Source organism: Sesamum indicum, linkage group LG2 (genome assembly GCF_026168435.1).
Source record: "Sesamum indicum cultivar Baizhima isolate 11 linkage group LG2, ASM2616843v1, whole genome shotgun sequence".
Taxonomy (NCBI): Eukaryota; Viridiplantae; Streptophyta; class Magnoliopsida; order Lamiales; family Pedaliaceae; genus Sesamum; species Sesamum indicum.
In genome coordinates, this window is record NC_142658.1 from 1,952,214 (window position 1) to 2,008,369 (window position 56,156).

General features: G+C 35.3%; 3 protein-coding genes and 1 non-coding gene across 4 annotated transcripts; 2 read left to right on the forward strand and 2 right to left on the reverse strand.

Annotated features, from left to right (window-relative positions):
* Positions 1-6,842: 6,842 nt before the first annotated feature.
* On the reverse strand, positions 6,843-6,914 carry TRNAD-GUC (transfer RNA aspartic acid (anticodon GUC)). The gene has a single exon. It is a non-coding gene; the product is annotated as a tRNA-Asp (tRNA).
* Positions 6,915-14,042: 7,128 nt separating this feature from the next.
* On the forward strand, positions 14,043-23,760 carry LOC148788925 (uncharacterized). Its single transcript, XM_088877674.1, has 13 exons — positions 14,043-14,529; positions 16,416-16,489; positions 17,275-17,358; positions 17,846-17,926; positions 18,198-18,278; positions 18,513-18,605; positions 20,054-20,233; positions 20,363-20,430; positions 20,551-20,602; positions 22,606-22,659; positions 22,789-22,881; positions 23,110-23,176; positions 23,322-23,760. The coding sequence occupies exons 1-13, from the start codon at positions 14,385-14,387 to the stop codon at positions 23,411-23,413; spliced, it is 1,164 nt and encodes a 387-aa protein (XP_088733800.1). The 5' UTR covers positions 14,043-14,384; the 3' UTR covers positions 23,414-23,760.
* A 3,928-nt stretch (positions 23,761-27,688) lies between these two features.
* LOC105177006 (ethylene-responsive transcription factor RAP2-13) lies at positions 27,689-29,740 on the reverse strand. Its single transcript, XM_088875352.1, has one exon. It carries the CDS (start codon positions 29,022-29,024, stop codon positions 27,993-27,995), a length of 1,032 nt encoding a protein of 343 aa, XP_088731478.1. The 5' UTR covers positions 29,025-29,740; the 3' UTR covers positions 27,689-27,992.
* Positions 29,741-47,783: 18,043 nt separating this feature from the next.
* LOC148788926 (uncharacterized) lies at positions 47,784-50,787 on the forward strand. Its single transcript, XM_088877842.1, has 2 exons — positions 47,784-49,010; positions 49,090-50,787. Exons 1-2 carry the CDS (start codon positions 47,858-47,860, stop codon positions 49,980-49,982), a joined length of 2,046 nt encoding a protein of 681 aa, XP_088733968.1. The 5' UTR covers positions 47,784-47,857; the 3' UTR covers positions 49,983-50,787.
* The last annotated feature ends 5,369 nt before the right edge of the window (positions 50,788-56,156 follow it).

Sequence of the window (56,156 nt, forward strand, 5' to 3'; positions counted from 1 at the left end):
CCCTCATGACCAGCAACCTCCATTTGCAACTTTTTTAGGTCCCTCTCTAACTGCTGACAACGGCTTGTAGCTTCCGTTCTTACCTCCCTCAGCTTGGCATTTTCATTCCCTAGGCACTCCACCTTATTCTCAAACTTTCTCCTTTGGGCATCGGTTGGAGGGATGGGGGAAGCCCCTGGAACTTGGAAGAAAGTTCCTCGCATATGGAGACCGCCTACAGACAAAATGCAAAACATCATAATAACATCCTAAGGAAGGAGAAATGCACCAAGGAGGCAATACCTTGAACAAATATGAAGCCATTATCCCCTAAAGTTCTTCCCGAGGGAAGGGGGCTAGAAGATGCTTATCCTCGGAGGATAAGACCCCCCCCCTAAGATTAGCCACTAGAGAATTATTTCCCCTCTCTTGATCTAGAGATTGGTGACTGTGAAGATAGTCTGAAGACGTGCACGAGGACTTGAGTGGGGTATCCTTATCATCTTTGAAGGAAGGGGAGGAGGGGGCATAGGCAACGGACGAAGAGAAGAAGCCCCTATAGAACCAGTTCAAGGCTACTTTGAGGAGCAACCAGCAACTAGTCCTGGAGAGAATGAGGAAGTAGGTCGCTCGCCCTTTGACTCAGTAGAAGCAGGGGCCCCATTTTTGAAGATATTGGGATGGGGGTCCCCCCAACACGACCCCCAAGACGTGATTACTCATAAACTTATTAAACATGATGTTTTTTTGTCAATCCAAAGAAAAAATTTATTGTCTAAGGATATACGAGAAAAACACATAATAGCAAAAAAAAAAAAAAACAAAGAGATACCTAAGAAATCTCCCAAGGGCTCTATTCAAGGGGCCAGGCTAAAATGCCCTAACAGTCTTTCATCAATAAGAGAACCGCAGTCATAAGTGGTGGTTACTCAACGTAGCCAACAGAGAAGATAAAACAATTTTTCTCGCCTGCACATGCACAAAAGGCGGGGTCTCTTGAAGCCATTGATCAGGGAAGAACTAGGTATGGGGGGAGGACATAAAAACAGCTATTTTTTCAATGCTTTGGGGGATTTGAATTTTGCAAGAAGGATACCCCCTTGCGAAGTACAAAATAGAAGAACCCATCCCAGCTCGCTTGAGGCAGTAGCACTTAACAAAGACATGCACCGTTATAGGGGATCCATGAAATTGGAAAATCTTAAAACAATCGACCAAGACTCTAAAAGAATTGGGACTAACTGGACCTAAGAAACCTAAAAAGGACGAGCCATCTCGAAATAGAAAAGAGGAATGGGAAACACAAACCTGAACGCAGTTGGGCAGAGAGAAAACACAAGCAAGTTAGGGGAGGATGATACGGGCGACTCGTGGGAAAAGGGGTATAAACAATAAAAGAAGACGGAATGTGAAACTCTTGAAGCAACTGATCTATAGAGGAAACTTTCAAAGTAGAGGACCCCCAGTTTATCGGTGACTCAGGCACCGACTTCTCCTCCTCCTCCTCCTCCCTAGGAGAAGATCCAAATGCTCTTTCTTCCTCGGGGGAAGACCCAGATATCCTGTCTTCCCCAAGAGAAGACCTAGGGCCCTTTTCTTCCTTAGGAGAAAACACTCTCCCTCTTTTCCCCCTTCCTCATCCTCCTTGGACTCCTCATCTATCAACCTCTGGGCAGCAGTCGTAGCCTGCTGCAAGCTCCTCCTCTGTCCACTAGTAAATCGAGGCAAAACGAGGCTAACCTTTCTTGAAGTGGCTTCAGACGGATCATCACTTAAAAAGGTTTTCTTGATGAAACGGATGGATTCGTTAGAAGAAGACATAGAAAAGAAAAGTTTGGAAGATTATGAAGAAAAGTAGAAAATACTTACTGAGAAATGGAAAACCCACGTTCTTTAAAAAAAGGGATTTGTCGAAGGGCTATGCAACAGATAATTATGCCCATCATATCAACTGACAAAAAGTGAAGATCCACTTCCCTAAGTTGCAGGGAATAGCAGAGGCGAACAGGCAGCAAAAAATTTGAAGGGGTATCCTCCTTTCTAGTGTAACAAGGGCTTCTACTCTAAGAAGTAAAGGGGTACCCTTCCTCCTTAGACTGGGGGGGGGGACTGTACGACGTGTACGGCCCAAAAAGGCTTGGCCCAGCAGAGGGGGACGCTCCCTCTATATATACAGGTTCAGTCCCTCAACTGGGACACCTGCTAGAATTTGAAAATTCACTCTCTAATTTTGCTTTAGCATTCGAATTGCACCCTGATCCCAATTTTTTCTACGAATCATTATATCTTGATTTCTTATTACGATTATTTATTCCTAAATTCAATAATAACTTGAGCATCGGAATGCTAACGTGTTGCTTTGTAGGTCTCATTTTTTAAGTTCTTTTGTTCGATCAGCCCAAATCCATCGTCAAGGTCAAGCTTGTTGCATCTATGCTAAAATCGCATGCATCACATAAGAAAAATGACATAATTATCAATTAATATATTATATAATTACTCACGTACGAAAATGACAGTAATGACAAAACTTCGTATCCAAGTGAATTTTACTCTATATGAAAAAAATAGTTATTTGCATAAGAGATAATTTGTTGACTCAATAAATATATGTATGTATATATATTATAATATTTTTCTGCCAATAGAAAAATAAAATGATTCGAACAACCAAATAGACTAATCTATTTAACCATGATGCATCTACCATTATTTCTTCACTACTCAGTGAAATAAGTATTTTGAATTAATAACAATATTGGATACAAGAAGTACTTAAATTTAACAACAACTAAAGCTAAATATCAAACTAATACAACAAAAGAAAAAGAAAACTTTCATTCCGAACATGACCATGTCGGGGGAGAGAATGACTAATCCTTTATCTAAGAAAATAAGAATTTTCAAACTTAGAGCATACCAATCATAGATGTAAGAGTGGACTTTAAAATGCCCATTCCACTTCCATTCCATTCCTACATATCAATCATACTTTTAGGCCTCGTTTACTTCGACGATCGTATTAAATAAATGATAGGATTGTCCTTTACTAAATGAATGATAAAAAAAAACTTTGTATAATTAGTTAGGTGTTTACCAATTATATGTATTATCGAAACAGGATAAACTTTATCAAGTGTTTACTTTGATGTATCGACATATTTTTTGTAGGAAAATTATCCTTGAATCCTTGTTTATAAAATGTAACATATAATACAATATTATTTTTATTACTATTATATTATTATTATTTATTTATCATCATCATTGTTGTTGTTGTTGTTGTTATTATTATTTGTTTATCATCATCATTATTGTTGTTGTTATTTTTATTATTATTATTATTATTGATGTGCATAAAAATAGGCTGACCCAAAGAGGCCCGAGTGGCCCATAAAAGAAGAAAAAAATAGAAAGTCCACAACACCCTCCAGGAGGCCCAGCATCCCACGCCCATAACATCCCCAAGATGCCAAGGATGCCCAACCCACAATTTAATTAGGTAGGCCCAAACAGCCCAAACAGCCTAAACAGCACAAGAAACCCAGGAAGAAGGGAGGAGACCGCAGACATCCCCTAACTCGAGATCAGGGACATCCCCCGATTCAAACCATGATTAAAGCCCGATAAAATATTCGGTCCAAAAGGCCCACACACACGGCAACCTACTCTTCCACGTGGTATCTCATCAACCTAGGTGTCAGGAGCCACCTTGGACCACATCAAAGAGGAACTCCTTAGCGACTAGGACTTCTTGCAGACAAGAGGTCTCCTTAGACAAAGAGAACTACTACTAATGCACTCCTAACTACGGATAAATACGACCTACCTCTTACCCTAACCATCCTAACCAACTTCCACAAGAATCTCGGAAGGAGGATAAACCCCAACAGATGGGAGCACTCCCTTATAAATGTAGCCTTGGTCTCTCTAGGCAGGGGATACCTTTCTCACGCCACTCTTACTCTTTAAACTCCTCTCTCACTTTCTACATTATCTTTTAAGCTCTCTCTAAGTATATTATTACTTGTTCTTACACTTTTCATCAATTTTATTCACAATATCTCGACTTTTAATTAAATTCACTTACTTTTTGACTTTGTTTTATCTCAAATTCAATACTAACTTGGGTGTCGGAGTGCTAATGCCTTTTTTGCAATCCCTTCTTCAAGATCCGCATACGCTTCGGCCCAAGTTTCAAATAATAGTCCATATCCATTGGACCCGTGTATTTTTTTAGCGCTTCAATTGGCGCTATCTATGGGAACACAGAGTTAAAGACATGAGTAACAATGGATACACCTAGCAACGCATTCAACAAGGAGAAGGTTGTGGAGATAGCTGGTAGCACCCAAGCTTTAGAGGTCGTACCAAGGACACCCCTGGCCACCGCCAGTGGGGCGATAGTGAGTCCTGCCTCCCAAACATGCATCCTTCTCAAAATAAAGACCTACCCCCAGGCAGGTATCCTTCATGGAATAAGCTTTGCCCCTAGGCAAACATTTTTTTTTTTTTTAAAACCACCTAGAGGTGGGCGGAGCTTTTCGGAGCGCCCAATGTTTCTATATTAAACACACAAAATAATTACAGCAGGAAGAGCTACCTCCCTAGAATTTTTAGTAAAGCCATAAACAAGGAGTACTACTCTCTTACAAATAGAGCAACAATATACAAAGAGTACTACTCCCTTACAACAAAAAATCCGAACATGTGTAGTAGAAAAATTATAGCGAGTCAAAAAGGTTTTTGTAATCCCACCACGTCGTGGATCGCACAGCACCTGGAAATAAATCTGTACAAAAAGGCCAAGCCAGAGTGTGTGTAATGTTCCAAAATGATAAATGATGAACATAAGTATTAAGGTCATGTATGTATGGCTGGCAGCCTTTGAACTTGTGAAAGTGGTTCATAAGACCTGCAAAAGATATAACAACAAACAACTAAATAAAGGAGATCAGCAGAAGTGATAAAACCAAAAGGTAACCAGAGAAATATTGGTCCGAACATCAACCATATGGATGAGTAACCTCCAAGGAACCCATATAAGAACAATCACAAAAACAGCACAGAGAAGCTCAGATAGGACAACAAGTATCAGCAAAAAACTAATCAGTAATGAAGTACCCCTAATTTCAATAGAAAATATTTTAACTGAAATTAAAGGTACTAATACTTTTGATTCTAATAGCAGGCATCAAATGCCCCTAGGCAAACATCTCCCTCAATGAATGAATCTTCACATACAGACTTTCCTCAGGGAGTATCTTTAATATTTTAACTTAATAATCTTGGAGGTTTATTATACCACCTTGAATGGGTTAACATGTGCCTTCTTGTAGGGATTTCATGAGGGAAGCATCCTTCTCCAACTTTTAAGATTAAAGCTCTGCCCCCAGGCAGGGACCCTCTCATAGAAAATCCTTTCTTCCACACAGGCACAGAGGCCTTTCTCCGTGGAGGTACCCCAGCCTTCCTTCAAACAGGCACTTAGGTCCTTCTTTGGGGTAACCTAGACTCGATAGGAATCAATCCTAAAAAAATCTTATTTTAGGATCGTTCAATACTATTTATCATTAATCTTGGGTTGATTCAAGGTCTTAAAGTGAGCCCTTATTAGGTTCTTCTTTGAACCCAGAATCAGTCTAGTTTAGACTCGAAGTCAGTATAGACTAGACCAAACTCAATCTATATATGCTTATTTATTTTTTTAAAAAATTGTTTGAGTTGAGTTGGTTTGGGCTCAACCCAAACCATTTAATGAAACAAAAAGAAGAAAGAAAATTGGATTGGCTAGTCTGGACACCTAGTCCCAGACACAAAGGAATTCTTAGGGAAGAAAAAAATCTTTTTTCTCTAACCACTACAAAAAAAAAAAATAATTATTAGTTACAATATTAATGATTATGGCTAAAAATCATGGTAAATTATTACTATTAACTATGGATAAATAAAATCGATATAAAAATCTAGTTTTTTCATCATGAAAAAATAACTTAGCCATGATCAAGACATTCAACACGACTTTAGCCATGACAAATATTTTAGTCATCATTGCAAAAATTATTGCCAACAACTATTGTGTGACTGTGATTAATAATTACTTGTTATAATTATTTATTATTAATCATGACAATAAATCATTGTTAAATGTTGTAATTCTCCGGGTGAACGTTGCTTATCCTCATTCCCTTCTTCTCCTAAGGCCTTCCCCTAACCTCCTATTATATCTACTACAAAGTCAAACATTGATTTCGAATGCCTATTGTTCGTTTAGAGTATTGATGAGAAGGTTCATCAAATAATTCTCAAATAATTTTTGGCAATGTAATGTTCTTTAAGACGCTTTGTTAATTTTTTTTATTTATCTTATTATTCGTTCCACATGTGTATTATTATATTCAATTAATAAAATCGAGTTATTTTTTTAACTTTAAATTACTTCAATTTATGATTGTCTTATAAAATACATAGATAATAAATTTATAATTTAAAAACAAACAAGGTAGAACTACTAATGGACTTATATAAAAGTTTGACTAATAAACTAATAAAACATTTATCGATGCAATAATTTACAAATTAATGAATCAATGTGGGACAAGTTTAGAAGTAGAAGAACAAAAAAAATAAAAATAAAAATTAGAGTTTCAAAAGTAAAAGTATTTAAAAATTCTACTTGTATAATTAAATTAGATGACATTCTGCATATGTTAATAAAACTTATTAGATTAATAAGAAAAGAAAGACACAAGCTGGCCCGGCCCGGTGCCATTCAGGCCTCGGACCCAAGTGCGACAACTTGAGAACCAGTGGAAGTGGAACAGTCTCTCTTGGAATGGGGAAAATAATTTGAAAAAGGAAGACGCCGTTGCCGGGGATCGAACCCGGGTCACCCGCGTGACAGGCGGGAATACTCACCACTATACTACAACGACTTGTCGATTTCTTCATTAATATTACCACAAAATATTCTTGTCTTAAATCGTCTTTTATTAAAAAATGAGTTTTTTTCTTACTTTTCACTTCTTATACACATAAATTTTGTAAGGGCATCTTTACATGTTAAGTTATCAAGCAATCAGAATTTCTTATATCAAAATAAATTATATGATTTAATATATTCTAATAATATTATGCACACAAGAAACGTGTATCACACTAACTAATTTATATTAATAAGAACAAAACCTTATTTTTATTTATAAACAATGGTTACTTACATCACGCACTAATTTTTCGAATTACCGAAAAGAACCCTTATGTATTTTTCAATCAACCCAACTCAAATTTTTATTCTCCCCTATATATGTTTACTATCTGATTTACATAAAAATAAGTTGTTCTAAAAAGGTCCAAACGATCCAAAATAAAGAAAAAAACAAGAAACTCGTAGAGTTTTAGGAGACCCAAGGGGACCTATCAGGCCGCCCTGGCGGGTGTTCCCTAGAATAGATTGGCAAAATGAGGAGGCCCAAAATATCCTTCTACTTGGACTATGATCAAAGCCCAACAAAACATTCAACCCAAAAGGCCCGCGTGGCAGTGCACACTCCACTGTGGCATCCAGTTGGCTTAGGTGTCAGCAACCACCTTAGAACCACATCAAGCTAGTAAGGAAGAATAGTCTGACAGTTGGGATTCCTTGCAGACGAGGGAGGACCCCCCAAAGCCCTAGACTCCTGGGCGGCTAGGAGTCCTCGTGGATAAAGGGCCACCCCAACTCAATGATAAGGATTCAAAAGCACGCCTAACAGAACATAAGAACAAATGATGGCTTGTGCAAATGACCTTCATCCACTTTTTCTCGCAAATGGAAGAAACGTGCATAGTCCTATCGGAAGAAGATACCCCTTTATAATTACAGGTTTACTCTTTCATACTGAAGGCACTTCCTGAGACCTTCCCGACACATTTCTCACTCTCTGGACGTCCCCCTCACGTCCCTCACACTTCTCTTATTCTCTAAATCATCTCTCTAACTCTATAAATATTTTCTAAACATTCTCTAAGTACTCCACAAGAACATCATCAAGTGTTTTTATACTTTTCACCGACTTTATTCACCATATCTCGATTTCAATTATATTTATTTACTTTTTGACTTTGTTTCATCTCAAATCCAATACTAACTTGAGCGTCGAAGTGCTAACGCCATTTTTGCAAGTCCCCCCTTCAAGATTTATATTCACTTCGGTCTAAGCCTTGAACGGTTGCCCATATCCATTGGACCCATACGTTTTTTGAACGCATCACTATCTATCTATACTAATATATATATATATATATATGTCTTTTTCACTTACAAACAACGGTATGTGATACTCCAACACCAAATTTTTTGTGCAGATAATATATCTAAGTTAATTTTATTTATTTATTTTTTTAAATATGATATATCAATTTATATATTTTATTCTTATATAAAGTTATGTGCAAGAAAGGAGACTGGCCTAAAGAGGCCCAAGCGATCCAAAAAGAAGAAAAAAATGAGAGGTCCCTAACATCCTAGGAGGCCCAAAAGGACCTGACAGGCGATCCTAGCGGGTGCTCCCTAGAAAATAGATTGGTAAAGGGAGGTGGCTGAAGGACCAAAAGGGCCACGCATATGGCAGATACTCTCCCACGTGGCATCTCATCGTCCCATGTGTTAGCAACCACCTTTGACCACATTAGCCCTAGGAAGACCCCCCTAGTGGCAGAGACTCTTCATAGATGAGGAGTCTCCCAAGACAAAGTAAGTAAGGAAGGACTCCTTGCAAATGGAGGAAACGAGCATAGCATTATCAGAAGAGGCACCCCTATAAATACAGATTTACTCTTCCATACTTAGGGAACTTTTTGAGACCTTCCTGACACATTTCTCCCTCGTTGGACGTCCCCCTCACGTCCCTCACACTTCTCTTACTCTCTAAATCATCTCTCTCACTCTCTAAACACTTTTTAAACACTTTCTAAACATTCTCTGAGCACTCCACAAGCACATTATCAAGTGTTCTTAAACTTTTCACCGACTTTATTCATCATATCTTGATTTCAATTATATTTATTTACTTTATGACTTTATTTTATCTCAACTTCAATACTAACTTAGGCGTCTGAGTGCTAATGCCATTTTGCAGTCCCCTCTTCAGGATTTGCATTCGCTTCCACTCAAGCCCTGATCCATTGTTCATATCCATTGAACCCGTGCGTTTTCTAAACGCATCATTGGCATCATCTGTGGGAACACATATATAAAATGTGAAAATAATGGAAGGAGTCCACACCTCCTCGAAGGACTAACCCGAAATGATGATCCCTCTCATGCTGGAGGACCTCCCACGCATGATTACCAGCTCTATTCAAGGCCCAACTTCAGCAATCCCATCATTATCATTACTTAATGCTAATATTCCTACCAATTTAATTTTAATGTGCAGGACGTCCCCTGGAAGAGCAGGAATGCATCCTCCTCAACGAGTAAGCCCTGACCCCAGGCAGGCATCCTTCTCAGGTTAAAACCCTGCCCTTAGGCAGGCATCTTTCACGGAATAAGCCATGCCCCTAAGCAGGCATCCCATTAAGTGAATAAATCTTTACATACAAACTTCCCTCATGGAATATCTTTAATATTTTAACTTAATAATCTTCGAGGTTTATTTTACCACCTTTGATGTGTTAACATGTGCCTTCTTGTAGGAATTTCACGAGGGACACATCCTTCTCAAATTAAAGCCTTGCCCCATGGCAGACACCCTCTTATAAAAAGCCCTTTCTTCCACATAGGCACAGAGTCGCTGTTTCGTGGTGGCATCTAAGCCCTGCTTCCGGTGGGCACCTTATTTTTCCTCCAACAATGCTCCTAAGTCTTGCTCCAGGAGTCCCCCCTCAAATAAGCCCTCCTCTGAGGAGGCATAATAATTTTTCTTTGTGCAAGACTTATTTGTACTATATATATATATATATATGTATGTGTCTTTGTTATTTAATATTCTCTTGCAGAAAAATAAAGCCCTACATTGGCGTAGGTATAAAAAGAACCCGTTAAGCCCTCTTCCGTGGAGGCACCTTCATAAAAAGTCCTGCTCCGTACAGGCACAAAGTAAGCTTTTCTTTTCTATGAATGCTTATGCTACTAAAATTCTTTGCAGAAAGTCGAAAAAAAAAGCTTCCTTCTTGGACTAACTTCTAAAGACGTCTACTCTAAATAAGTGCAGAAATTTTCACTTATTAGAATAGGGGGGCTATTATGTGCATAAAAATAGGCTGGCCTAAAGAGGCTCGAGTGATCCTAAAAGAAGAAAAAAATGGGAAGCCCATAACATCCTAGGAGGTCCCAAAAGGATCTGGCAGGCGGTCTTAGCGAGTGCCCCACAGAAAACAGATTGGTAAAGAGAAGAGGCTGAAGGCATCCCCTGCTGGAATAGGTGACCAAAAGCCAATTAGATTGGCAGTTTTGAGAACCATTCAAACAATCTTTATTTAAGCAATATTGTTCTGACGAATATGGTAAGTATTTGTCTTTGGCATACGTATCTGTTGTGCTTATCAAATTACGTCAAGCACTGTTTTGACGTCACAACAGATGCTCATAGACCACTTTATAACCCATGTAGTTGGTCTTAGCATTGGATGGCGGCTGCGAAACCAACTTCTGAGGATTAGTTTGAAATATTCCAAGTCAAGGACCTCGAAAATGAGCATCGAGTGTCCTATAGAGACTTGCATTGAGAGTCGCATTTATTTGATAAGTGTCGTGTTTCATCAGTGACAGACGTGAGACGTCTATGCGATCTTAGTGGGTCAATTGGCTAGATGTCGAACCGACTGAACTGACTCGCGGGGATTGTCATATGAAAGCCTTGAAGGCTTGGTTGATATGACTCGAATCCTTGACTCCGATAGTACGGGGAATAATCCTCAGAATTGAGAAATCATGGCAGCCACGTGCATGCGATGACTGTATCTTGAATTTGTATGAGAGGTGATCGTGTTCCAGACATGATGATCATAAGTCTTGTCCAGTGTAGTCAAAGCATGCCGCAAGGACGGTGAGTTCTAAGAAGAGGATCCTTCCCCTGTCAAAACGTACAGAGGTATCTCTTATGCATTTGGTGATGCGCTTGTGCTCTATAAACCTATGGTCACAGTCATTGGTCGAATAGAAAAATGAGGTTCAGCAATTTGGTGATACGTGATCTCAAGTATTAAGCATAGACGCTAGTCCAGGATGGGAGCCGAAACCCAACTCCATGCCCTAGAGTAAGGTTGGAAGACAGTAGATGAAAGGACCATACCCGTATGGACTCGAGAGCCTAAAAGTTCACATGAATATTCGCCTAGTCTCTAGTGCCGTAGATAGTTGCTAGACGGCCACCTATGGTAACGGGCTTTTTTGATCAAAGGGTTGATCAAGAATTATTAATTAAATTAGATTTAATTAATAATAGTGTTTAACACTAGCTCAATTCTAGCTTAAATGTGAACTTAAATAGTCACGCACAAATCACCAAAAAGGGACGAGGAATTAATTGAGAATTAATTCCATAAGTAATTGGATTACTTATAAATAAGAGGGATCCATTGGTTGGATGAGCCCAAGACTAAATTAATCCTATTAATTTATTCTTGGACTTGCCTTATTATTTAATAAGTTGGATTTATTAATTAATAAAGGTTTATTAGGCTCATATATTTAATTAGATTAAATATATGATGGGCTTAATTAAGTGGACTTTAATTAAATTAATTTTAATTAAAATTATTGGATCTTGTAATATATTTATTAAAATCGGCCCAAACACCCCTTGAGTTGTTGGAAAATTCTAATAAAGAAAATTATTACCTTATGGATAATAGAATGAACCTAGACACATTCTAATAAATCTATACAAGGTATATATATGTATATTAGTTACTTGGAATGACTAATGAGTACATAACAGACAACACAAAATGATGTCCTCTCGCTAGCATCCATTCGACCGCCCCCTCTCCAATACACACTTAGTGTATTTTTTCTCCTCACTTCTTTTTTAGAAAATTGAGTTGAGGGGTCACAAAATTCTGTTGTGGTGTGGATGCAACTTTAAAGGGCTTTTACGTTGAAATCTTGCGTGAACGGAATAAAGAAGGGAGGTTCGAAATAAATCTAAGAAAGAGGTAATTCTTGATTTACAATTTATGTATCTTTTTAATTCAACCGTTAGCCCCGTTTATTTTATTGTTATGATTAACTACATTGAACGACCAGAAACTCCAAAGGTACACCCCTTGGAATCATGATTTTATTATGTTTCGTTTTTAATTTATGAATTTTTATATTTCTGCTTTCGCTTGCTAGTTTCCGCACTGATCCACTCGCATTTTGCGGTGCTTTCATCCCCCTACTCAGACCATGATCAAAACCCAATAAAATGTCGCCCCAAAGGGCCCACACACATGGCAACCACTCTCCCACGTGGCATCTGATCAACCCATGTATTAGCAACCACCTCAGACCACATCAGCCTTAGACTGAGACTCCTCATAGGTGAGGAGTCTCCCAAGACAAAGTAAAAAAGGATTCCCTGACGGTTGGGACTCCTTGCAGATGAGGGAGGTCCCCTAACGCCCTGGACTCCCTAGCGATTATGAGTCCTCGCTTATGAATGGTCCTCTAAATTCGGAGATAAGGATTTAAAAGCATGCCTAACAGAAGATAAGAACAAATTATAGCTTATCCAAACGGCTTTTATCAGCTTTTTTTGCAAAGGGAGAAAACGTGCATAGTCTTATCGAAAGAGGGCACCCCCCTTATAAATACAAATTTACTGTTCTATACTGAGGGCACTTTCTGAAACCTTCCTGACATCTTTCTGACTTTCTGGATGTTCCTCTCACGTCCCTCACACTTCTCTTACTCTCTAAATAATCTCTCTAAACATTCTCTAAGCACTCTATAAGCACATTATCAAGTGTTCTCACACTTTTCACTAACTTTATTCACCATATCTCGATTTTAATTATATTTATTTATTTTTTTGACTTTATTTCATCTCAAATCCAATACTAACTTGGGCATCAGAGTGCCAACTCCTTTTTTGCAGGTCCCCTCTTCAAAATTTTCATTCGCTTTGGTCCAAGCCTCGAACGATTGTCCATATCCATTGGACCCGTGCGTTTTTTGAATGCATCATATAGTAGATTTTAAAATATAAAAAGATTATTTATTATATGCACATAACAATGGCTAGGAACTCAAAATAAGAACACAATCATAAAATATTTTGTTTCCGAACCCGAATTCACCACCCTCATCCCCTTTCCAACTTATTTAAAAGGGATAATTACACTCCCATCTCCTGTTATTTGGTGTAGTTACACGTAGACTTCATGTGGTTTGGAAAATTACATCTAGCACCCTTGAGATTTGCTTCCGTCTAACAAATAATTCTCTCTTTTAGTCAAAATTTACTAAATTTCCTGATATTAACAGAAAAATTGAATGAAAATTGATATTTACCCTCAATTGACTTAATACTGACTTATTGTAGGTCAAATAATTTTTTTCGAACTAAACTACCCTTTAACAGTGAAGATATAACTCCTCATATGTATTAAAGCGTAAAGACATATGAGGATACTTTGGTTATAAAAAAATTTATTTGACCTACAATAAATCAGTAATAAGTCAATTGGGGGTATGTATAGATTTGTTTATAATTATTTTTATTAATATCAACAACTTTGGTAAATTTTGATTAACGAAATGGCTTATTTATTAGATAGAAGCAAACTTCAAAGTGTTTGATGTAATTTTTCAAACCATAAAAGATTTATATGTAATTACATCAAAAGAGAAAAGTGTAATTGTCCCTATTTAAAATATGAATGGCTAATGAATTTTTCTTTTCTGTTTTATTCCTTTATTGTTTTTCGATGGCTGAGTGAAAGATGTGTGCCACAAAACCTAAAATGGAACAGAAAAGTTTCCCAAAATAGCAAGAACACACACACACACATACCTAAGACACATCTTTGTATTATAATCCAACAAATAAATGAAAGTTGGGCCAAATTTAAGCCCAACTGGAAGTAAGAAAAACTGAAGAAAGTTACCCAAAAGTAAAAATACGTGGAGAGAGCGTAGATGCAGCCTAAGAAACAGCGCTGACGCTCTTCTCTTCTCTTCTCCTCTCCGGCGAGTCTTGTTCCCTACACAATTTCTTCTATGATTGTAATAGAAAGATTCCTACAGTGGAGGAATTTGATTTCCAGATTTGATGATAGACGCACTCAGTCGTAGATAAATTTCATAATAAACCTTGAGCGTCTTGGCGCAGACTGTACAAATCATTCCGGCGTTTGATCCTTACTGTTTAGTAATATTTCTGTCTGTTGGATTCTGGGTCTTTGTTGTTTTGTTATCATTTGGTGATTAGTGGATGATGGAGAGTATAATTGGCAAACTACGGAGCTTGGATGCGTACCCTAAGATCAATGAGGATTTCTACAGCAGAACCCTCTCCGGAGGCGTCATAACCTTGGCTTCCTCTATTGTGATGTTCCTCTTGTTCTTCTCTGAGCTCAGTTCGTATTTCTTAATCCATATCTCTCTGTCCCTTGAGATTTTTATGCCTTTGCGTATGCAGATGTACTAAATTTAGTAAGTTTTTATGAATTTGGGCTTTCTTGTTAACTATGTACCCTATGTTGTGATCTTCTGATGTTTGATGGGGTTTCTGGTTTTTTGTGTTTAGTCTATGATTGATGCTCTTTGTGCATGTTTCAAAAGATTTGAATTGTTATTTTCATCTGTGTGTTGCTAAGTTTCCTTTCAAGTCTTATGTATTGTAATGTATTGGTATTTAGTAGAGATTCAGCTGAAATTCGCGTTGTCTTGTGTGTTAATCTTGTAGAGAGAGCAAATGAGATGCCTAGCTAAGACAAGGTAATGGTTAAATTTTGCTGGAATTGCTTGGTTTTAGTGCTTATGGAGGTATGCTTTATAGAGGGTTGGAATTTTGTAGCAAATCCACTGTAATTTAGAATTCATATCTTACGTGGAAGCCCTGATAACTCAGTGACATTACACTCCATTTCTCCACACCTGAGGTTCTATGGTGGTGCACTTTGCCTTCTCAAATATTTTAACCTGCTTACGCAAAAAATTGAAAAGAGCACTTTAGATTCTAATCCAGTTCTACTAATTATGCTTCTAACTTGTATTGTCTCCTCTACTGCTCTTGCATGCACTGCAAGGTCAATGTTGCAATAAACTTGTTTGAAATTGATGTTCTCCCATTTTTCTGCAAATGCAGCTCTCAAGATTACTTATAAACCGAGGGAAGGAAGTTGTAGGATAGTTGTTAAGCTGCAAGACTAGGCAAGTTAAGGCCTAACGTCCTTAGTAACTAGAAACCAATGTCTTTGTGGTGATTATGTGTTGGATCTTCGGAATCCAGTCGATTTGTTATGATAACTGAACTCTTGAACTGCATTACTTGTGGACATCTTTATAAATTACTCGTGACACTTATTTTATTAAGTCATATGCACCTATATTGAATTTTTGAGCTGGATGTCATCAGAAAATTCCATAGACTGTGTCAATCAATATATTAGGTTTCTAGCATCTCAAAACTATGTGGTATCTACTAATATGCTAAAGGAATATGCTAGGATTTTGAGAGAAACTCCCTAAATATCAGACATGGAAACCGAATACAGTTTGTGATAGTTAAGGTGATCCTTCTCCCCAATATTCATATTAAGAGGGATTATATCAGAAGTCCCTTAACCTCAACCTATTACGAAAGGCAATCTGAAAGGGCCTCTGCTTCATCTTAAGAATTGCAACTGGACTTTTCCAGCAAGAGAAGGGAGAATAAATGCTGGTTGTCTTGATTTCTGGATGATGTTGGACAATGACCAAAGAACAGAGTTCTACATTTCTTCAAATTCCATCACCATTCTGCTTCTGTGAATATAACAATTTGGTGCAGACTCCAAGGTGATGCTGACCTTTCCGATAGTGAATTTAAATTGAACAGGGAAGCAGAGTTTTAATGTCAATGCAAGGCCAGAGTTTCAGATCTGAAAATGAAGATTTACAGAACTTAAGCGCTTTTAAGTTTGTAGGATTCCAGTTTCAGCAAGAAACATATCCTTTCATATTGATTCCTCATATCTTCTGTTTTCACTAACAACTCAATTATAAAATTGTCTTGGAAATACTCTGTGGACAGAATTTATATTAGATGACTTCTGTGAAGTATGAAATACTCTATTCCTGGATGTTTAAGAGTTCCTCGTTAATAGCTTTGCATTCACCTATCAGAGCTTTTGCCTGTTCTTTCTAACCCTCAATGACATGTTATAGAATTCAATGGATGGTATTCCTTTCTGACATCTGATTTATTCTTGGCCTTATTGATTTTTTGTCTTTTCCATGTTTTCTCTTTTCCAAATTTCAGGATTATATCTCAATGCAGTAACTGAGACAAAGTTAGTTGTAGATACGTCAAGGGGAGAAAGGCTCCGTATTAATGTAGACTTTCTTCTCATTGCTGTCTTTCCATATTGATTTACTTCAAAATTTGTTGCCTGTTTTAAAAGTTGATAGTTTTTTTTATTTTTTGTTCGCCTTAATGTATTCAAAATCAGCTGTGTCCTTCAATCCTTTTTATCTTTTCCTTTTCTTTTATTTCTTCTCTCTCTCTCCCCCGCTCTTCCTCTTTGCGTGTGTGTAAGTGCATGCTTCCAACTTTTTGTTTTTCTGATGGAAGGGTAAGACACATGATTGTATTATTTGTTGGTTATTATTGGGTCTGTGATACATCTTTGGTACTTGCTATGTCTTTCAAATTTAAAATCGAGTCGATGATCTTTTACAGTTATCTTTTTACCTGAACTAATTCTTTTTTTCTTAGTAAAGGATATACTGTGGCATGTTGATCACCTCCAATAAATCTAATTTAAAGTTTACTTTGTAAAGCTTTTGGCTGATCTTAGCAAATCAAGTTCATCAAATTTTTGCATCTGTAGTATGGAGTCAATTAGCTAGAAGGCATCTCATAGTCTCTGGACTATCTCTATTGGTTTCACCTGATAATTATTTTGCCTAATTTATGTTGAAACTGAAATAGCTCATATATTATCAAGCTGAGCTCAAACAACTTGATGATAGTCAGCTAAACCAATCTATCTTGCTACCTCTGTGCCATATTACTACAATTCATCGCTTCAGTTATTATTATTTTATACTCCTGCCTTGAATATTTAGCAAGACTATACCTAAATAAACTAATTGCTAGTTTACTTGCAAAATTGCAGTTTGATGTGACTTTTCCAGCACTCCCATGCTCTATCGTCAGTCTTGATGCCATGGATATAAGTGGCGAGCAACACCTGGATGTTGTAAGTGCATCAATCTAATTGCATCTTTCAGTTATTTTATATGGTTAAGGTTCTGTTTGTTTCTGTCAGATTTCCTTTTTACTGTCATTTACACGTGTAGACTCACATGGAAAGTATGGAATTGTAGAAATTCAAGTTTTTCAATAGTCATAACTCAATTTTTCTAATTTTCCTGGAGATTAACGTCAGATATGGATCTATCACAGAATATGATCACAACAAATATTTTTTCTCGAAGTAAGCTTATAATGTGATATTTATTGATCAGACACTTTTGCCATAGCACAAAGCAAATTTGGCGCCACTTCTTGGAATATCGCCTATGATTTCCAAGCTAATGACTTGTAAAGCAATACTAACTGGAAAAATAATATCTGTACATGAGAAGTAGAGATGAATTTGAGAAATATTACAATGATGTTTTTCTGCAGGAAATTGCTTAATTTTTCTTATGGTTCTTGAAGTGACTTTGCATTTATTCCTGCAGAGACATGATATTATCAAGAAGAGGATTGATGCTCATGGTAATGTGATAGAAACAAGGCCAGATACTATTGGTGCTCCCAAGGTCAGTCAGGAGATAAACTTATGCACTGTAGATACGTGCAAACTTTGGACTATCCATTCCCTTTTTCATTAGAGTTCTTCATCCTTTGGCATGTGATTATCTAGTACCTTAGTGCCTCACTGCACAATGAACATGTGTTGATGATTTCATGAAGTATGCGAAACTAGCGTCTCTGCACTGTAACTATTGAAAAAAGATGTAAAGTTGATCATAAAGTTTATTTAGTTTCTGATAGATGGGTTTTCTCTTTTCATGTTTTTAACTGGCATAGATAGAACGGCCTTTACAAAGGCATGGTGGAAGGCTTGAACACAATGAAACCTACTGTGGCTCATGTTATGGTGCAGAAGCGGTACTCTCCTATTCAGAATTTTATGCTAAGTTCACTACTATATTCTATTATTGTGTTGTTCTGTTGTATGGTTTGGTGGAGCAGGAAGCAAATGGATATCAAAATGTTAAATGATAATTTATGTTACTCTTTTGTGTTCTCTTCTGTGTTATGAATTTGGTTCTATATGAGGAAATTATCCATGTAATCTTGATGTTGCCTTTATTTCATCGGACTTTTTGCTCTATGCTGCAGACAGATGATGATTGTTGTAACAATTGTGAAGAAGTTCGTGAAGCATATAGAAAGAAGGGCTGGGCATTATCAGATCCTGATTTGATTGATCAGGTCTGTGTCTAATGCTTATTGGTTTTTCATGTAGTAGTTTTTTTTAAAATATAAATTACTTCTACCTACCCAAAACCGGTTGCTTAGGCTAATATAAACATATTACCCACTTGTAGTGAGTACTCTACTACAATTCAGATATATCAAATGCTAGAAAATGAAGTTTCTGAAGAGTGGTAGTAGATCAAATGTTATTTCCTGGAGGACCATTTCATGGTAAATTGTAGTAGCTACCATAGGTGCAATTGATGATTCAGAAGTCCAGTAAGCTAAAGATCGAACTATCCGATTTGTTAAGTAGTAACATGCCATTGTGCATTATAACGCTACATCGTAAAAGGATTCGTATTGAGTATTGAATGTTGCTTATGCTTATGGGACACCTTTCAGCCAGAGGCCCCTACTCCTTAGAATGGTATATACTATTCATTTTCCACTTTATTGCAACTGTAATATCTTGTATCATGAACCACACGGTTGAATATATTAGGTCCTACTTTGTGTGAAATAACTATGTAAAACATAATTTTGAAATGCAGAATCCATTTGCTTGTTGCTGCAAATATCCACATTATTTCCCCAGTAACACTCCAAGATATGAGTAAAGAAATATGATTCTTTTATGATGCTATGCACTGTGGCTATTGATTCATGCAATCTCATTTGAAGAAATACTCTTGTCTCCCTTGATACGTACATGCTGCAAGTCCTTAATGTTCCCCCACCCTTCCACAAAAAGATAAAGAGAATATAACGAAATGTAAAGCGAAACTGAATTAGGAAGGGAACCCATATAAAAAGTTGAAAGAATTCCTTATCATGGTGATAGTTGAAGTAACATTTTGGGGTAAGTGATGCACCAACTCGTATCGGGTAAACTATTCTACATACAAATTCAGGAAAGATGATAACCAGTTCTGGAAATGGGAACTGCTCATAGGACTAGCATTATAGTGTGACAGGCAAGGAATGAGCAAGAAAGCATGTAGGTGAGGTTCTAGTGAGATGTATATTGGTGACTAATCTCTATCAAGACCAACTCTACAAACAGCAGATGTTATAACTATGTTCATCGCATGATCTCTTTGGATTAGTTGTTCATTTTTGCATGACATAGTAAGATATTCTATGATGGTGTAATTTGTGAATGTTGTCCTGCCATTTATTTCTTTTTAGAACTATTAATTGTTTTTGTGAAATTTCAACAAAGAAGTACCTTTTTCCAAGTCACCTTCCAGTTTTCTTGGGGTTTTTTGTCACTTCACCACTAAAATCTAGGCTATTCTTCTAGCAGTGTACTGCTCAGCATCACGATCCACATACCTCAATAATTTATGGCAAAAAAATATCTCAGTGTAAATTTTGTTTTAAAGAATTTACATCGGCAATTATTGACATGGATCTGAACTATGTCTTGTTATGTTATCATATTTTTCATGATAAATCAGTGCAAGAGAGAAGGTTTTCTGCAAAAGATCAAAGACGAAGAAGGTGAAGGATGTAACGTTTATGGATTCTTGGATGTCAATAAGGTAGCTGGTAATTTTCATTTTGCACCTGGAAAGAGTTTCCAGCAGTCAAATGTTCATGTTCATGACCTGCTAGCATTTCACAAGGACAGTTTTAATGTAAGATGACATCCTTCTGCTCTTATGTTTGCTGCACCCTAGGATATTGATTATAATAGATATTGCCTTCTTCATTTCATTATTTACTTACTATAAGACCGTTAATAAATTACGGGATTTGTACCACAGATAAGTCACAGGATCAACAGATTAGCATTTGGAGACTACTTCCCTGGTGCTGTAAATCCTCTTGATGGGTATTTTGTCTGTGCATTTTTCTTCTATGGCTTAAGTGATGTGATTTTATGCTCCTTCTGGCCGGTGGTGTGCAAAAATGGATCTATCATAAAAACATCTGCATTTGTTTCTACCTGCAGTGTGCAATGGACACAACAAACACCAAATGCAATGTATCAATATTTTCTGAAGGTTAGTAGTTTATGTAAATTCTCCATTTGTGTTTGATTTCTTTTGGCTATTTTTTAACAGTTCTTTTAACTTTGTATTTCCTAGTATTGGCCAGAGATGCTTGTTCATCGTGATTCTGTGTTACTAATATGCTTTTGTCCTGTAACTCCCAATTTTGTTATGGATTTGGAAGTTAGAATTTGTCGATCATTGAATGCAATGATAAATTAAATGAAGTTAGGTCATGATATTAATTCAATGGCATTTAACAGAGTCAGACCACAGTTGGAAAGAGCATCCATTTTTGGGGGTACCAAAGATAATCATGGAATAGTACTATTGACTAACAGGGGCATGTAGCAATGTGATCTACGGAAAGGGAAATGCAAGACTTGGCGCACAAAATGTTACTAATATTCTATATTTCTCTCAACTTGAACCCACTGGACAACACTTAAGCTGGAAACATTTGGTTTAATTTTTTCTATAATGTGCCTTATGTATTACTACGTCAAGGGCAATATGCAAGTTGAATTGTATCGGGGAGGGTTTGTATAGTATCTGTACATTATTCTGGGAAGTGCTTGATGATTATGTACTGAGTTGGGGAATTATTTCATGTTTTTGGCAGATTAGTTAAATCAACAAGAGACCTTTACCAGTCAAAACCGCTAGGCATCACGACCTTATTATGATAAATGGGTTACTGTACACGCTCAAGAGCATATCAATTTCATGACCTTGCCATTGAGTATTAGTCAAATAACAGGCCTACATTTTATGGGAATCTTTTTTTTGAGTAAATTGAAAAAAATATCTTAGGGCGAACATACAGTCACTTTATGGTTTATGCTATTCAAGAATGTGCCCATTTGAAGTTTGGAGTCGTGGTATATAGTGGCTCCATGAAGGCCATGAACTAGAGATTGTTCGTGATGCTAATTAGTTTCAGATTTTAATCTTTATTGATCAGAATATACATGCCTCTGCTATGTTTCCAGTTTAAATAATGCCAAGAAAATCATATCCTGTTTAAATAGTTCTTTGAGACAGGTTCCAAATAATGATTCCCTTCTCTCTTCTTGGAGTTTGTGTCCTAGCTATGTATTTAAAATGGTATGGTATATTCGCATGTATTTACGAGAATAGGTTCGGAGAAGGCATGGTGATCTTACGTCAGCAAGAAAACTAGGTTCAGTGAAGCATCCATGCTCAGGATGTGTGGTTGTCTCCTTTATGTATATAACTTTTCAGGATTAACATTCGCATAGCTGGGATTTATAATCATAACTACGTAGTCCATTATCCTGTAAGTTGAGTTAGTTTTCTGCCCGTGAATTCATCAAAAATACAATCTTCCGGCATGCCCACCTGTAGTCATTAACTGGAACCACTTAAATATTGTGTTTGTGCTTCCTGTGAGAGAGTGTTGCTGATTTGCCTGTTTAACTTTTTTTTTTTTTAATAATTTTGGTATTAAAGATAGCCAGCATCTGAAAGGTGCAGATGACAAAAGGTTGTCTGAATTTTTTCCATAATTGACATATACATGTCTGAATATGTACTTTCAAGCAGCAGGCTGCACAACTTAGTGGTGTAATAGGGTTAACTAAGCTACCATACCCTCTGTAACGGCTTAATCATGAACTCCCATCCATCTTTTATAATTACCTAAAAAGCTTCCTCTAAGTTTATCATGTGTATCAACCTTTTCCGGTATTTATGGTTTCAAATGGAAAATGGTGATATCAGAAAAAAATATTTTTATTAAACTACCTACTATGTCCTTGACAGAACTGTGCTTTTGGTTTTCTCTATAACTGTAAAAGGAGGGAACAGTTGTAATTTAGCTATTTAGGGAAGAGGTAACTGTGAATAATACTTTTAGATAAATTCCTACTCCTGTTTACTCCCTTTGTACATTTTTGTATGTATCTTCAGCTGTACCAAAGTGGCAGATTCTTCTTGTTTCAAGTGTCATAAGTAATGAACATTGAGTATTTCATTATTGTGCTATGGTGCAGGTGGTACCGACTGTATTCACAGATGTCAATGGACATGTCATCCAGTCAAATCAGGTTACACTAAGACCCTGAAGTTCACAATCTGATTCATATGGTTGCTTGTGTGTGTATGTGTTTGTTATGATGTCTAGGAACCTTTTCTGGAACGGGACATCAGATTCATGAGATTTTGTCCCATTGCAGTTCTCGGTAACTGAACATGTTAAAGGAGCAGAGTTGGGTCAACTTCAATCCCTTCCTGGAGTATTTTTATTTTATGAACTTTCACCAATTAAGGTGGGTATGCCGTTTCCAATTTCAAAAGCAGATTGATTTTTGTCGAACACTGTCATCAACTTTCTATATCCGTATCCCATGTCTGACTTTTGTTGCCCCCTCCCTGCAATTTCCTGGTCCATAACTCTGTTTTTTCTATCTTAGTTGCGGGACAAGAATCAGGTAGCATGAATTGGACTTATTAAATGGCATAAGTTTTCACTTATCTTTTAATTTCCTGAATGACAGGTAACCTTTACAGAGACGCATGTTTCGTTCTTGCACTTTCTGACCAACGTCTGTGCCATTGTTGGAGGTCTCTCTCTCTAGCAGATCTAGTTTTGCTTTTTCATTAACTAATTTTCTTCTTCAAAGACTTTGTGAAGCATACCAATCCTCATGAAGTTATACCTACACGCGCTCGCATTTATGTACATTAATGAATTCTGCTTAATGTCCAGGTGTATTTACTGTCTCGGGCATAATCGACTCTTTTGTATATCATGGTCAAAAAGCAATCAAAAAGAAAATGGAAATAGGTAAGTTCAGTTGATGCTCGACGCCTCTGAAAATATCACATGGTGCTTTGGAATTGGAATTGGCCCTCGAGAGAATCAATGCTTCAAAGCAAAAGGAACCTAAAGTTCAGACTTTCCAAGCCAAGGTGTTGTCAAACTACATAACGGCCCCAGCAATGGTGTTTTGATATTTGTTAATGAATGAGTTAACTCGTTTAGTTTATTTATAGTTCTAAGTTTTTCTTTTGATATGCGACTGTAATTAAATGATTTACAAGCAGGGTTCATGATCGCCTTGAATAGTTTTGATATTTAACCTCATTTTAGACGATGTTTTCATCGAACAAAATGGGGAAGAAAAGGTATAATTGTTGTCGGTTTAGCTTTCTGCTGATCCAATTTAAATTATATTTAGAATCTGATTTCTGGACATTATAGTCAGAAATTTATGGAATTTGGATCTCAATCATATTGAATCACTCAACTCCATATCTGCACTCTATGAAATCAAATGGAATAGAAAATGCAATAGTACATAAGCCAATACCTTTGCCAGTTCAACGAGACTCGATGGTGTGGACATTAGTGATTGGATTACTCAAAGGTAAGTACTTGTCTTGCTCGAATACTTTACAATTGCCCAATTCATACCATTCGTGCGTCCCCAACTAGTCAATCAATTCTAAGTACTTATGACTAATCGTTCGATCAAGTAAATTGGGAATCAATACAAGGAATGTCCCGTCTGGCATCCGCATCAGAAACAATTACCAGCAGTTGGCGCTGAATCGGTCAAAAGCAAGGAGACTGAGGCATGAACCAATCGCTCCTAAAAACAGCAATTCAATCTTTAAATAGGTCAAGTTATGAAGACTGGGGACCCCTTCCATCCAAAGAGTTCACATTTGAACATCATGGAATTGGTGCTCATATATGTTGCCTCCCACACTCCTCCTCTGACCCTCAACATTACCAAAGCCATAGGTGGCCTAAGGCTCTCCGAGCTTCTGCAGAGAGACAACATGTCCTTGATTAGTGCCAGAATAAAGTATGTTGAGGAATGAGAAATTTCGATTATTTGGACAATGTGTTGCTGTCAAAGTCCTCCAAGTTTCAGAGAATCTCCAATCCAACCAAAGGGGCAGGACAAAAACATGTTTGTACCAAACACAAGCTCTCTCCATTTACTAGGATTGGCAAGGAAGTGGGTTTTGTTCGACGCAGTACCCGTTCTCGCTTTATTTTTTCAAAATCCTGAAATCCACGTTCACCCAACTTCGGACCATGATTCCCTTCTAGTTGGACTTGAGAATCGTCCCGTCTCATCTCAATACCCGTGCCTGCCTTGTCTCTAGACTCGGTAGGTATTAACCCGCAAAACTCAATTAAATTTTTAATTTTCCTCAATTAATGGGATTCATAAGTCGCTTACCACTCGACCCAACCACATTAGGTTAAGGCTATATCTTTCATAATTGTCATCATATGCGCTACAATGCCCCTTAATTATTTACGATTTTGGACTTCATCTAAAAAAATCTAAATGTTGTTGCAATAATACAAAGAGAATGCATTTTTATTGATACTGATCCCAAAGAAAAGTTTGATACAAACAATGACGTCAAAATTTAATGTTCTGTATAAATTGGTCCCTCTAATTATTTTAGTTGCCTCCTAATAATGTAAAGGTACGAGTCCAAAGTAACAAAATTAGTATATAGGACAAAATTTTGAATGCTTTAATTTATTAAGCTAAAGAAATATGAAAAGACACTATATAATTTGTATTTTATCGAACTAGACCGAAAATCCTACTTTTTACTTAATTACAAGAAAACAAGGTATCAAATTCGAAAAATTTTGTCTCTAAAACTAAGATTTCTGTCCCTGAAAATAAATAGGGACGGGGCCGCGGCTGAAAGCCTGAGGCTAAATTCTAGAGATGGAAATATTCTTTGCTGATTTGGAGATGGAACATTTCCGTTCTAATTCTGTCACAAACAACAACAATAAATTTTTAGAAAAATCGGTCTCTATTTTCATAGATAATACGTTTATGATTCCATCGATAGAGAGAAGTATTTTTTTTTTTGTCCTATAATCCGTTAGTAATCCTTTGAATTCTTGTCATTTTTTTCAAATTTCACCATCATACCCCCTTTTAAGACAATTGCTTTGAATTGCCAATTTTCCTTCATCTTTAGAACTAAAAATGAAGCCTATTTTAAGATGAGGATTTGTATTTTCAGCTCTAGGATTGTACATTTGATACTTCATCTTTCCCATACGTGCTATCAAAATCATCATCACTATGCACACACTCTTTTTCCTCAATATTTAGTATACATATCATCACTACACCATTCACAGACTTGCCCTTGTTTGACCCATCCAACTCTATATTAAGATCAACATAATGATCAAAAAGCATATCATCATCCCAAAGATTGAAATCAGAATCATAAAACACATGATCTTCATCCTCACTTGCATTCAACTCACTCTCGTTCCCCTCTTCAATTACAGCATATTTAATTAACTCACCCTCAGTCTCCTCTTTAATGTATTCCCAAGTGCATTACAAGTTAAAATCAAAACACAAAAGCCAAAAAAAACCCGTTAGACATCATCATTCATATATTAATCACATAAATTTATAAAACATAATCTCAAAATCCCAACAATAATAGCAAAACTTTTTAATTAATGATCACATATTTAAATCTCATATCTCAATAGTAAACATAGAAAATTGATAATAAAAAATTTCATAATCACATAAAATTTCTAGCAATACTTACCATAATCAGCCATAAAATCCATCCCATGTTTGCTCCTATTTTTCATGGAGAATACACCTCCAGACGACAATGTGATAGCTATATTTCTGATGATAGCACGTTGAGTTTGGATTATGGGCAATCAGGTTTGGAGAATCATTGAAAATCCGAAGAGCATGCTTAGTCATTTGTTGAAATCTTGTTATTTCCCTGGGTGGAAGCCCCGATGGGTTTATTTTTAATCCTTGTACGACGTGGTGTAGCATCCAGAGCAGCATTCAGCTGTCGCTGGGCTCGTCATTCCGTCCTATCACTCCCTTGCCGTCTGATAGGAATAAAATACAAGCAGATGTTTGTACCAGCACTTTTGCACTATATCTACTGGAAAATGAGGAAATGAAATTGTCAAAGAAAAGTTTCTTCGTCTTCCTCAATTTCTGTTCGAATTGGGATAACCATTTTTATAGTTTTTGGTTCGTATATGTTGAAAAACAGGCAAAGCCATTCAAGAACAAGAAATCAGTCAAAGTGTAAACAAGGAAGAATCAGCAATTTGTAGCAGGAAGAAGGATTCATTATTGAAATCAAAAATATATCGAACAAAGTCTCAGCACATCTCTTTAAATAGAGAGTGAAAATGAGAGAGAGAGACAAAATTAACTAAACTGCTATACTAAAAGAAACGCTAAGGAGCAAAAGAAAGAAAAGAAAAACGTTTGTCTCAAAAGACGACTACAAGCTCTAACACTACAATTCCAACAGTATATAATGTTGCACTGTGCAACTGACAAATAATCCAGGTCCTTGTTCAAGCAGCCAACAAAGGGTCTGGAAAGTTGCAAAAGTTCCCCCATGATACGGGCATCTGCTGGGCGGATATTCTCCCGGTACTCAGGAATTTATGAGGAAGCTCAACTTCCACTTTGCCGGCGGTGTCGTGCATACTCGGACATGCATGCTCTTGGGGACTATGTCTTTGCTCAGCTTTCACATAAATATTCCTTGGGCCTCCATCATCTCAGCTGTGTGGTCACGAGGACGAATTTGTGTTGTGCCTGACAATTTCTTGGGCAATCTCAACCAAAGGATTCCTTGGAGACAGCCGGGTTTTCACCTTAGGGGTGTTTCCTTTTGCTACCTTCATTGCAGTGCTGCAACCTTTGTACACTTGGGTTTTGATTGAGGCAGTTACTACTTTCTAGAGAGGCCAAAAAACAAAAGAAAAATCATTTTGGCATAATAAAATTAATGACAAAGTTTATTAAAAAAAAAAAGTCTTTGATGTGCATAAATAGTCAGATAATAAACAATTACAGTAGATTGAAAATAACAAATTATATAACTTTTATCAAAAAGTGATTTTAAGAACATTAATCCCAAAAGTTATTATTTGAAAATGTAGCAAACAAATTAGCAATATTATTATAGTAATTGATGGTTATTCAATTCCATAATTTCTTTTTGTGGTTAATAGAGACAAAATGTGAACATCAAATTACATTAACACTTACAACATAAAAGCAGCAGAAATGCAGACAGCAAATACTAAATTACATTAACAATTAAGACATAAAACCAGCAATAAAATTACAGCATTTCTCGATTATGGCTCAGCTCTGTGAAAAACCAGCTAAACCACTTTTACACATTAACCCCAACAACTAATCCTAATTAATCTAAAATTACAATTTCCAAAAGAATAATTATAATAATAAATAAATTTGAAAGACTCTGTGTGCCCTGCAAATGCCAAAAACTTCTTTGCAGCTGCACTTTAATCACATATATCCAAAATCTGTCTATTTTGCAAGAAAGGGCTGCAACTTTCTGTAAATTATAGAGCAGCCCAATCAATCTCATACGACGGGTATTTCTCCAACGACCCCATCTCCCATCCGGGCTGCTCCTCCCCCAACTCCCGGAACATCTGCTCCGAATCGGGTGACAGCTCACCCGACCCGTCACTCTCGGGTTCAAGCTTTTTGCAGTTCTTATCCGTTACCGCCTTTTTTGACCTCGAGTTTTTGCAGCGGTTGGCGTCGATGCTTTTGCCCTCGGCCAGAGTCTGGCAGATGGCCTGCAGCTTGGCGTCCACGCTGGCATGGAGCGGCTGGTACTCCCCGAACTCGCCGCCGATGTGAGACCCATTGTGGCGGAGGTGGGGGAAGTTCAGTCGGGCGGAATCTCCCCTCAGCTGGTACGCTGCCTTGTCGTAGGCCAGCGCCGCCTCCTCCGCCGTGTCGAAGGTGCCCAGCCAGAGACGGGTGCGGTTCTTGGGCAGCCGAATCTCCGCCACCCATTTTCCCCAGTGGCGCTGCCGGACTCCCCTGTACAACTTGGCGGGCTTCGGAGGCGCTCCCACTTGCTTCATGGAAACGGGCCTAGGACCGAGAAACTGAGCAGTAGTTCCCGTTGCCTGAAGCGGATATTGTACATGGAATGAGCCCGAGCCCGTCTGGACCTGAACATCCTGGATCTGGACAGTTGAAAACTGGTTGAGCCCAACAGGGTACTCCACATTCTCGCCAAACCCAAATGAATAATTATGGGTAGAGGCCTGGTACACATTATTGAGCTCAAACTGGGAAGAGGAATAGTAAGAATTGTAGGGGTAGGAACTGGATGAGCAAGAAGAAGGGTCTAAATACTGGTCATGGAGCAAAGAAGAAGAAGAAGAGGAGGTGGTGAAAGTAGAGGAATAAGCATCAGAAGAAAGAGGGAAGGGAGAGGGATGAGTGTAAGAAGAAGAAAGAGGTGGGGAAGAAGCACTTTTCATAAAAGGTTCAAGTGCTTCCATCAACTCACCACCATTGAAGCTATCCACAAATGGTGTTCCGCTACTCCAAAAATCTGTACTAGTTCCCATTCTCCGACAAATAATCAATATTCTCTTCAAATTAAAAATTCAGTTTCAGAAAACAAAAAAAAAGAAGAAAGCAAAAGGGCCTGTTTCTTAGTAAAATTAAAGAACAGGGATGGTGATTTAACAAATCAAATTAACAAAAATATGCACAAAAAGATTAACAGAAAATGAATTTTTCATTTGTTTTTTTGTATTGTTTTTTGGTGGGGGGATTAAGAGAGGGTATACAAATAGACAACCCTTTGAGAACCGGTAATGGCTGAAAGCTAAAAAAACGCAGCCAATGAGTGCGAGGGAACAACAAATAAAGCCCTCAAAAACAGAAAAACTGTACTGAAGAAATGAATGCGGAAAAGAATACAGAGAATATGAGATCTCGTTCTGAAAACATCTGTTTTTTCTTCAAACCCTTGGCTTTTCCTCCATCATCTTCACGACGATAATTGTATATATAAACAGAAACAAACCACAGAAGAATCAGAAAACGAAACAGATGAATCGCAGAAAGGGATCTAAAGAAGCGGGAATCGCCAGAGGGGTCTCTCACTCTTACTCTCCCTCTCTGGAATGGTGAATGTGTGTGCAAATCTCTCTCACTCCAGAACTGGTGAAGTGTGTGCAAGTGAGATGAAGAAGAAGTGTGAATTATCCTCTTCTGACTCTCTTCTTTTTTTCTTGTGGTGTTCGGCGCTTCGGCTGCCCCTTTATATAGGGGTTGCGGCGGCCCATCGGATTGCCTTCTCTTAAACCCACCTCTTTATTCGTGACTTTTTCCTTTTTTTTTTTTTTTTTTCCTCTCTCTCTCTCTCTTTGTGGACTCTCTTTATGTTGAAGTTCATTGAATTGATGCACAACTACGGGTGTCAGCAAATGATTATTTTAAACGTTTATAAGTCTAAAGATGAAAAAAATGAGATAATAGTATTTTTATTTTTGTATTTGTTTAAAAACTATAAACAACTTTTTTAAAAATTATAAGCTACTAATATCTTACTTTTAGATATTATAAATTCATCTTTTACAAATTTTACAAAATATTTTTCGATGTTGTATAATCTTTTTACATGGGAAACTATTCTTTTATTTGATTAAGAGTTGTGGTCCTAAGTTTTTAGATACGGTCCAGAGGATATAGGAGATCACTATTATTTCACGATAGACAATGGATTCTTTTTTAGAATGCACCAACCTCCACATATATCCTGACTGCGTTGCTGTAGAGCTTTTGGCGACCACTTAATAACACAGTCACGTCAGTTTGGATCAAGATACAGTCGTCTCCTGCATAAAGCTATTGTGGCTCCTCAAGTTGGAAGACTAACTTCCATACAAATACCGACTAAGGAGTTTCAGTCGTAATGATGACACCACATAGGCTTCTATACGACAACTTCTGCGAGTCAATTTAGTGAACATGGCAATCCAATTATTAAGCACCTACTAAAGTTTGTAGACATCATACATCTGTCATTGATGAAATTTTTACGCCCATCAGATGAATGCATCATTTAGTACAAGTCTTTATAGAACTCCTCGACTTGAAATGTTTCAAATAAAACATCGAAAGTTGTTTCTGGTCGCTCTTTCAACTTCATTGCTTTAACTAGCCAGTGGATTTTATCCGCGAAATGCAGTAATAACATATAATATAACACAACAAAAGTCATTGACAATAAATTACAAAATAACCAACTAAATGCTTTGATCACTTATACTAGAAGCAGGTTGCGACCTTTCTTATAGTGTTTGGACACCACATAAAAAACAAGGTTATGAAGTTCTATTTTAGTAACAGTAGACGTACTGCCAGTAAAAATCTCTGTAGTGATGAATCTTGTATGTGTTCTTAAGAAAAGGAATTTGTCCATTTTTCGGGGTCTCAAAGGGGTGTGGAAACACATAAGAACTCTTGAATGGAAATGGAAAAGGGATGTAACTCCAATTACTTCGGAATCGCTAGTCAATCCTATTTCCGATAGGAGCAGTTGACAATTGAATCCGATTTTGGCCATTATTTTCATATCCGTAATAGTGCGAAAAGAAGACCCGACTCTAAGTTGTTCAAGAATAGTGGCGTTGAGAGTATTAACAGGTGTCTTGACTCTAAACTTCTGTTCAGTCTTATTCATTTTTTGAGGAAGATAATACTTGTTTGAGGTAGAAATGGCTCAAAGTAATGCTACTTTTGTAAACACATTCATCATTGAGGTTCATTGTTATTTTGCTTTCCTCTGAATTTGTAGCTATATTATAGAACTTTACCTTGAATATAAATTCATATACAGGTATTTAAGTCGTACAAAAACAGATATCAAACCCAAAAGGGTGAGATTATCATTGATATTTTGGGCATTTGTTACAGAAATATGCAGTTCATATATGTGCTGACTGAATGGGAAGGAAGCATCGCACTTCATAAGGGTAATTTTAAAAAATTATATTATTCAAATGGCCCCAATCCACCACTTTTTTCGTTTATAAAAATAAACGACTCCGTAGTGTTTGGGGCAAAATACACTTTCAAAATAAATTTAATTAAAGAAATATTTTTTTATCCCTATGTATTAAAAAAATATTATTATTTTTAATATTTACACTTGTAATTTGTATATATTATTGTTTTTCTAAAATAATAAATTTTTATTTCAATGAGTATATTTTATAGTAAATTTTTTATTAACATTTATTATTTATATTATTATTAATTATTGAATACTAATACAAAAAAACTTAATGATAGTAATATGATCATTTTTATTGCAATATGTAGACTTACATGATTGCAAAAAATATATCTCATCAATCAATCATAACAAGTTAATATATATTATTCTATAGTATAGGAATAATATCATATAACATGTCAAATTAAATCTAAAAATCTAAAAATATTAAATATATAAAACAGATATAGATTTTAATAGTATTAAAATTATTTAAACTATTCGAAAACTCCAATATCAACTTTAGATGTGTAAATTTGAAGAATAAGCTAAAAAGGGTATTCTGAACTAAAATTATTATAATGAGAGTAAATATTCTAAAATAAAATTATTTTTTTTTGCAAAATATCAAAAGTAGACGCTTCTAACTTATGATTTAAAAGTAATTTTTTTTTTAATATCTCTGTAAGCAGAATTTGTCATCTCAAACGTCTCAAAACTTGTTTTTTGAAATTAAAAGTTGAACTTTTTTTTTTTCCTAAAATTCTCACAAACACTTCCTAAAATGTCGTCTATGCTTATTCAAGACCTCCTATAAGCTCATATAACTTATAAGATATTTTTTAAACTTATAAGATATTATATTTTACTTTAAAAATATCTTTTTTTAAAAATATTTGAATAAACTAAAATTATTGAGTTGATAAAATATCAATAAATAACAATATTACAATGAATATGATCAAAATTTGAAAGATCTTTTGAAAATTATAAAAATATGTTACAAACACCTCATTTTTTATATATTTTTTCCAAATAAAATTTATAAACTCTTAATATCGTTTTTCTGAATCTTATAAGCATCTCGATTTTAGAAACAATTACAAAAAATCTTTTTATATCTTATAAATTTTCAAACGTATTATAAGATGTTTTGAAAAGGTTATAATTTCACATAACAGTCCAAATCTCATGCTCTGAATCCAAATTTTCTAAGTATTTTATTTTAATTAAATATTTTTTTATTATTTATTTTAAATTGTTTGTAATTGGAACAATAAGATAATCGGTTATTATTTTTTTTAAAAAAAATTATTATAAGTTTTTATATGTCATTTCGTACTCCCATATTACAATTTCTTGTCAAGTATATATTTTAAATAAATATATAAATTAGTAACTTCTTGTATATATGCCTTAGAATATTTCTATAAAGTAAGATACAATATATATATATATATATATATATATATTCGACATGCATTAAATTTATATTTTCGTGTTAAAATTGATGGATTTGAGCTAGAAATTTTAAATAGGAAACATACAAGCAACTCCTTGTGATATCTCAAATGAATAAATTACCTCCTTATGAAAAAATAAATAGCGATTTACCTCCCTGTATCTTTTAAAATACAACAATTTACCTCTCTATGTTTTTTAAAATAAAGCAATTTACCTCCCTATATAAGGAGGTAAATTGCTATTTTTTTTCATAGGAGAGTAATGTGTTCATTTTCAATATCACAGAAGGGTAAATTGCTATTCACCCAATTTCAAACTCCTAACAACAAACTCTCGGCATGTTTCGAGTGATTCCATACTAAAAAATATTTGAATTTTCATTTGAAGTATATTTTTATAGAATAATAATGAATCCGTGATATTTTTAATATAAAGTTATTATTTTCTTTTTTGAAAAAATTTCCATTAAATTCAAATTATCTATATCTTATTATTAAATGAGAGTACCACTTTATTGTCTCATTTTTTTTTTTGGGTATGCTAATTGATATAATTTTTAATATTTATATTTAATTAATTTATTAAGTTTCCACCCTTCCACTTTTTGACACACCGAAACCAGGTTTTTAAATTTTCAAATTGTCCACTCTTTTTAATTTCTGCTGACTTTAACTTTTTATTTTAATATTTTTAATTTCTTCAATTAAAATATTTTCTCCAATCTTATAAAATCTTATAAAAAAGTTTAGAAAATTTAAATTTTTTTTAAAGATCTTATAAGATTCAAAATATTTTATTTTGAGATCTTATAAGCTATTTAAAAAAAAAATTAACAAAACAAATATTAGGAGCTTATAAACTCTCAAACGTCTTATAAGATGTTTTGAGAAACTTATAAGATCAGCCAAACACCCTCTTAAACCCATTCAAAGCGGCTTTTGAAGCCATAATCGAGTCCTGGGATAGATCTTGAAATTTTTATGTTTTGAATCTGAACCCAATTCTTTTGATATTATTTATACGTTCTTATATAGTTTACATATATTTATATATATATATATATATGAAATAAAAATGTGTAATTTTAGTTATATTTATATATATTGTATAAAAATGATACTTTTATAAATTAAAATAACAATTTAAATGGTATTAAGTTTCAATGTACATATAATTACCATATATATTCGGAGTCCACAATATGCACACATCAATTTATAAAAGAAGAACCCAATCTTTTAATAATATTTTTATCCCATATTTATAAAGATAAATTACAATTATATTAAAAAAATATTTTTAAATATTTTTAAAAATTCTAACCAGATCTAGTGGGTCCAACTCGTTGGTTCGAGTTTTGGGTTCCGACAAATTTGCTTGAATCCGACTCATTGATATTTTTAATTCGCGACATTTTTCATTTATCTGAGACGGATAGTACTTTTCTCGCCAAAATTTATCGAGAAAATTTTCGACAAAAAATTTATGGCAAACTTTTGCTGTGCTTTGCGACGATCATTGTAACGGTTGGTGCTCAATGGGGCTGTTCGTCGCAAACCGATCAAAAATCAGTCGCACTTTACTACATTATGTGCCCGTCGCAATAAATTATTTGTTTTGGACATTGACCATTCGTTAGTGGCGAGTTGAAGAGTGTAACACAAAGATATAGTATGATTTTGAAGTGATTAGGACAGCTATGATGTGTACTATTATTAACAATAATTGTTTATATTTTAATTAAGTCAAATACATATAACATATGACATCTTTTGTAGTGACTGTAACGCATACGACGTGTGGATGCAGTGAGCAACTTATTTTTTTTGGCATCTGGATTAGGCTAAAATTAGTAGTTAATCACAAATACGATAGGTTTTTTTAGCGTGTGAGAATGACTCGAGGGGATGCATTTTGTTCACGAGTGAACTTTATTATTTACAATAAATTATACCGACATTTCTTGATATTAAATTTAATTACATAAATGCCCCATACTCTTAAAACCTATACATAGGTTTGATGGGGATATATCTTCTGGAGCGGTAAAACAACTAAAATACTCTCTATAAAGACAAAATATTCAAACAGATAAAGATTCGTGTATGTTTTACTTGGGTCGGGTACCGCCCTGACTGACCTCACCTAGTTACCGAAAACCAAAACCTTTGATCACTCTGTATTTAAGAGCTAGAGATCACACCACGTAAATCTATACAAATATGAACATCTAGCTCTATAAACTGAATTATGTATCGGAAGATTTTTATTGGGAACTACGAGCCTGCTGGTCTAATTAGGGGGTCTACTGTTTTGTTTTGACTTTAGTAAAAAATAATTGAAAGAAATATTGTGTATATTTTAATCCCATTATAAAAATGAAAGCTAACCCCATCGCAAAAAGTAGAGTAAATTACAATTACCTCTCCTGAAGAAAGCTCCAACCGTAGGCTAATCTCACTCCTCCAATGATTAGGTGAAAATTACCTCTAGAAAAGAATCAAAGCTCCAAAGAGAATATCGGCTAGGAAATTTTTTATCTAAATTAAGTTTGATCAAATCAAATTAATTACAAAGTAGTGTATTACACTTGTCATATAATTGGTTCAAACTTGACCAAATCGAGTTCGAGCTAGAAAAATAAGCTATTTCGCTCCAAAACACCTGATCTGGACTATTTTTGGGATATTTCAAACACCCAAATCAAGGTCTTTTTCTACTTTTACGAGCTGGTGTTAAATTTATTATTAACTGTTGATAATTATTAATGATAGATTGTTTTAATGTATTAATATATTTTGGTCGTCGTTCGTTTCAAATCGATCGCAAATGAAGAGTTTGAGTGGTTTGAAAGATTCAGAATCTCATTTTTTAGTGACATGCTTTTTCAAGAATAGAATCGTACAATTTCATCCATAAAAGTATAATATCTCACTCGATAGCGTTGATTGCATTTATTGCTGCATATTTATCAACACTTGTTGAAAAGATGTCGTGTATTTGTCCCAAACCTCTCGTCTGAAGGATGAATAATGTTGTCATACGTCACATGTCAGTTGTAGATGAGGAACTTAAGTGACTTTTAAACTTTTATATCTCATTTCTTTAGTAAAGTGCCTTTTCACAAGAAAACCCTATAATTCAACCGACAAATAAATAATAACACCTCCAGCAAGGGACATCGTTCACGTCGCATATTGCGTCAAATATGTAATGAATACGAAGAAAGAAGAGAAAAAATAAAATATTGTTATCCGAATCAAATTCGATCGAATCAAACCAATTACAGAATAAATGTATAATACTTGCTATGACATTGATCACTGTATCTAAATTGTACATTAATCAGACGATAAATATACTACAAATTCCATATTATTGATCCAAATTTAATTGAATTGGATCCGAACTAAAATTTTGCAAACAAAAAATAGAAGAAAAACCCATTGATTGAACGTACAAGTTAATCTATTACATCTCACGATCAAACCCAATCATAATTAGTTGGGCCATCATGGCATTAGTTTAATGTTTATGTAGTCTATAATTTAGCTGATCAGTTATTTTAGGTTTGACCTGATTTTACATTTATTTTATTTATATTATTATTAAAAAAAATTTGGTCGTATCAATTTTTAAATATTTAAATTTATTCTTTAATTCATTTCTTTTTTTTTTATAGAAATTTTGGTTAAAATAGTAGTTTCAATATTTTTTAATAATCTTACATAATTATTTTTTTCATCTCAACCCATTGCTCCACGTTTCTCTCCAAATTTTTTATCACTAATTTTTATATTTTTAATAAATCAACAATTAAAATTTATATTTTCCTCTCACCCCACTCCACGTTCTTTCTATCACGGACTTATTTCTTTTCACAATAATTCTTTTTATCTCACATCGTAATTTTTCTTATATGCTCGTAAAAAACATCATGGGACGACTAATTAAATGAGATAATATTATATTCTATTATTCAGTATATTATAATTTAATATCGACAAATTCAGAGTATGTATTTAAAAAAATAAAAAAGAAATAGAAGAAATTGTTATAGAAGTAAGATGAATATTTATATTTATAAAATTATGAATATTTACTTGAATTTATAGTTATAATCAGAAGTACATTTCAGATTTAGTCGCAAAAATTTACATAAACATCTCTTCAATACATTTCAATGATTGTCAATGTAATTTACTTGATTATATTATTAATTTAATAATTTATGGCATGATCTACTGTGTGTTTGCAGTATGTATATACAGTGGAATAATTACACTCCTATTTCCTGAGTTTGATATAATTATATATAGATTTATTGTGGTTTGAAAAATTACATCTAGTATCTTTGGTGTTTGCTTCTGTCTAACAAATAGGTCCATTCATTAGTGAAAATTCATTGAATTTGCTGATTATTAACAAGAAAACTGAATGAAAATTGATATTTACCCTCGATTGACTTATTACCGACTTATTGTAGGTCGAACAATTTTTTCCTGATTGAACTACCCTTATAATGATAATGATATACCTCCTCACATGCATTAACTTGTGAAGATGTACGATGATAATTTGATCATAAGTCAATAATAGGTCAATTGGGGATAAATACAGATTTTTATCCTTTTTTTTTTTTTAGTAATATCATCAAATTTCATAAATTTTGATTAACGGAGGGACTTATATATTAGACGAAAGCAAACCTGCTTGCTAAATATAATTTTTCAAACTACAAAATATTTATGTATAATTACCCCAAACTTTCAGAAAATGGAGCGCGATTATCCCAATATATATATGTACATACTTATGTGATATGTATATGGTATCTTGTATTTATTTATTTATTGTATACTTTCTCTGATTAAAACCAAAAAAAAAAATTACTATAGTCTTTCATTTTAATTTTAATAACAATTTATTGATATTAAAATTGCGTGTGTGGATTGGGTGGGGGTGGTTGGTGAGGGAATGGTAACCCAAACCGAACCATGGTTAAGGTGGTTGGTCAACAGACTTCAAACTGTAGTTTGATTTCGGCGTACCTCACACCCCACATCAGTTACGTGAGAAATGCGCCCAACACGTGCACCGCACGTGTACAGCTGCTGCTGCCGTGGCTGCTGCTGCAGCCTGCACGGACAGTATCTCAATTTTACGGCGCCATTCCCTCTATTTGATTCTCTCGCTCTAAGTAACCGTTATATCTGTATTTATACAATATAAAAATGAAATGTCTTTATATATATATATATATAAACAACAGTGACATCGTAACACCAATTTTACTGTCAGATCGATAATACTCTTAAGTTAATTTTTTTATTATTTTTTTCTTTTTAAAAATACTGTATATTTTTTTATTTATAATATATTTTAAAACGTAAAATATTATTTATTATATATATGCATGGATGGCGTGCCATGGCAACTAATTTAAATAGAAATTGAAAAACAAAGCAAAACCACTTCAATTTGTAAGTATTTTAGTATTATATTTGGATCGATGTACTTAAGTACTAAACGCCCACTTGGCCAAATATTTGCAGAATTAATTATAAGATGATTGATTTAAAAAAAAAAGAGAATTATGATATTCGGATTCATGATTTCATAATTAATTATATAAATATAAATTATAGCAAACTTTCATAACCGGCCTTACTCTTGAGATTACTTGAAGAAATCTTATATATAATTAATGAATATCTGGGTAAATTACATTTAAAAATAATTGACGTGTGATTAAAATTTACAAATTATAGCTTTTTATCAAAGTATGATTTTAATTTCAATAGAATTTAATTCCTAAAAGTGATTGTTAAAAACGTCGGGCAAATGAAGCATTGTTTTTGAGTGGTGCGGTGAAGACCTCACGATTAAGAAGAAGCTGTGAGTTAGAGTCCTATAAATATGAATATATGTATATATATTATCGTCTTACTTATTTATATATTTTAAAAATATATTTATTAATTTAAAAATATCGATGTATTAAATTAATATTTAAAATTAAATATAATGAACGGTATAACAATGAGCTAAATATTTTAAAAGGGGGGACAAACGAATAAAATTTGATCCTCTCAAAAAAAAAATAAGAAAAAATGAAAATTAGGTAAGAGAACATGAGTTGACCAAAAAATTGGTCTACGTAAAATGTGGCTCGTGGATTGAACATTGGGGTATGTCTTGTCTCCCAACCTCTTTTTTGTAATTGAAGGAAAAATGGTTTTACTCAACTTTATATAATGCTTTATTGGGACTTAAAAATTATAATAAATTAATAGAATTTGTAACAATTAAACAATATTAATGGAAAAAAAGAAAAATTAAATTTTGATATAGTTAGTCAATATTTGTTATGATTAAAAATATTTGTAATGATTTTTTTAACTATGGTTAATATTTGAGTCTTGCTTGCAGGAACTATGGATTGTTCCACAACTATGGTTAATTAATATTTATCGTAATTTTTATTGTTGATCATGACAATTAATCATAATAAGGACCGTATTTTTTCTGGTGTTTTGACTTTTACATTCACTCATTTGGATGTGGATAATTTGAGTAAAACTTCTAATAACTTGTAATGTGTGGACATTTTAAGAATCATCCCGTGCAGTTTCTGGCACGCATTGGTGATGGACCCATGGCGGGCAGGACTCCAGCACGTGTCGGACACAGTATTTGCGTATTTGAAAAGGTATAATTTTTTTTTTAAAAAAACATGGTGTCTGACACACCAATCGACGTGTTTGACACGTTTGACTTTTTTTTTCCCTGTAATTTCAAAAGCTTTTGTGGCTAGGATAGAATAGAAAAAAGAAAAAACTTCACTTATTAGATGAAATTGAAATGTTTTCTTTCTTCCATATGCACTCATAAGAGTAAATTTGTTCAAAAATCTGTCAAATGACTAAAAGTAAGCAATTTCGTAAGTTACTGGACCTAAACAAAAATGAACATAGTTATCGGACTAAAATTAAAATTAAGCACTTAACGGACTAAAATAATACTTTTTTCCCATTTTTATAAGCAAAAGGGTCAAAATATTTTATTCACAAATAATTATATAAGTGAAAGAATATTAAAGATTTATTAAATACATGGAATGTAGACACAGTTAGTGAATAGAATCAATGGGATATCTCATGCATTAATTCTCCTTGCTATATGCTCAATTAGTGCATTTTTAATTTCATTGTGCCCTCAATATGCGCAACTTGTACTAATAAATCAATACATAATGTGTTGATCAAGTCTTGCTCGATTCATAAAATCGAAATTTTATAGTTAAAATATTGTGAGTTTGAGTCCTATAAATATATATATAAAAAAAAAAAATGCAAGCAACCCTCTTGTGATATTGCAAATGAGCAAATTATTCCTTATGAAAAAAAAAATAGCAATTTTTACCTACCTGTACTTTTTGAAATGAATGTATGTCTATTTCTATAGTAGTTTGTTGTTTATTTGTCTCGTTTGAACGTATTCCTGAATTCAAAGTATTGATGTATCAGATCAGTTTTTGAATGTAACGAATAATGTAATGAATCACATACAATGAAAAAAGAAAATATCAGTAAATAATGTGCTAATTTTACAACCTTTTTTTTTCTTGCAATAATTAAGAACCTTATTTCTTGCAAATTATATATAAGAGAAGATCAAATCTTTTGTTTGATTTTGTTTCTAACATAATGCATTTAATTCTCCCACTAACTCACTTGTCTTAGCACTAATGCCACTTTATTATATTCTTCTAGAAAATAATTAATAATAACAATAAAATGTACCTAATGTGTGAGTTATGAGATTAATAATTGTTGCAATTTGAATGTCACGTGTGAGATATGAGATTGCATCTAATGTGCAGTAATACAAATGGAATGAGTATTATTCTTATCTTGTCATAAATTCAGAGAGTTGAAAAATAAGTTCATTATAATTTTTTAGGAAAAGTATTATTTTAGTCCGCTAAATATGTCTAATTTTAATTTTAATCCGATAACTATATCCATTTTTATTTAGGTCCAATAACTTACGAAATTGCTTACTTTTAGTCCTTTGGCAGATTTTCGGACAATTTTACCCCTATGAGTGCATGTGGACTAAAACTGCCTTTCAAAAGTTGCATAGGGGTAAGATTGTCCGAAAATCTGTCAGATGACTGAAAGTAAGCAATTTCGTAAGTTACTGGATCTAAACAAAAATGGACATAATTATCGGACTAAAATTAAAATTAGGCATACTTTGCGAACTAAAATAATACTTTTTCCTAATTTTTTTTATATTATTTATATCTGTCTTTATAATATGTATTAATCGAACACGTTTGAATTTTGGTTGATAAGTTCATCTATTTTTCTAATATTTAATTAAATTATCTATACCACTTGAGATTCTTTGCAAATGCTTGTAAAGGAATAATTTTATTTTTTTGCAAATAAGACACATAGTTCATTCTTGTTCAGGTACTTAATTCATGCAATATTTTATTGTTTTAGTTTTATTTTTTATAAATTAATTATATTCAATTAATTTTTAATAATATATTATATTCAAAAAATTATAATGTTAAAATTATATTAATTTTAAAAATACAATGAATTGTACAAATATAATAGTGTATATTTTTTTATACAATTCTAAAAAAAAATACACTATTATTTATTAACAATATAAATTACATTAAGACCCGGTCACATTAGCCTTCACTGACACTCTTTAAACACTCCTCCTCCTGTTCTCTTCCCAAAGCGTGCCTCAGTCATTCTGTTAATTTTTAACAATATATTAAAATTCAAAAAATTATAAATTAAAATTGTATTAATTTTAAGAATACAATAAACTATACATATGTAAGTGTATATTTTTTTATATAATCTAAAAAAAAAATTATACCGTTGCTTATTAATAATATAAATTGCATTAAGATCTAAAATTTAAGTCACATCAACCTTCACCAATACTTTTTAAAAGCTCCTCCTCCTGTTCTCTTCCAAAAGCGTGGCTCAATTGTTCTGTTAATTTTTAACAACATATTAAAATTAAAAAAATCGTAATGTTAAAATTTGTATTAATTTTAAAAATACAATGAACTATACAAATGTAATAATTTATATTTTTTTATACAATTTTAAAAAAAAATACAATGTATTTTTTTATACCAAATAGTAATAGTCTATTTTTACTTTTTGGATTTTAACCTTTTATAAACTTTTACATTTTATAATTAATTCTCTCCATAACACTTATCTTTCACACTATATTTGTGATGAGAGAATCATCATTATTTCATGTGATAATTAATCTTCCATGGAATATGATATGGGAAGAAAGAAAGTCAAATAATAAGTTACAGAATTTACATTAAAGTTGTCATTATTGGAGGCATGAATCAATGAGAGGAGAAGACCGTAAAGAACCTTCCAACCGTCCATGGATATGCCAATTTTACCATGTCACGAGGGGATAAAGGGCAAGAAAGTAAAGAACCACAACCTTCTCTTATTTTTTCATTGGAGAGGTATATAAAATGTTATTAGAGTGTAGGTTTTATTAAAAAAAAGTTGTTTATATTATGTATAAATATTTTAATTCCTAAAGGAAGAGATTTTTTAAAGTATGGAATTGAACGAAAATTTGAGTTACAATGAAAATATAGAACATTTCCAAACTCTGGAAATACGGAAAAATGATTTTCTTTCCGAAATTTCTCAAGATGTTCAACGCAAGCCCAAAAAGGATAGGTTGGAGTCTACACAAGAAGAAGAAAAGGAATGGGTGTTGAATTTTCACGTCTGATAGACACTACCAGAAAATGCGGTGAGACGCCTACAATCCATCGAGATTCATGGTAGAACACCAGTAATGTGAGACGAACCGGGTAAATTTCTGAAATAATACCCCTTCCAATGCCCCTCCCTTTGGCAATGCGTGCAGACATCATTTGCTTTCGATCGCTGTGACTATCAACCTTCCCTTTCCCTTTGCCTATTCCCACTGGTGCAATAGGGGCACTTGGAGCACTAGCAGTGGCGTAACAACTTTTCCCTTTTCCTTCTTCCTCTTCTAGCATCCGGCCCTCTTGTCTTTTTCCTTGGAGGTTGAAGCTTCTCCTAGCAATAACATCGGTGCAGACTTGTGGATCGTTGCCTCGTATTGAACTGGCATATTAATTAACTCATGAATAGACTTCTCAAGTCCGTTCATGTTGTAGTTAATAATAAACGGGTTGTAGGATGGAGAAAGTGACTGGATGTTCACGTCAATGTACGTGTCATTGTCAAGTCCAGCTTTGAGGTCTTTGAGATTTTCCACTAAGAATAGCATCTTGACCTCATTATTTTGAACAGAGGACCCCTCAGTCATCTTGGTCTCCAAAAATGCATTTGTAGCGGCATATCTATATGCCTATAAGGAACCGCATAAACCTCTTCCATGCGGTGGTATTATCGAGGGAACATCTTCAAGCCGATCATATTGCATTTGAATGTTATTAGTCATTGAAGCCAATATGATACTGCGACCTTCCAGTTGTCCTCAAGCCATTATTTGAACGTAACATGTTCCTCGGGCGAGGATCCTTCCAGCAAGGCCGTCGGGAGTGGCTTGTCCAAGACATAGCCTTGATTCTTGAAATCTAGGACAATCCTCAGATTGCGCAGCCATATTTTATAGTTTGTGCCATTGAATTTATTCGTCTCCATAATCATGGTTAAAGGAATCTTAGACATTTTCAACATAATGTAAAAATAAGAAAGAAATCAACAAATGATCGTAATATTATAAACAAGTTTAAGACATGGTCTTTAGTCTTTAGCTCTCCTACTATTTATACAAAAGCCCACCACTGTCAAGTGGGGTTTCAGAAAATCATTTCCTAGTGGGCTTGGGATCCACAAGGCCAATTTACCATGTTTTGCTTTTATAGTGCACATGGAAAGAGCCTTGTGGGAGGTATCCAATACCATTCTCATTTCATGAGATTTTCAAGATGTTTTGCCTCACCTTTTCACATGATCCCGAGGACTTTAAGCTAATCATGTTCCTCATTGTTAAGCCCGACCTATCAACCAAAATTGTCACCCCCCACGACTCGTGAGATAGAGAACGGTGAACGACTCTGCTGCGTACGCGCAGCAGCAGCAAACTGCCTAAGTGCGCGTTTGGGCAGTGCGTCCACGCACGCGCCCAGCCGTGCGCACACTGTGGAGTGCCAGCTGATAGTGCACTAGTACAGTGCCTTTAACAAATCTCTTTTTTTTTGTTCCATCAAAATAAACTGAAATAGAAGAAGTATTTACAGAAAAATTTAATTTTTCTTGAACACTTAAATAATTCAAATAATTATAAAATTAAACAAGTTAATTTCTACATATAATTATCAATAATATAAGCAATAAAACCATGCTTCAAAAAATTGTAAAACACGTTTTCATGCTTATCACACAAAATCAATAGCATCTACATCAAATCGGGCTCTGATACCACTTGAAAGGAGCAAGCTGATCGGCCTGAGAATGCTCTAGCGGAAGCGAGAGATGAGAATTAACAATATAAAACTTAAACGTCGTACCAAGGGGGAGTTAATTATTTTTTTATTATAAAAAAAAAATTATTTTATCATAATTATTTTTAAAAGAATAACACAAATATGACGAGTCGCGATTTCAAATCGCGACTCGTCATTAAATATTCAAAAAAATAGGCAAAATTTCCCAAGTCGGGATCTTAAAACCCGACTTCAAGTCGGGATCCTGAATCCCGACTTGAAGTCGGGATTTTGTTTCCCGACTTGGGTACAAATGTAATAGTTATTTATTTTGTACAATTATAAAAAATTACATTAAAGATATACAATTACAAATATAAAAAATGTCCACCCGTTCCACAATGTCGTCTGTGGCGTTGACGTCGTGGTCTTCTAATTTCCTCGCCCACATTTTGAACTGGCTCATTTTGCGCCTCATTTTCTTCACCAACAAACCGACTTGATGTTTCAGAACTTGACTCCACATTGTCACGATATGCACCAAATGATGGAAATGGAACTAGTGAAATATTATATCCTTGTGTATATGGTTGATTAAAACCAAGACCAAGGTCAAGAGAAAAATCTTGTGTTTGATTTGACATATATGGAGTCGATTGAAACCAATCACCTTGAGATGGTTGAGGCATATAATAATCTTGAGGCGGTTGAGGTACGTAATAATCTTGAGGTGGATATACTGTAGAAGGACCAGCTATATCCACCTCAATATCACGACGTTCAACTGAACCAGTTGACATTCGGCTAGAACTTCTTCTTTGCCTGTGGGATGTTGTGGGAGCATCATCGGATGGAGAAGCAATTTGTTGTGGCTGTTGTGTTATAGCCTCCCTGATAATATGTAACCCATGTTCAAATCTATCCACCAATTGACTATATCCTTCGATATTTGGTGGTCTAGATCGACATAAAGTTTCAAGGGCATTCACCTCATTTGCCTAAAAAGTGTAGAAAAATAATTAGCCTTGTGTTGTTAAAAATATATATAAAATAAAACATGTAATATTATATAATAACGTACCATAACTTGCAACATAGGTGCTTCTCCAGGTTGGTACCCGCTTTCCACACGTCTATCAGTAGATGACGACACGAAATTTCTTGTTATGTTGTAGTACCACTCCCAATAACCTCGTTCTGTTTCCCTTCTATTAGAAATGAGTGGCCTATGTACAATCGTGTCATATCGTCTTTCCCATCTATTGATGTATTGTATGTGTTGCAGAGACCAATCTGCGCCGGCGTGATTTTTACGGGAAATCTGATGGAGGCTCATATCACGGGTATCCGTCGATTCTGGTACATTCTGCCTCATCCTGAATTGGCGAACAACTCGTTCGGGACGATGCATTTCAACTATTGCGTAGAATATTAACGGAACAGATGACCTCCACAACTGGAGGTTCAATTCATCGGCGTAAGCCATAATGACATCCGAGTCCATGTCATACGGCTGCCATATGAACTGTAATAAAAACAAAGATGTAAATTAATATGAATTTAAGAAACGGTATAAATATACGAATAATATTAAAATTTAGTTACCTGATCCGCCTGCATCTCATCCAAAATTTCTCGTATTACTCGTACAGTTCCCCGAACTGTAGTGGTGAAAGTGTGCTGACAATTCCAAGTAGCACCATATGGTGCTGCTGGGAGCCAGCGATTATTGTCCATTTGCACTTGGCCCATAAATAGTCGTTGGGCACCAAGTCCAGGACAAGTGGCGTAATCCGTGACCACGCCCAAATCTACACGAACAATACAAATATGTGTTATTAATGAATATCAATAGCAAAAAAAAAAAAAAAATGTGTAAGACTTTTTAAGTCAATTTTACCTATAGCAATTGCAGCGCTCCACCAATTGCCGCTTTGCCTTTTGTGCTGGCATTGCACAATTCGCGATATAAAAATGCCAGCACAGCACTCCCCCAACTGTAGTTCCTCGCGGTTTCTATATCTTCTAATTTTGAAAGATATAGTAATGAGACATAGTTACCTGAGGAATCTGGGCACATCAATCCCCCAAATAAAAGTAACGCAACGGCACGTGCGTACTGGACGACGACAGCCTGGGGAGTATTATAAGTAATTTCGACCGCCGCCAAATGAGATGTAATTCCCGATGTCTGTAATCTCGAGCCCTTCAACACATTTGCATCCGGGCTAAAGCCTATGTAAGTCAGGCAATATTCTTGCCATTGTTGTGTTGTGCGGTCGAAATCAATTCCAGTCACCGGCTCGCCGTCTATTGGGAGTGCCCAAATTATTTGTACATCTTGTAGGGTAATTGTGGCTTCCCCTACACGAAAATGGAAAGTGTGCGTCTCCGATCGCCACCTCTCCACTAATGCAGTGATGAGGTGTTGATTTAATTGAAGGCGTCCGCACCTATAAACTCCATAAAATCTTATTTGGTGTAGGATTTTTTGTACACGCTCGGACATATTATTTTGGTTAAAGTAGCTCCAAAAGGTACCATCCGCACGGCGTGAAATGAGTACGGCGTCTAGGTCACCATCTGGAATATCGTCAGACCTATGTTGGGCTTGTTGAGATAATACAGTACTATCACGAGGACCGTAGACTGATCGTCTATCCATTTGTGTGGAAAAAAAAAATTGAATACAAACTCACGGTACAAGATGAAGGTGGGTGAAAATTTGAAAATTTTTGCTGGTGGATGAAGTGAATTTCCACCCACCTTCATCCGTCCAATTTATAATGGTGGATGAGGGTGGGGGGAAATGTTAATTTTTTAAAAAAAAAATTTAAAAAAATTTAAAGGCTGGCCGCGGTCAGCCTTTGATTAAGGCTGGCCAGCGGCCAGCCTTAATGAGGGCTGGCCGTGCGGGCCAGCCCTCCATAATGGAGGGCTGGCACGCTGCCAGCCCTCCATTATGGAGGGTTGGCGCTAAGGGGGCTGGCCCGCGCGGCCAGCCCCCTTTAATATATATATATATTATATATATAATATATTATATATATATATAATAATATGTATATATATTATTATATATATTATATATAATATATATATTATATATTATATATTATATATTTATGTGTATATTTACACATCTATCCCATCACGGTGATGGGATAGATGGCTGGCATGTACCAGCCTTTATTAAAGGCTGGTACATTCGCCAGCCTTTAATAAAGGCTGGTAGGTCGCCTACCAGCCTTAAAGGTTGGTAGGCGACCTACCATAATCAATGGCTGACCTATAAATATGCGAAGAGTAATTTCAAGCAGCATATTATAGCAGAATCGTCATATTATTTCAAGCAGCATAATCCCTCGTTCATCCCATATCAAATACGAAGAGTAATTTTACGTAGAAACTTGCAAAAAAAAATGTCAACTTCATCTTCTCACATTGAGATTTTTTTGTATTTTGGTGGTGAATTATCGAGTGATGGATGGTCTGTTACATATGATCAGACGCCCATTGCAGCGATGAGGATCCCCCGTTCATCCAGTTATGATCAATTTTTGTCAAAAATCTACAAAAAAATTGGTGTTGATAGCTCACGATTTTCATTGAATGTTTCTGCAAAACATTCGTGCCAATACCTAGGGCGAATTAAGGAAACACTGATACCAATAAAGGATGACGATACATTTTCATTCTTTACTAATCCTACAGCTGGGTTTCCACTAATGGAAATATTCGTCGAAACGGTGGAAATCCAGCACGACGATGCTCCACAAATTGGCAGAGGTTGGGGAGCTTTCGGTTCCCGGCAGTTGGTGGATGACAACTCACAAATAAGTCAACAATGGGGGGAATACATGGCGATGTTATCGAGCCAAGGATTTCCGTCATCCTCCAACTACGAAAATTTCACAGGTACCTATAACTCTAATTTCGATGCAGGTACTTCTAACCCCGATTTTGGTGCAGGCACATCAAATTATGATACAGATTGTTATACTCCGAATGTGGTGTCTGTCACACAAGGGCTCGATAATATTGAACTTAATTACACAGAGCCCACCCACTCACATACTCCATCCACCCCCCATTTTATACCAACTTCTGCACAATACATTGACGAGCCAGAAGACCCTATTGCGGATAGCCTGGCTAATGAATCAGATGCAGCTTCCGAATCGGATGAAGTGGATTACCCAATTCCACCTGAGGATGGAATAGAAGATGTTGACATAAATGTTGTCGCCGAAAATGTTGCACAAGGTACGTCAACATCCTCTCAGCCGGTTACGGCACAACGAACTTCTCAGGAAACATTTTACCGCTCCATACCATTTTTTGAACAAACATTCCCGAAGGTACCAGTGGATTCCATTGATGTACCGAACTTAAGGTATGCAAAATTTTATGACAAAAACGAAGGCAGACTTGATGTGGGAATGCTTTTCAAAAATAAAGAAGCTTTAATCGAGGCGGTGAAAGATCACTCAATACGATATGCCCGACGCGAGTATTGGGTACCTGAGAGTTCAAAGACCAAGTGGAAAGTATTGTGTAGGCATACCACCGAAGGTATATATATATATATATATTTGTCGTATATGTCTAAACATACAAAATTATTCGACTGATTCGTATTTATTTTTTGCAGCTATGCGGTGTAGATGGGAGCTGCGAGGCATTTACAAACCAAAAATGGGAAGGTGGACAATAACAAAATACGGAGGGGACCATACATGTATATTGAATCAAATGTCCCTCGAACACGGTAATTTAGATAGAGTATATGTTGCTTCTTTATTGTTAGGACATGTAAAAAGCAACCCGTCGTACGGAATCAAGCATGTCATCCAGACTGTGAAAGACCATACCGGATACGATATAGCATATCAAAAGGCATGGTACAGTTTGAAAATGGCACGTGAGATGGTTTATGGCACATGGGAGAGCTCCGTTCAAAAGCTACCCAAATATTTGGGAACTCTCCAAAAATATAATCCAGGAACGATTGTTGAATGGCAACATAAAGCCCGCGACACATCAACCGGTGCATATGTGATAGGGTACGTATTCTGGGCGTTCAAGCCGTGCATTGAAGAGTTCCAACACTATCGCAACCTTATAAGTGTAGATGGGACCCATCTATACACAAAGTACAAGCACAAGATGTTGATTGCTGCTGCCATGGATGGAAATCAACAGGTACTTCCTCTTGCTTTTGCTGTTGTCGATGAAGAATCACTTTTATCTTGGAAGTGGTTTCTTAGACAATTGAGCAGACACATTATACGAGGGCGACGGGGTATCTGCCTTATTTCTGACCGCCATGCTGGTATCACAAGAGCTGTACGTGAATGTCCGAATTTCGTGCCACCTAACGGCGTGCACCGATATTGCTTGCGGCACGTGTGTTCCAATTTCAACAGTAAATACAAAAATGTTGTGTTGAAGGATCTTTGTTGGAGAGCTGGCTCTAAATATCAGATCAGAAAATTCAATCGCACTATGGAGGAGATAAAGAAACAGTCCCTCGAGGCGTTTTAGTGGTTAGATAGGATCGACAAGGAAAAATGGACAGCATCACATGATGGTGGATGGCGATGCGGAATTCTGACGATAAATATGTCGGAATGCATAAATGGAGTATTGAAAGGGGCTCGCCGCCTACCGTTGACAGCAATTGCTGAGATGACGTTTCAGCGAAGTGTCCATTATTTCCGTGAGAGGTTAGCAAGAAGTACTGTAATGTTGACCAACAACCAACTGTGGACGGATTTTGCATATAAGATGTTCACACGTTGGCATCAAAATTCTGTTGAACATACCGTCACCAAATTCCATCAGTTCCAACAGTCCGCTTCGGTTGTTACAAAACGTCACGGTGGACATGGAGTCAACACCCATGTTGTCAAAATTGCGAACCGAGAATGTTCTTGCGGCAAATGGACTCAATTTGGTATACCTTGCAGTCACGCTCAAAAGGTATGCGCTGCATTCATGATTAATGCTGCATCAATGGTGAAGGATTATTACGATATAATAACTTATAAGAATACATATTCTAAGTCATTTGAACCTGTACATTCCGAAGATTATTGGGATGTACCGGGATTTGAGTTGGTCCACGATCCTACAATTCGCATCTCTTCGCGCCTGGTCGAAATCAAACAACACGTATTCACAACGAGATGGATTGGGCGCAAAGGCGTGCACGACAACAAGCACAACAAAGAAATTCTTCAACACAATCGGATGTGCCAGTACCGGGTAGCCAGGATTAATTGTATATTTTTTGTATTTTTTACAATTGTACAAAAATATACACTTTTACATTTATATATTTAATGTAATTTTTTACAATTATACAAAATAAATAACTATTACATTTGTACCCTTAATTGTAATTTTTTAAGTTAATGCAATGTTAATTTTATTAATTTTGGATTTTAGTATATTGTTAAAATTAATTATATATAAATTAAATTATATAATAATAATTTAAACGAAAAAAAAAAAGCAAAATTGCCAAGTCGGGAAACAAAATCCCGACTTCAAGTCGGGATCCTGGATCCCGACTTGGAGTCGGGTTTTAAAAACCCGACTCCAAGTCGGGATTCAAAATCCCGACTTGAAGTCGGGATTTTGTTTCCCGACTTGGGAAGTTTTGCATTTTCTGCCATTTATTTAATGACGAGTCGCGATTTGAAATCGCGACTCGTCATGTTTTTGTTATTCTTTTAAAAATAATTATGATAAAATAATTTTTTTTTTTTATAATAAAAAAATAATTAACTCTACCAAGGGGTGTACCCTTAGCGTTCTCGGGAGTTCGATGTAGTATGAAAATAAACAACAATAAAATATTCATACAAAGCTATGGTTTAGAAACAAGAGGAAAGCATAAATTTAAAATCAAAATTACCTCTTGAGAAATTCAAGCTTCCAAATGGCTACTCGCGTTTAATCGTGCACCCAAAGTTCCAAAATAGCAACCCTCTAAAGAAGATCCACATCACACTAGAATGAATGAGGCCTTGATCTCTTTGCTAGAAGAGATCAAGTCAAAATCTCACCTAGTGAGAAAAGGGGAGGGGCGGCATAATGCGAGGAAGAGAGAGAGAGATTTTTGTGTTGTGTGTTATGTAATAATTATTTTTCAAATAATTATACAATATATTTAACTTGTATAGATAAATAGGAATATGCCTAGATACATTCCATTCATCTATAAGGTAACTCTTTCATGTTTATGGTATGATCCAATCATTCCATATAGAAAGGGTTCTAATTATAGTCAAGTTTGCACTTTCTAAAAATACAATTTCTTGGTCAACTCTCCTTCCATCAATTTGCTAGTGGGTCTTGATTAGTGGGCTGAATTTATATAAAAATAAATTCAAGGCCCAATGAATTTTAATTAAATCCAAATAATTAAGCGTAATAGATTTTTAATTCAATTAAATACTCAAACTCAAAATGCCTCTTATTAATTAATAAATCCAATTCATTAATTAATAAAGACAAGCCAATTTAAATTAATCTAATTAATTTAATTTTGGACTATCCATCCAATGGATCCCCATGTGTGAGTGATCCAATTACTTATACCTTGTGGAATTAATTTGAAATTAATTCCTTATTCTTTCTCGGTGATTTGTGTATGACTCTTTAGTTCATCTTTCAGCTAGACTTGGGCTAGTGTCCAGCACTTTCGATTAATTAAATCCACTTTAATTATCGTTCTTAATCAACCCTTGATGAAGAAAACCCGCTACTATGGATGATCATCTAGCAATAGTCAATGGATTAGAAACTAGGTCAATGTACGTGTAACTTTTAGGTTCTCGAGTTCATACGCTATTGTCATTCCGTCTACCTTCTCCTGGCCTTACTCTAGGGCATGGAATTTGGATTTTCCATCCTAGACTAAACATCTATGCTTTAATACTTGAGACTGCATTGCGCTTAATTGCTTGACATAGGAACTTCTTTTTCGATCAATCGCTGTGGCCACAGGTTCATGAGGCGTAAACGCGTTTCCAAGTGCATAGGAGATACCTCCGTCATGTATTGATAGGGGATGGATCCTCTTGTTGAAACTCACCATCCTTTCTACATATCCGACTGCCTTCGACACGACTTATAATGATTATGCCTGTGACACAATCACCTCTTGCCAGATCCAAGATACAACCATTGTGTGCATGTGACTGTCGTGGTTCCTCAAGTCTGAGGACTACTCCCGTACTACTGAAGTTGGAGATTCAAGTCATATCGATCAAGCCTCTAAGGCTTCCATATAATGATTCTCATGAGTCAATTCAGTCGATTTGGTACCTAGCCAATCAACCCACTATGTTCGCACAGACATCCCACATCTGTAGCCGATCAAATGCGACACTCATCAAATGAATGTGACTCTTAGTGCAAGTCTTCATAGGACACTCGATGCCCATTTTCGAGGTCCTCAACTTGGAACATTTCAAGCCCAACCCTCCAACAGTTGATTTCATGACCGCATCCAATGCGCAGTCCAACTACATGGTTGTCCAAATGGTCTGTCGGCTTTGTTGTGATGTTTAAGCAAATATAAACATACAAAATGAGCACAACAAAGAAAAAAAAAACTAATAGCAAACACTCATTTTATTCAATAAATAATAATATTACATAATATCGAGTATTATCAAAATAGATTACATGTAGGCCAATCTAATTAGCTTTCTGGTCATCTATCCTAACACTACCCCTTACATTGAATATTTACAACGAAATGATAAACAATGAGTACAACTCCCTTACAATCTATTAAGAAAGCATAAATAAGGAGTATTACTTCCTTACAGTTAAAAGAATAACATAAATCACAGAATATGTGAAGATGTTGAGCGGTAGGGTCGACAAGTCAAAACATTTTTGCCACTTCACCAATAACATATTAAGTGCCTCCAACATTAGTCCTATCAAAATATATACATAGTAAAGCAGGAACAAAAGAAAGCCAAGGGCCTTGCAAACAGTAGTCCGAAAGAATTGAAAAAAGATGGCAAAAGTAATGTTATCAAAACAATAGGAATTCCTCAACATGTTCTCATTATAACAAAAACTGGCCAAATAATTGAGCAAGACATCATAGTGCATCATAAATAATTATGGCAATATGTTGCAGAAAACATGGACAGAGACTATGCAGTTACACAACAACACAACCTTTGAACTATGCAAGGGAGAAGTAATTAACTTGTGTCCTGTAGGAATAAATTAACAAAAATAAAACAGTACCATAGTTTGAAATGAGAGCATGAGGGAACAATTCCAATGGTCAAAAGGGAGAAATGTGCAAGCAAGACATTTTCCAGTACATCAAAGTGATCCTATCTGTAGGCCGTATAAACTTAATTATACAACAAACTAACAGAGGAGTAGAAAACAGTAGCACAACAGTCAGGAAAAGAATATCTAAAGATAAGGATACAGTATTCCCAATTCTAAAAGAGTAGACTTGGGGAATCAATAGGGCAAAGAAGGGGGGAGAACATCTCCACTAGAGAAAAAGCAGTAACATCAATCTAAATCCAGTGTCCAACATTTAGGCACAATAACAATAGTTTCAGTAAAGGAATAGTAGAGAGAGAGGCTTTCCAAAAGTGCAGAGGATACCCCCTAAAATAGAGACATTACAAAAAAAGAGGAGAGCATCTCCTATGGGAAAAGGTTGTAGCGAAGCTCAAGACAGTCATCAAGCATTGATAGCCAGAGTTTAGAATCTAATGTAAGGAAACTTGCTAGCATCAAGTCTAATTATACTTTTGCCTATACCTGTCATTTGTTGTGCTTCAAGGATTTAGCAATGTTGTGAGGTGCAACTAATATTAGCAAAGAAATCTTCCACTTGATTACCTTCTCTATAGATATGTGAGATTTTAGTTTCACCTTGCAACATAAGAATTCTGATCTTAATAAAGTGTTGCAAGTACCAAGCTTTGTGGGGGGAGGGGGAGGAGAGGAGTTTGAGAGTGGAGAGAGCATCTGTTTCAATTTAAATACTATGATGGCCCTGTTCAATGCAGATTTGGAGACCTTTATGAATAGCTTTGAGTTCAGCCACTAAGTTAGACATGTTACCAAAGGGTTCAAAGAATGGCAAAAAAGTTTGTCCTTGGTGGTTCCTGATGAATCCTCTAACTCTAGAGATACTTGGATTTGCTTTAGATGCTCGGTCTACATTTAGTTCAACTGTCCTTGCGATTTATCGTAGTACACCACTTTGCATTTGTTGACAAGTTTATTGGAAGGAAAAGGGATTTTAAGAAGGAAGTTCTATCTCCTTTCCAGTGAGCTGTCTTGAGAAGTTTAGTCTTCTGAAGGAGCTTAATATAGTGAACTATTTTGACGATAAAGGCACTAGCTTTAAAAGAAGCCACCATCATGTTTGACAGCATTTATGAGGTTCCAAATATTACATAAAATCAAGACTGGCAAGATATTTCTAATGTGAACTTGAGAGTGATGGTTGATTTTCCAAGCTCGTAAGAAACTAGAGATATTATCAGTGTCAGGAAGTGTCAATTGGAATTGTTTTGCAAAGAAGTCTCAAACTTCTGCAACCAGTTTACTCCATAAGAAGAGACGGTCAACAGTTTCTTCCTCTTTAGAACAACAAGCACTTCTTGAATCAATAGAAATCCCCCCTCCCCTTTTTTTAGTTGGCTATTGATAGGGATCCCTTCATTGATAAATCTCCAGATAAAGATGGAGATAGTTGGGTGAAGAAGTGGAAACGATACGGACGTGAACGACAAATTTGGAGGTTTATACTCTCTTGAAAGATCTCAGGTTGAAGCTATAGAAAAGGTTCCTTGTGAAGATGGCTTCCAATGCATAAAATCTCTATGATCAGGATTAACTGGAATAAGGATGATGAGGTCAATGATCTATTGTGGGACTTCTTATTGGAGTTTGTTAATATCCCATTGGAAATTAGTCCAAAAATGGTTGACCGGGACATGGGAGAGAGTTTGCTGATTAAGGAGGTTCTGAAGGATGCCTTCAGGGATCACCAGTTATGCCGAAAAGAGGCATCATCAGTCCCTAAACTCCAAAATATGTTGTTTTGCGAAGTTGATCTGATTTGGCAAAGCCTTTTCCAAATATTGGAATCATCTTTGATAGCTTTGGCAACAATAGGGGAGGACTTTTGACAGTATTTATAGTGAATAAAGTTAGCCCACAAAGAAGTATTTTGTCTCAATCTCCATCAAAGTTTGTGGGAGAAAGCTGCAATAACATCTCTTATGTTTCTAATTCCAAGTCCTCTTTCTTCGGTAGAATAACATATATTACGCCACTTTGTCCAGTGAATTTTTCTTTGATTCGATGAGGAGAATTTGGCGAATAGTTGCTCTAGTTCTTGATTGACTCCAATAGGAGGGCTAAGAACTTGCAAAAGGTAAACAGAAATAGTTGATAGAATACTTTTAATCAGTTGTAGCCGCCCTCCATAAGAAAGGAAAAATTCTCCCACCCTATGATCTTCTTTCTAACTTTGTCTAATAATGGAATAAGCAGAACTTTCTTTTTGTTACCTTTGTAGAGCGGGGCTCTAAGATAAGCAATTGATATAGTTTTCATTGAAAAGTCAGTAATGGATTTGATCCTTTGAGCAACTAAATTGTTTTATTTATTTATTTTCGAGGGTGAATGAACATTTAGAGTAAC

Coding starts and splice junctions, on each gene's coding strand:
- LOC148788925 (XM_088877674.1), top strand. CDS start 14,385: ATGATGGAGAGTATAATTGGCAAACTACGGAGCTTGGATGCGTACCCT. Junction 22,882..23,109: donor ATGAACTTTCACCAATTAAG/GTGGGTATGCCG, acceptor CCTGAATGACAG/GTAACCTTTACAGAGACGCA. Junction 23,177..23,321: donor CGTCTGTGCCATTGTTGGAG/GTCTCTCTCTCT, acceptor CTTAATGTCCAG/GTGTATTTACTGTCTCGGGC.
- LOC105177006 (XM_088875352.1), bottom strand. CDS start 29,024: ATGGGAACTAGTACAGATTTTTGGAGTAGCGGAACACCATTTGTGGAT.
- LOC148788926 (XM_088877842.1), top strand. CDS start 47,858: ATGTCAACTTCATCTTCTCACATTGAGATTTTTTTGTATTTTGGTGGT. Junction 49,011..49,089: donor GTGTAGGCATACCACCGAAG/GTATATATATAT, acceptor TATTTTTTGCAG/CTATGCGGTGTAGATGGGAG.